Below are 72,089 nucleotides of genomic sequence, written 5' to 3'. Positions count from 1 at the left end.
AAAAGAGGGGAGATTTAGGTTGGACATAAGGAAGAAATTTTTTACAGTAACGGTGGTGAGGCACTGGAACAGGTTGCCTTAGAGGAGCAGTGCGTGCCCTGTCCCTGGAGACAGTCAGTGTTAGGCTGGATGGGGCTCTGAGCAACATGATGGAGCTGTAGGGGGGTTGCAGGGGGTTGGACTGGATGGCCTTTAAAGGTCTCTTCCAACTCAAACAATTTTGTGACAAGAGGTGCAGTAGCAGCTCCGTATCCCAGCACTTCACCACCACTCTTGGACATGTCTTCCTGTGAAACATTTCAGCTATGCAATCCAGGGCTGAAGGAGAAGGAGACAGGGTCATGACCAAGGAGTCTGTGGGGAATGCGTGCGCCTGGGAGGCTGTGGGCGGTGCAGAATGTTCCCTCGAGCCCCGTGCAGGTGCACTGAATAAATCAGCCCCAGACTGCTTTAAAGTATGCATGGAAATGTTTGTAGCCACAGGAGTGTGTTGCAGAGGTGACTGGGAATGAGGAGAGGATCAGCACAGTCCCGTATGGTTAGGAAAGCTAAACCAAATCAGGGAGCACAGGTGGCTGTTGGGGGGCTCAGGTGCCTGAGAGTGCCAGGAGCAGGACCAAAATGCAGCTCTGGTGCTGGTTCCGAAGTCAGAGCTACTGGGAGTAAGCCCTCTGAACACACTGCTGCAAATGAAGATTTGTTTCTGACTCTGCAGAGTCCTGCTGTGAAGAGCCCTGGAGCCATCACACAGAAAAAAAAAAGAGTTTAATTGGCAGAGAGAAAATAAATTCCATGTCCTAACGCTGACAGTTTAAGCGCATTATATTTTTTTCAGAAGCCACTAAAATAATGTTGTAAATAGATGGTTTTGAATATTTCTTTACTATAACATGGTGCCCTGCTTGCAAGGAAGGTGCTTGTGTTCACAGACCAAACCAATGTGTACCTATTTCAATATAAATAATATTCCAGTATAGAAGTTCCTTCTGTAATAACAGATACCTATGAGGCAGCACTTGACTGACACAGTATCAAGCAGTGATGGCAAAGCTGATTTTAACATTGAATGAGAGTGAGTCAGCACTAAGTTGATAATGGAAAAAATACCTTTTATAGCATGCTCATTAAACTACATTTATCCAGCTACTCACTATTTACCTGTTTCTTCTGAAGCATTGTTCATTGTATTTTCTTCTTGCTATTCCAATTTATTCAAACAGTATGAATTCCTAATCTATTGGCTGTGTACAAATGTGCATGCACACACTCAAACTGATTCGAGTAGTGTTGGCTTTTGAATTGATGCTTCAGGAGTGCTCAGTAACTCTCAGTAATGGCACATTGTGAAAAGTATCTTGTTAAATGTTTCTTTCTTTATTAATTCATTCTTTAGTAATTCTAGTTTCTTGTAGAAAGAGCACAAGAAGGGGCATATTTCAACAATGTATGTAGTAAAATTACAGCACTTTGACACTATTTCTAATACAAAGGAAGATATGTCATCTGATTTCTGCTTTTCTCATATAGGTTTTGGCATGGTTAAAATCACTTCCCATTTGCTATTAGAGACTGTTTGAATTGCTTTTTATTCTCTGAATTTTTAATCAGAAGAGCTGAGATTTGCTTTTTAATCAAATACAAATGCTTAACCATTTCTGATCATGTGTTGAAAGAACAACAGGTTGTTTTGTTTCTGTTAAAAACTTTTAAACAGAGTTGAGAAACTTTTCCACATGCTGACACTGAAGAGTTGTGGAGATACTCATTCTGCTGCTCAGGTCCTGTGGGTTTGTATGGGTGTAGGTTGTAATTCTCCACACATAATACACAGATCAGATTATATCACATTTTTGGCCATAGAAATCACTGAGTCTTAAGCCTACACTGACTGTAAATGAGAAACATTTATACCCCAGTGGTGCTGGTGGTCAGTGCTGTGCACAGCAGGAGCCAAAACCCACACAGACGGTGCCAGCTGGCACTGGGGTTGTATTTGTGCTTCAGCAGAATTTTCTGCCAACTCCCAGAGAGAAGTAGCAAATAAGAAACAAGGAATCTGGCTGCCTTGTCATGTGTTGTTGACTTCATTTCATCTGAGATGAGGCTTTTGCTTAGTAGTGGAGGACTCCCAAAAGAAGTGAAGTTTGCCACATGAGCAAACTTTGATGCTGCCTTTTGAGTGGGGTGGGACTGATGAGTCATATTTGTAGTGAAGGGTCACTCTGAAGAACTTCCACAGCTTGATCCCGCAGCTCTTGGCAAGAGATGATGTAAGCCATGTAATCCAGCTAGAAGTCTGTTGTGATCCTGAAGAGCTGGGAAATATAAGCATTACATTCAAATGTAATGTTGGAAGCAGGTTGTTGCTTGCAGGCTCGTTCCAGCCTGCAAGCTTGCTGCAGCTTGTGAGCTTAATTTTAGTTCTGGAACTTGCTCCAGTTTTGAAAGTTTGCTGTAATCCTGAGAGAAGCAGACTTCTCACATGCATGTTTTCTTAAGAATTAAGCCTCCTCCCCCCTCCAAAAAAATAGAAGCACCCTCCCAACACCAAGGGTTTGAACCAGATTTTCCCACCTGTCAAGCACATGCTGGGCCACCTGGCCTTTGTTGTTTGATAGCAGTTATTCCTCACTCCTCTGATCCCAGCAGCTCCAGCTTGGCTACCAGGATTTAATTAGTGAGCTTTTCCCAGCCCCAGAAACAGGGAGACGCGAAGGCGGCCAGGAGCCAAAGCTGTTTGGTGCCGTGTTCTGTGTCATGCAGTGCTTTGCTTTGTCTCTGCCACCCGCAGCGTCAATAAAACAATACGGCTATTTTAAAGTTAGAGCAGCATTTGTTTGACTAACAGCCTGCTCCTTACAAGGTATTTGTATTTGAGCGTATTGAATGTTCATTATGCATTAGGCACTCAGCCTTGTAGCATTGATCCTGGAGAGGCACACCATACACACACCATACCTGGCTTCACTGCAATTGCAGACGGCAGCTTGGGCTGTTCCCAAAGCAGAGACTGCAGCCCAAATGCCCACTGTCTGCAGCAGGACAGAGCGGCTGAGATGGAAGAGCAGCTCTGAGCCTGCCCCACAGTCAGCTGGGCTTTGGGTTGGAAATGATCCCACAGCCCCGGACCAGGCACTGGCAGAGGCAAAAACATTGCACGCGCGGCTCGTGGCATTGTGACTGTGCTTCACTTTCTGTGTGAGCGATTCAGACTGTTCATACAAGCACAGGACATATACATACAGAGATATAAAAAAACAGTCTGTAATACAGCTGTACCTCAAAGAATGCATTGCTTTACTTCCACATTCAAGCAGATAGCACAGCAAAAACTCCTAGAAGCAGCCTACCAGTAAGAACACAATAATGGTTCTTTTCCTGACCATTAATTCAGACATCATGCAATCAGTCAAATGAATCTGTCCTCCTTTGCAGCTCTCTTGGAGATTGCTGTCCTCTCAGCTTCGATGGAAGGGACCCCAACTCAGTAGCCTGTGTCTTCCTTTAATTAGAGCCAGCAATAGCCCACGGACAGGATCATTTTGCCAGCAGCCATATATCATGCAGACATCGCTCCCCGGCACCTAGATTGCTGCATGTAAGCACAATGTCTCTGACATGGCGGCAGGGAGCACCCTCCAAGGCCATCCCCCAGTCTGGGTGGGTTTCCATGTGATCCCAGGCTGTAGTCCGATCCCACGTCGGAGCCGGATGAAGTCCTCTGGGAGCACTGTGCAGGCAGCTGCCTCAGCAGGAGTGACTGCTCAGGAACCATCTGCATGGTAAGGAGAAACAGCCTTGGCAGGCCATCAACTTTCCTCTATTTGCCGCTGCTGCATATTTTATGTCACCACCATATTACAACATGAACATTCCATATTACAAAATTAACACTGGAAATATTTCCTGTGCATTTTGTGGAATTATGTGTGTTTAGTTTTCTCATTATTGTCTTACTTTCCTCTCTGGAGAATTAATAGTATTATTATCCAGGGCAAGCAAGCCTGGAATTAATCTGACTCAATGTTTAATTATTACTTATGATGATTTCCGGATTACGTACCAGTACTGTAGAATGCCCTGTACAAGCCTGAGCAGAGAGATGTGCACTGGGGTTATCCCAAGACCCTGTCGCTGAGGCTTTTGGCAGTGGCATCTGATACTGCGTGGGGTGAGGCTTGGCACAGGCTGCTGCTGCTCTAACCAAAGGAGCACTTGGGCCAGAAGCTGAGAGCCACCACCTGGATGGTTTAGAATGGAGCACAGCTCAGGTCAGCCAGGCACCAGGCAGTGTGGGTGCTTCAGCGGGAGAACTGCTGTCTGCTTTGGGTGCTGAGGGTGACCTGAAGGTCCTTGGAGCAGCTGGGAGTGCTCTAACCTAAAAAAAGAAGGATTCTTTATGGCTTAGGGCTCTGCAGTAGGGAATGGATGCACAGTAATCTCTTGAAGTCATTTTCAGTCTCCCCGGTTTGTGTGAACTCTGCAACTTGTAAGCCCATCAGTGTGTAGGGTCAGAGTCCATAGCGGGGCAGCACATCCTTGCAGGAACGACTGTGCAGGTGCCAGGCAGTGCTGTGGGATCAGTGCAGCGTCACCGCAGGGCAGGAGCAGGAACTGTGCCCTCAGCCCTACGGGGGTTAGAAGTGACCCTTTTCTGCTTCCTTCACTCAGAAGAAAGAATCACTCCTATATTTCTCTTTCCCTTTTCTCTCTTTTTTTTTTTTTTTTAATTTTACTCAAAGAATGATGGTAAAAGTAGAGCTAAAGGATGACTAAACAGCAAATGCAAATTTTTTAATTTAAAATCGGATTTATAACCTCCCAGCAAGTTCCAGGCAAATTATACCTAAGAACCCGTTATTAAACACTGCTTAGTGTTGTCCACCTTTGAAATTTAGTTTACATAAAGATTTAGGGGTAGGGCCAAATAATTACGTGGCAGGGTAATCTGTTCTTTCTATCTATGGTTAGAATCATTTAACAGATCCATCCATGGAGTGGTTCAGGAGCAAGTACTCAGCAGCAGCTATTTTGGGTCAGCTCAATGCAGTCTATTAGAGGTATTACTTCTCCTTCAGAGTAATGAATCATATTTGCAGCCAGGAAGTCGCTGGTGTAATTGTCCCTAAATATAATGAACACGGAGCTATTTAAAGGTTCAGGGCTGTCTGGTGTGGTGGAAGGTGCCACTTCTCTGGAGGAAGCTCACTATTCTTCAGTTGGTAGATAGGAGGGAAGGGCACTGTCAGGGTTTGTGCAGTGGCTATTGCCACATTTGTAGATAAATTCATAGAATTTGTAGATAAAGTTAAATTTTGGCGTAAGAGGCACATACACGGTTCAAAGATTCCCTGTGCACGTTAAAAAGCAGCTTACAAGTATTAAAGCTGTTCCTTTTGGTTATTTATTTATTATTTATTCGGAGGTCTAACAGTGCTTAAACCCACAGTGCAAATCAAAGCAAAGACTCTGAAAATACTCTGACTGTCGCAGACAAATTCCCCAGTGCTTCATTTGACAAAAAGATGGATTAGAACAAACTCAGGAGTGTTATTATTACCAGCACCATGAACGATTGTTTCTTTTATTTGTATTAATTACCGATTAGTGCTTTGCATGGCGTCGGCTCTCTCGGACATTCTGAAGGAGATGTACTGCTTCCCTCAATCTCCTCTTAAAGGGAACCCTGTCCCAACAGCAGGTCTCAGCCCACGCACATAAGTGGTCTCTGGGTCACGGCACACTTCAGCCGAGGCCCTGAGGGAGCAGCACACAGGGCAGCATCCACAGGGCAGCACCCACCCGTCCCCCGCCGCCATCTCAGCCACGTGAGCAGCGTGTGGGATGGCATGGCTGAAGGCTTCTGCTGTGCCTGCCTTACAGAGCAGGCAGCGACCCTTGGGCCTGAACTGTTATGCTGGCTGCAGGGTGCTGCACCATGCTCAGTGCCCCTCCAGCCTGCGCCTTCCCCACTCAGTGTGAGCGAAAGCCTCGCTTCTGCCTGGCGAAAGGCACGTGGAGGAGCCTTGCGCAGGCAGGTGGAGGAGGCTGTGTGTAAGAGCCTCAAGATGTCCCTGAGCCCACAGGTAGCTTGTGGAGATGTCCAGAGGAAAAGTCCAAGGCAGGCTGCTTGAGTTAGATCTTCAGTACCCTATCTGAGAAAAGAGAGAGGCAGCCTGAGGCTCAGGGCTCCAGCTTTTGTACTTTCTCTGCTTGACCATGATCTTATAAGGCTGGATGTGAAGGAGACAGGCTGTTGTTTAAGGTGTCATGTAAAACAGGACTAATATTTTGTCAAGTGGCCGTATGAAATGCAGGGATGAGCTCTTTGTGGCCCAGGTTGTGTTAAAAGGGTGGTTCTAAACTAGCCCGCTGTATGCCATCAGCTGATCTGTCATTTTCCATAATTCATGAGCGCCGGGGCAAGATTAGACAATAGAGTCCTGGGCAAGAATTCATTAATTTCCGCCGTGTTTTTAGAAATGTCAGAGGTGTAAAGCTGAGAATAATAAAAGTCAAACTCCCTAGATATATCTACTGTGTTCAGAAGAATATTACTCTGAGCATCCCTGATAGTATACGTCTCGGCGTGCGTGTGTCTTTAATTGGTATGCAAGGAGTTTATCTACTTTACTGCCTGCACTTATCAGAAAAGATATAAAATGGGATGGTGATAATGGCTGCCTTCAAAGAAAAAGATATGTTCTTTCAAGGGTGTAAGTGCAATAAATCTTTCTAGTTTAAGGGCTCACTGAAAGCAGAAAGATTCTGTTCTGCTGACAACTGAATGTGGGGAACTTTCCCAGGGGAAAACAAATCATGTTTCTCCATTCAAAATAGAGTAAAAAGTCACTGAAATGCAGAATCCGGAATGTGTGTTCCAGTATTTCCTACTGACTCCTCCACTGATTAAGACACACCTTCATGCGAAAATGTTTCTCAGATGGTTAAAATGAGGTACCTGGCACTGAATGCACTTAGGATGCATTTGTGAGAGGTTCCCACAGTAGATAGCAGTTCAAATTTTAAAAAAAGACTAAAATTAACCCACTGACTTTGGGCCTTTCTGTCTGTATTTGTTTGCTTGTTTGTTTGTTTGTTGAACTGTGCTACAGGAATTAATTTGCTTAGAATAAAAGACACAGTGCTGAGTTAATTGCTATTCCAGAGACGTTCTGTTCCATCCACGGAAGGCAGGGTTAAAAACTACAGGCACCTATGGGGTCTTCTGTAAGTTGAAAAGAAATCCGCATATTGACTTTAGAAAAACCCACATTATTCATAAGAATCAAACCTTGTGTGTGACTGCTGTGGTGAAACAAAAAAGACAAGGGGGGTTTAAATTGATCTGTCAGTACGATACTTTCCAGTGCTCACTTTGCTCATGCAGCCAGCAACTGATGTTAGCATGAATTTAAATAATTCCTCCTGCCTTGAATAATGACCACGAAAGTTGAGTAATGGTATCTAGCACATTTCCTAACTTTCGAGGAGCTGGCTCTTATCTGCGACTGTTTGTTTGCTCGTCTGCTCCATCCCTAATTGCCGCAAGGTGCTCCACCGATGTATGACTAAACATAATACAATTTGATTTGTGTTGCAGTGTTCTGCAAAGAACAAATCTGTAAAATTACAACATGTGAAAGCTTAACACAATGATATAAAATGGCAGTGGCACGGTTCATATCTTAAACTGACAGACTGATGGTGATTATTGCAAGGACAATGCCCTGCATATGTCAAATGATTTGCAAATAATTTATGTCACCTTATCCTCCATTATTGTTTTTGCAGAGGACGTAAACTGTGTCACTAATATTAAACTGTCTGCAAAAAAGAGCCTACCTCAGCTTTTTCCTAGCTGAGAACGCAAAGACATCTGCTCAGAGACAAACATGCATATGGCCATCATTTGTCCAACATCTTACACATTGTGAAGGTTTTTTACTTGAAATGCCAACCTATGTGGCAGATGATGTATGTGTTTCTTCAGTCCTGTGATTACCAGCACAGAGCTGCTCCGCAGCGCTCTTCACCTCATCAGTTCCACAAGCTGCACTCCAAGGTGTGTGACACATTTGCAGGAAGATGGCATCTGACATGCAGCAAGGCAGAAGCATTCTGGTGTGAATATTTGACTCCAGATTTTGTTCAAATCAGGGTCAGATTCTGACCTGGAGAAATTAGTGTGGGTAGAGATTTAGCACTACAAAATAGCAATTTGAAAACTGGAATGAATATATTTTAAAGATTGGAAAGCAAAGGAAAATGGTGCTGTCTCCTGGGGACTCCTAAGCGGCTGCAAAGGAGAGGGGAAGGAGGAAGTCTGTACAAATGACCTGGGTTTTATCCGCTTGGAAATAAGCAGAGGACAAAGCGGGCTTAGTTATTTCTGTTTGTTAACTCGCGTCGTCTCGACTGCTGGGTTCTTTGTTTAGGTTTTGATGGTTCATTTGTTACTACCAAGAAATGCCTTTGAAGGGTTATTTTCAGAGGCCGTTGTGGTTAAGAGAGAAGCAAAGAATGCAGTGCGGAGGTTGGAGCGTGGAGCTGGGAAGGCAGCCTCCAGGCTCCTGGTCCAGATTTTGCTCTGCTCGCATTTGGGACAAATTACTTGTAACTGCTGTGTGTTGACTTTACTCTTCTTTTGAACAGGTTTTGCTATCTGACTCATCCACTTGGTTCAGTTTGCCAAGTATTTTGTAATCTTTGGGTAGAAATCTCTGCTTTGATTGCAGATCAGTGACGTTTCAAACGTGTGTTGTAGTGATGCGTCAAACAACTTCTGCTGGCTGCAGTGCAAGAGATGGCTCCAACTCACTGCAGAGAGAGCACAAGGCACTGACAAACCCACTGATCTGAGCTAAGGACTGAAATGGAACTCCTTTCTCCTGTTGCTATCAGTTTTTCCTCTTTTAAAAACTTCATTTAAGCATTTCACGCTCTTAACCCCTCAGCAGAGAGGAGTTGCTCCTTGCACTCCCAAGCTTTTCTCAGCCTGCTTCTCAGTAAGTCATTGATGATTTTTACTATTCTAATACAAGCATTCCAAATAGATTTTACAGAGCTGTGTTAGCCAAATGAGTTTTCGTCTTAATTCCTGTTATTTTCCAGTGTTGAATTTTAATCAGGGGAAAGAAAAAAAAAAAGAAAAAAAAAAACACCTTGTTGCAATTTTCTGTGATTTGTGAGTCAGAAAAGCAGATTTTAGGCATTGTGGCCTGTGGAAACACATCATGGAACTGAGTGACTTTGTCAGCCTTCTGTTTCCTGTGGAAGTGGCATGAGGACTCAGAGTTGCAGAAGGTGGTATGGTTAGGGTGGGGTTGAAGGGTGCTTCTTTTCATCTAAGCAAGCCTGGAAAGCTGGTTTTTCTGTTTGCTCTAAGGTGATTTTAGTGGTGTGAGGAATCTCTTCCAATGCAGAGCAGACAGTGGGATCCATAGGCATAAAAACTTCACTACGTTCCTTTTCCCAGCATAGGAAGACCATGAAGTAGCAGCAAAGGCAGGAAGGGCCCCAGGACAGCGTGCTGAACCAAATAAAAGCTCCTCCTTTGAAGCAGGTATGCAGGAGCTGTCCTGTGTGTGTGTCAGAAACGTTCCCATCAGCTGATGGGCAGCATTCTGCACAGCACTGTTTTTGTGCTTTGCTACAAGCATGTTTTGACATAAGAGAAAGCCCTGTGTGCTCATGCTTGCTTGTCATACAAAAGTTAACAAGCAGGTCTGGCCTAATGCTGGTGATTATCACACACATGCATAAACCTACCTGCCTTTTGCAAAACACTATAACCTATGACAAAATATGCTGGAGATGAATTTATTCAAGTAGATAGAAAAGTACCCTTCCCATCATGCCCCCAAACTACTGATCTCCATCAACTGGTTCTTTAAGCATGCTACAACACAGACTTAAGCTGCAAATGAAAGAGATCTTAGAGATAGTCAGTAATTTGGCTGTATACTTCTTGGCTAGGAGGCACTGTAGATCAAAATACTCTCACTTCTGAGGGAAGGAGCCAACAGAAACTGCAATGGAATTTTAGAGAGGAATTTACAGGAATTGACGTGGAAGCAGAAAGTGGACTTGAAGGGAAGTTTTTATTGTCTTGAGAAGAAAAGAAAGGGGCAGCTCTTAGCCTAACAGCTTCCTAACATCTGAAAGATGAGAGGCATTCATCACAAGATAATCTCAGGTGATTATCCAGGGCATCAGTGACAGAACTGCTGATCACAAGAGTGAGAGAATCATGTGACCAGCAAAAGATAGCTTCAAAGTCAAGAGAAGCTGGCCAAAATTCTGCTTTGTAGATAAAAGCACAGAGAGGAGATGCTCCCATCCATGAGGGGATGACAGAGAGAGCCTGAGGTCTATGAGGAGAGAGGTTGATCCACAGCTGGAAAGTCTTTGGCAAGAACTGGTAGAGAATGTGAATTCATTATGAGAAGACAAAGGCAAAAAAGGAGCACGCTCTGGCAGCAGGATCATGCCGTAGTTTAAGCAGCATGAGTGATGGCTGCTCTTCATTCCAGCACCACAAAATTAATCAAGGCTGAGCAGCACTAGTTCCTCCCCTCAGTGCCTGCAACAGGGCACCAATACCCCCTGATGGCTCCTGCTCCGCCTAGGAGGACGGCCTTCCACTCGCCAGCCCCTTCGCTGCTCTTGTGACTGGGCATCCTTTTCATTCTCATTTCAAATTCTTGTCACTGAACAGGAGGCGCAGACCCTAGGAGACAGGTGATTGCAGCAACTCATGTAGAGAAAGTGACCATCACGTCCCACATCCCTGAGGTCTCTAAATTTCTTCTTAAATGTAAAATAAACTTCAAGGTAAAAAAAATCTATGTTATAAAGCATATATGTGCAGTAAAGCTTGCTTTAAAAAAAAAAAAAAAAAAAAAAAAAAGTCTTTATTGACCAACTGGAATACTTCAGCATTGTCAGATAGGAAAGGCATGATGTCACATCAGCCTCTAATGTCAGCTCATGGTTTCAAGTCAGCCTCTATGCATGCTGGTTTGGTAGACAGCAGCGGTTTTGACTATGTCTTCTTTCCAGAAAATGTATTAGCTGGAGCCCAAAAGGGCCTCTAAAACAAGTCCTGTTCTTTTTTTTTTTTTTTTTCTTTAAACCACAACAAAAAAAATGGAGCCCAAAGTTAATTTCTTTTCAGTGGTGTCCCTTCTCTACAGGGCTGAGTTCTTTGACCGTATTTGAAGCTGAGAGCAAGTTTTTACATCTTATTTATGAACCCAAAAAATGAGTGTCCATGGGCATTCCTACCTGGCCAGCTCCTCAGCTCCGCACCACAGTCTTTGAGGGAGAGGATGGGGCACACCATGGTGGCACAGTGGTTTGCAATTATAAGAGCACACACTCACCTCATTTCTATGGAACCATGTCTGTGTAGGCCGTTTGTGCGTTTATATGTGAAATACCTCTGGTCAGGTAGCAAGTATCTGTGGGATTTTTAATCCAGTAGGTGACTGATGGCCCCTGTGTATGGATACAGTTACCTGGGTATAAACTCGCTTCTATTGATGTTGCTTATTTTATTTCCTGTGCCCCCATTACAGCCTTCACACAATGGTGTTTTGCCAGTCTGGTGACTGTTCCTATGGCAAAACCTTCCAGCCCAGGCAAGTCCTAGAAGGTGAAAGTAGTTTCAACATTTCTTTCCAGCCATTACACAATGGGCCCTGAGCTTCTTGCCAAACGCTGCTTTTTGCAAAGATGGCAGTGGGAGTGTGAGCCAAGTACTGTGACTGTGCCACGCGTGAGTGCATGCTCAGTCGGCGAAGGACAGCAGAGAGATCTGCCAGGAAGGTTTCCCACTACATCACAGCACAACCGGACTGCGCTAATGGTTTTTACTTCCAAGTTCCTCTTTTATCCTAAGATCAGATAACAAATAGCACTTTTTCTTTGTAACAATTCATTAATCAGAGAAATGATCCTTGCTGGTGTTTAGATGTTTTACTTAATTTGGTACTTCTGGTCTGCTGCCCCAGTAGTGCCAAAATTATTATTTCTCACCCAGCAGGTGATAAATAACAACTTCAGTCATGATTAATACCATGAATTTCTCAACCTGACTAATGCAAAAAACTTCAAACCTGCAGAACAAGTGGGTGATAATTGTTGTGAGAGCCATTGGAGCTGCACTCTGCTTGTAAAGAAGGAAAGCCACAGGAAATGAAGCATTTTCAGGCAGCGTGGCTGATCCTAAGAGGCATCATTAAGTGCAGCTCAGCAGCATTCTCCATGTGCAGGGCTTGCTATGCTCTTTTTTTTCCACCAGCCCACATTTTAAGTACATTTGAGAAGCAGGAGATTGCCAGATTATTTTTTTTTTCCTTGAAGAGGTGGAAGAGAAATAAAAGACAGAGAACACAGCAGATGTATATCTCATTAACACCACTCAGTACTACAGTTTTTACTATCTGATGTATGGAGTGATAAATCCTAGAGAAAGCTGCTAAATCCGAAGATCCTTTACCTAATGTTTCTTTGGTAACCTCATCACAGCAGTACAAAACGCAGCAGCAGACACTCCCCAGTGGAGAACTGCCTTTAGGGAGGGACAGGAGAAGCAGGGGCTCAGGGAGAGCTGTCAGCTGGAAACCAGGATCAGCGCTGTAAGGCCTGCAGCTGAAATTCCAGCTGCTTTCACACTTTCACATCCCAGGCTGTTTTCATGTCACTGCTCACAGTGAAGTTGGGTGGATGCTCCATTTCCCACGCTGTACATTTGGATACAGGGCCCCACGCTTCTACCCACTGAGCTAAACCTGTGCTGGCCAAGGGATGTTCAACTCCGTGGGAGGCAGGGCAGCCCTTGCTTATTAAAAGCCATTAGGAAAACATGGGGCCATGCAATAGTTCAGTTATAATCAAAAAGAGAGAGAGAGAGAAAGGAGATACCCTCAGACATTTGCAGCAGAGGTGTTAATGCGTTTGGACAAGATCAAGACACACAAGGTTCCAAGTTGGGTTTTTAGTTTTTAGAATGGCTTTTGTTTGCCCCACGTAAACAACCCCCAGTCTATATTATTTAATGTTCAAATTCATGATGATGGTTTCAGTCCTCCCAGGCAGCAGGCCTTGCTGCACAGATTCAAGGCAGAGACACTGCCAGCAGCTAGATAACCTTTTGCCTACAGGGCACAACTCTGAACATCCAAAAAGGATGCACAGTGACACTGCCGCTTTTCTTGTGTATGAAGAGTTATATAATTATAAAACATTTCTAAAACTGGACTTTGTTTCAGTCTGCAGCAATCACCTCTGTCGTACACAGTAAAAGCAACAGTAAACAATAAAATCCCTCTTCTATTTGTTGTCCTCAGCCTACAAGTGCCTGCAGTACAAGTGCCTGCTGTACCACCACTCTCATCTCTGAAACCAGTTTCTCCATCACCCCACAGCTGACGCAGAAGTTGCTGTAGTCAGGCAACACAATGCCACAGCAGCACCCTGGGAACAGAGGAGCAGTTATTTTCACCACAGCTTTCCTATTTGGTTTAGCTCTGTCAGGCAAGGAAAGCACGTGCCACTTTCCAGCAAGAACTCATTCAGCTTGAGCATCTCCGTATGAAACAACTAATGGAACAGAAAGGCAATGAGAAGAAATCCACCAAGGGTAAGTGATGTACATGTTGCTCAGGCTCCACAGTGTCCATTCACTTGTAAATAAGTGCTTTTACGACCACGTGTACCACTTTGGCTGAATGATCCTTGCAGTTCTTGTGGTAGGAGCATATTCAGAGGATGTACATCAAGCCATGACACAGCTGCTTCTGACATGCCTTGTGCTAGAAATCTTATTTTTGTACTAATTTTGGGAAACAAGAAGTTCCTACCTGGCTTTATGTCTGGTCATGTTTCAGCTTTTCATTCTTTTCCCTGAGCTGTGCACAGCAGCTCAGCAGCAGTCATTGTCCTTTATAGGACTGCAGCTTCCCAGAGCTAGAGCATGGTCTGCAAGCCGTGATCCTCAGTGCTGAGTTCATGAAAGCATCACGGCTTCCTGTATTGCTGGAGCTCGATGTCCTCCATCTATGAGTGTAATAGCCATCTTCAGCATCAGTAGCAAAGACTTTTCTTGTAGTTTTCAGTTTTAGAGATTGCATAGAAGGACAAGCAGTTATGAACAATCCGGGTATGCTCTTAATGAAATCAAAAATCCTTTTTAAATTTTGTTCTACTAAGGAAGGTATCAAAGTCAGACTCAAGAAGCAAGAGGGGGAGGGGTTAAGTTTTCAGAAACTATTCAGGTTAGCCTGCAAATCCCTGCATGTCCTCTCACTTCAGAATTGAAAGCTCCATGTAATTTGCCTGTCTCTATATCCTTAAGTGCAGTCTGAGTAGCTCAGATTTACACAAACTTTGCTTGGAACAGATCGCTATCTTTTGCTGAACCACTTCCACAGCATTTGGGCATGTTTTCTACATGAGACATTCAAAGTGGGTGAATACATACCTCAGCGGGGGTTTTTTCCTGTGAAGTTAAAAGCTTGCTAGGTGTTACCACACAACATTTGCAATGACTATCAGCTCAGGATTCAAATTGTTGTCTTACCGGTGCTCGTGCATCCTCAGAGAAGTCTGTTCTTGCCAAAATGCAGCAGTGGGGTTTAATCCAACCCTCTGATTTCAAAGCAATCTCTCAGATTAGTTAAGAAATAGGCCAGTGGCCACTGCAGCCTTAAAAGAGGAAGAATACATGCCCACTGGTGCTTCTCAGGCTATGGGTAAGTTTGTGCCTGTGCACAGGTGGCTTTGGAAATCCACCAAGTAAATTACTTCTGTAGTTCAATCTACTGGTAGCGGAACTGCCAAAACCACTGGAGCTGAGTTAAATCCTGCATTCATGAATGGCGCTCTGAAGTTCATAGGAAGTAAATCCAAGTTTAATCCTTCTGGATTAAAATACTTCCTTTTATCCAGGATCCCCCACCTTGTGGCACTGCTAGCTTTCAAGCCTGTCAGAAAAGATTTCACTCAAAGCAGTGCTTATCACAATATGCCATTCCCCCCAGTCCAAGAAAACCTCCACAACAAATTCACTTCCTAGTTTTTCCAGAGGTGACATTAATGCAGGAAAGGTGACCCTAAAGAAACTTCTGGGTTCTCAGCTACCAACACTGATAGCAGAAATTGCCACTAAGCAATTAAGAGATGGTTGTTTTGTCTGAAATCCTTTTCAAACTAAAGCCCAACTTGCGAAGCTAAGAAGATGAAACACAGAACAAGGGCAACGTTCCTCTCCTAGCAGAAGTGATTTGATAGATAGCCAAGCCCCGCTTACGCACAGATACTTACCTTAGTTCAACTCCATTGTGAGTCCCAGATCAGAAAGCAAGCAGCAGGAATTCAGCTCCATTTTCCAGTTGAGCTGGCAATGCTGGTCCCTTGCAGTGTGAATAAGTAGCAGTGGTTCATGAGCCACAGAGCCAAGAGAGACCCAGCCAATGCAAGTTACGCTGCTGCTTTCTGCTCAGGTTTTAAGGAGGAAACAGCAGCCAAAAATCTCGATCACTGCGTAACAGTTCAAGCCATGCAGTAATTCTGACACTGGAAGGTACAGCCAAATAAATATATTTCATGGTACCAAAACACAATGGTTCCAACAAGTCAGACTGCTCAGGCAGGTTCCCAGTTTGTGTAGAGCGCATGAGGGCTGGTTTTGCCACCAGCATTTTCCCTGGGTTGTTAGCACTTCTGGAAAAGCATCAAGCACAACTGACACAGCAAAGCAAAGTGATGCTATTTAACATGCTCAAAGAAACACCAGAAAGACACAGGCCTACGCACAGTCTCTCTTTCCTTGAAAAGGTCCAGATTGCCAGGGTTTTTGGAGCACCAAAGGATATAGTTTTGCCTACTGCTGTATTATTTTATTGTGCTGCCATGCATCACAGGATATGGAGGCAGGAGGACTGATGCATGCCAGCATAGGCTCACACCACCTCATTTCAGGAAGCAAACCACCCCATCAACTATTTCAAAGTTTAATAGCAGTGTTAACATACTGAAGGTAGAAACAGGCAGATGCTTAGCCAGCAAATTTCCTTTCAAACAAAGAGCAAGACAAACTGAGGGAAAAAACCACTGGAATTAAAAAAAAAGAAAAAAAAGAACTCTAATCTGAAAACCAATGGTGAACAAGAAGTAAAAGCAGAAACAAGGCAAACAGAGTAAGACACAATGACAACCAGTAGCTGTTCTGACACACTGACACAAAATAAGGACTGAATAGAACCTCATCAGTTGTGATGTTGCAAAGCTACAAGACATTTTTGTCACTCAGTTCCTGGATGCATTTTGGCTGAGGCAGGAGAACTTCAGTTCTCTAACGCTGTCCAGAACAGTAATTTGGAGTGTTTACCATACAGCTCTCCTCCAGGTAGAAGTGTTATTCTAATAGGAATAGTATGAGGGGAAGGAAAAAAGAAAGCCCTAGAGCCCTATTTTTGACCACTCGTTTACAAATGCTGGCACTTTTGTTGACATTAATTTTTGAAGTGCAAGCACATGAAAGGCTCGGGAGTGCTGGCAGAAGGAGGAAGTGTTTTCCTATAATGAGTTCTATTACAAAGTCAAATGATTCATTCGCTATGTCACGTATTCCTTGTGCTTTTTTACTGTAAGGATGAGCAGAAACTATTCCACTGGCGTGAAGCTTAGTGAAAGCCATTTAGAAAGATCAGAGGGACTTTTACAAATATTTTATTCTTTTTAGTACAGACACAATATTCTTTCAAGGTCACTTCAGAGTAAGTGGCATGCAGCCTATTGAAATCCAGGTGCCCGTACAGTCATTTCAAGTTAAATGTGCACAGTGTATTCTACAACACTACGTTTGGAGAGGAGTTCTTGCTTCAGAATGATTTGGCAGCTTCAAAACCAATTCAATAAACATTTTCAAAACCAACTCAATAAACAACAAAAACCAAAGCAGAAATGCAGCACACCCTGACCACCAAACAAGACGCTTATCTCAGTAAGGACCTTTTAGCACATCTGGCTGAAGCAGTTGCAGGGCTATCTTTATCGTGACCTTCAAAGTATTGCTGCTCTATTCGCCTGCAAAAGGCTGTGAGGTTACCATAGTTTTTCACTTTTTCAGAGAGTTCATCAGTGATTAGTTGAGTAGTAAGGATTGTAAACAGATGTCCGAATACCAGAGCATCTAATTCAGTTGGTCTGTAAAAACAGAAGAACAGAACAGATATTTTGGAAGGCAGGTCCTGATTGAGAAATATCCCATCTCTGGTTTGAGTAACCTCCAGGTAACCATGCCATCTAAGAACTGAGAATTAAACAAGCAACAAGGAATTTAGCAAACACGTGGGAAAGGAGCACAGTATGAGCATAGTTCTCAATATCTCAGCTTTCCTTCCTTTTGGTAATTGGGAAATGTAAAAATAACACTTATAGAAGGGGCACAGTTACTGGTCAAAGTCAGCCATGCTCCACCATTGGTTTTGTCCCTTTTATTTATTGAAAGGGATAGATAAACAAATAAATAAATATTTTATTTATTTTTCTAAATAAATAAATGAATTGACTAAAAATTACAATAAAAGAGGGGGAAAATAAAGCTCTTTCTATTCCCTTTTTGTGCTTCTTCATACTCAAGAGCTACTTATCCAATTAGAAAAGGAGCTCCAGAATGACAACAGCTAGCAGTGTTTATTTCATAGAAGTGGACACAAAGCAGGTATCACAGAAGACTCTTTTTAGAAGAGTCTTTTTCAGCATCTCCTGGGTAATTGTCACACAAACACAGTGGTCATTTTGCTGGTTTTCACTGTTACTCCCCTACTACTGTATAATCCACAAAACCTCCAACTGGCTGCAGAGGATACCTAAAAACAAGAGCCTGAGACACCTGGAGGTTTTCAGCACAGTTCCTTACACTATAGTTATCAGCCCTGAATACAACCCAGGAAGTACTCCTCAGATGTTACTTAGCATTTAATTTAAATATGTAAAAAAAAAGCATGAATTACAGAGAGAAAAAAAAAAGCATTTTGCAGTTGGCATCAACGAATGGAAGCAAAAGACATCTGACAAAGGCCAGGTTGTTCCTTTTATCTCCTGTCCTGTGCTCAGTAAAGAACATTGCCTAAGAAATACAAGCTATAAAAGTATCTTTCTTTCTTTCTTTTTAAGAAATCAACTGTATACAGGTGCAAGCTTGTAGCCTACATGAGCTGTGGTGCTCTTTCCTTTTAAAATCTATAATGACTTGTTTCTGAAATTGTATTACAGCCACCCATTCAAATTTCCTCAACTATTAAAGTAAAAGAGAAGGTTTCCATATTTATAAACACATACCTGTACGCACGATTTTAAATATACTTATATAGATACACGGGTGGGGGTTTTTTGTGGATGTACCATTTCTGTAGGGAGCAACTTACTGCTTATTGAAGAAATATGGTTGTGTTCCTAATCTCTGGGAGAGAGCCTGACAACACTGGTCTACATCTTCAAGCACCTATCAAAACATACGAGAGATAAGATATTGTCAGGAAAGAACAACAGTAAATATATATATGTACTTCCTTACTGTATTTGTGCTGGCAGAGGGAACAAGGAATATACAATGCTGGAGCATCAAAAGCTGCTAAAGGCAGCAGCTAAGTGTTATTTAATCACACATTTAATGTAGAGCCAACTCTAATTAAGTGCTTTCCAAGAAATTTTTAACTTAGCTTACTGAAAGGTACTAACTTACACATCAAATTGCTTTCTTTTTCTTTTCATTTTAGACTACTGAGAAGTGAAGCTGCAGTCCTGCAAAGCGTGCTTATTAATGCCACAGGAGAGGGGCAGCAATTCAAAATCTGTTTTTCAGGACCGTCAGCTAAACTAACGTGAACAGAGATGCACATGTGGTAAAGCATCCTTCCTGCCACTCCATCAGACTGCGTATCATTTAAGATTTATCACTGCTGATGACAGATACCTGACCTCACATAACTCTGCACAGAATTTTGTTGTAACAGTTGCAGTTAAATAAAGTGTTACTTCTCTTAAGTCTTAAATAAAAGAACAATGGAAAACACTGGGAAGAAATAAGCCTTACCCCTCATACTGACCTGTTCGAGCGTCTTGCCAGCCCACCCAATGGCCTTCATCTTCCTTCTTATCTCCCATTGCTTCTGATAGGACAGAATGCGGTTAAGAGGCCAGGGGTAAGGAGAGCCATACCTTGGGTGAGTAATCTTTGTTAAGAAACAGAAAGTTACTTTGTTACAATCTAAAAATGCAGGCAGCTCTATTTACAAAACAGCTAAGAGAGCAATAAAGAAAAAGAATGTTGTGTGATACGTTGCAATTATTTGTGCAGAATTTATTGTTTTCAGTATAACCATTTGAAATTATTACCTTGGAAACATATGCAGAACTCATATTTGTTCTGCAGTCACATACCTCCAGTAAAGTTACAACTTCCCTGAAATGTATACGCAAGCAGAATTCAAGTGAGAAGACTGTATCATTAACGGAGCTCAATGTTTCATTTATGAGTAGGGACTTCCATTTGTGAGCAAAAGTGTTTTCTCATTAAATTTTAATTAAGATAAATGTTGCAGAACCACTCACCTCCTCTACTGTAACATCATCACACCACTGCAGATAGAGCTAGGAACAGAAAGAGCACTTACTACAACTTCCTAATAAACGAGAATATAGATACAATCATTTCTCACTAGTAGAATTTTCCTTTCTGTATTAGATTAAATTTCCATTTGGTGCCTTCTATTAGACTTCTGAACACAGTGAAGAAATTAAAACCAGAGTCACAAGCCCAGCTCCAAGTTGCTGGCTCGCAAGCAGCAGAACCAAGCTGGAGCCAAAGGCGTGCTGCAGTTGCCTGTGCCACACACAGCTCAACACCCAGGTTCCCTCAGCCATGTGCCTGCGAGCATTTCCAGCACCGGCCCCACATCACATTAACAGGCCATGGGCACCACCCGCGGGGCAGGCCAGCCTTCAGCAAGGCACAGCAGCTGTGTGGAAGGCAGCAGTGGGGCTGCACAGCCAGCAAGGACTGCTGGCGTTTTCCATCCGCGCAAATCAGGCACTTCTACAGCCACAGGGCGTGCTTCAGACAGGTAAATGGAGCTGTACACATGGCTTGTGTCTGCAGGAATATGTCATCAAGTAGTCCACAGGATCCACAGAATTTATTCCTGTCTCATTTCACCTTAAAAACTGATGACCTGATCTAAGATTTTAATCTAAGAACAAACAGTATTTCCAGAACAAGAAAATATCATGAAGCATTCTTGCCTATAATCCCTTATGGAAGTATGAGCAGTTACTATGGTTTGCTGTACCTCCGCTGTCAGGAGCATATTATTGACTAATTCCATGTAGGCTTTCATCTCAGCTTTTTGGACTTCATCCAACCCATCGCTGAGAGAATGGCCCTAATGGGGAAAGAAAGAGACACGTAAGAGAGGATATTGGAATATTCAGCAGTGCCTGACCCAAAGACCTCAGAAGTCAATGAGCTTTGGTTCAGATACTGATCTGTCACACAACACGTCACAAGTTACACACGTACTTTCTACATAAAGTGCCCTTTAGAATGAAAAAGAAATAATCATAATGTAACAGAATTGATCTGCAATAAATGTAGTTATTACCAGTTAGAGGTTAGCACACAGCCTGTGTCAAGAAGTAAACACAGATTTACATCTGTGCTACAGCTTTATGAAGTGCTCAGTGAGAAGACAATGTTGTTGAAAATACAACTTCAAAATTTACACCAGTGATTTCTGGGTTTAAAAATTCAGAGACAGAGACGTAGAAAACCAGCTGCAGAAACTGGCAGTGGCACGCATGTGTCCTGCACAGAATTTGCTTCCTGAATTTGAGGTAATGTTAAATTGAAACATTTCCACCTCAGCACTCTCACTTCGGAGTGTCTTTCTTTTGAACCAGCACCAGATTGCTGCACCGTTTTAACAATGAAGTAACATTCCAGCAGAGCACAGCAACTGCACAGCAGTGCTAAAGAAGACTGGTACGCAACCCTGTAATAGATGCAGACTGTGTGTAATTACCTTGGCTTTCACAAACTGGACTATGGGCCCGAGTTCAGATACTACTTGGTTTCCCACATGAATAAAGGGCACTTTGCCTGTAAAATGAGAAATGTATTTTATTAGGAGCTTTTTATACATGTCAACTATCATTTCCTATTTTCAGTGCAATTAAATATCACAAGTATGCCTGAACATCAGTCTTGGTTTTTTGTTGTTGTTTTTTCTTTTTCCAGATGAACACAGGTCAAGTTTTTACACATGAAGCTCACACAGCTTTCATTTGCAATAACCAGTGTAACTGCCCGATCTTCTTCCTTCTGACCCTCTTTGACTTGCAATTCCTTACCTCAAAGTTACTGAATGAGATCTATTGACCTGTATTTTAATAACGGATTTTGCTTTGCTGGAAAGACAGAATTCAGCATTGCTCTGAAGTACAGGTGGGAAATCCCAGGCAATCAGACTGAGCCTTCAGACAGTCCGACAAGAAGACGTTCCCACCCTCCCTTCCAACCCACGAGCAGGGAAAGGGCTGCTGAAATGAATGTGGGAGATGTGGCACCGAGCCCAGAAAAGCAAGAGGAGAAAGCAAAATGCACACTCAGCAAGGCTGGATCTTGTCTCTCTCTCCTCCTATCCTCCTAGATTTCCAGTGACTGGGACCAGCTCATAAAGGAGAGCTGAGGGCTCCTCTTCCTTCAACCCACCCTAATCACGTTGCTCATTTTCTAACTCTTCAATCAACTGCAATGACAAACATCAATCTTAAGAACTGTGTAAATTTAAGACTAAATGTTTATGATTATTTACATGACTGAGACTGGCCACAAGACAGACACGCACTGGGCAGTTTGTATTACTGAGAAAGCCCTCATGACCAAATACAGCAAAGAAGCAGCCCAGTGCAGTGGGACACAGCACACTCTTACTTTCCTGTCTCACTGTGGGCAAACTCTGCTCTCTACAAAACGCCCGAAGAGCAAGATCAATACCTGCCCAGCTCCAAACATATTAGCAATACATGCATTCCTTTCCACTGACATAAAAGCTACTGCTGGCCTAGTTCACACGGAGTTCATGCTCACACCACATCCAGTCTTTATTTTTACCCTGAGATTCACTCTCACTGGCCCAGCTGGCCTCAGGGTAAAGAAGTGCACCATACCAAAGGCTGCACTGCGTCCGTACGCTGCGTACTGTGAAAGAAAACGCAGCCCCCTCTGAGCTCCAGAGCTTCACAATATCCATCAGGCTCCACTTCACACACAACAACCAGCCCTCTGGTGCTCCACTTCTGACTCCCTCGTAATGGATTTTCTCATTATGTGGACTGTGAGGTAAATAACCTTCACCCCAAAAAGATGAGATACACATCTGTCTACTGCTGTCGCGAAACTGTTGGTGGCAGAGAAGGAGTGGACAGCAATTAAAAACTTGTTTTAAATTATTCTTACAGAATCAAAATATTGTAAAGAAAGACAATTGGGAAAGTGAATAAAAATCCAGGAGTAAGGGCAAAAAGAGCATGTGTAGCTATGTTTAAAATTGAGCTGGTATCCGTTCCCTTTGTGCTCATTTTCATCAGCCAGCAGAAAGAAGAGGGGGTCAGACCAAAATTACAGATTAGGTGCCCACAAGTGTGGCCATGGGCTGGGGAGGCAAAGGGCGCAGGGCTGCCATCTGTCCTGCTGCTGCACACTTAAGAAGCTCCTCTATGCAGACATTCGGCATTCCAACACAGCCTTTATTTATATATCATGTATATAACTCCAAAGTTTGGCTAGCTTTTACTGTTTCCACTTGCTTTGCCTGCAATACCAGCAGCAACAGAAGCAATACGGGTGGCAGCCATGCTGACAGGCAGGCATCAGCTAGAGGCAGGCAACCGGCAAGAAGCACCTCCTTCTGCAACAAAACACTGGGAAGAAGTGCAAGGACTGCCAGACCGGAGAGCCCTGCAGTCAGCAGCTCCCGCTGGGTTTTAGGCAACCTTCTGGAACCAGGCTCTGGGAAATTTTAGGCAACCAGTCACCTTCAGCAGAAAGCAGACTGTACGCTTCATATGGTGACTTTACTGTTGGTAGGTTTGGTGGGGTTCTGGTTTGGGGTGTTTTCGTTTGGTTGGTTGTTTTTTCCCCAGACAGTCTCCTTTATCAGAGAAAGGTTTAAAATCACCTGTCACCCTCGGCTGACAATGCACTCACTCTTCATTTTCGCCCTGTATTTACATACTGGCCATTATCTCTCAGGTAAGGTAACAAAAGAGGCTCTCTAGTATTCTCACCCTCTCACATACGGGAGAATATACCAGCACTCGCTGATTGGCAGGAATATTCCCTGGATGCAGAATAAAGACATTCTAGGAAATGTAAGTCTTTCTGCTTAGGCCTTTTAGAGAAGATTGCCACCAGAGATTTGAGCTGCACTGACGTACTGCGTTCACAGCCTCGGTTCCGTGTTGTACCACTGTTAGTTGACATGTAACTGTTCTAATTGCTTATGGGAAAGGAACAGGAGGAGGGGGAAGGCCCCGCACGGGGCAGCGCTGACCGCCTGTTATCAGCGAGAGACGGCACGGTTGCCATGGTACCAAAATGGAGGTGTAATGCAGTAATCTAAATGAAGGCCGCACTTACCAGATGGGGACATGTACTCTGCATTGGCCCTGCAAACCACCCGAACTGGCAGATTGCACATTTGCAAGAAGGCCTGGAAACAAAGCATTGAAAGAGCATTGATACACCAGTGACAAACAAATGCCTTCTTCTAGATACATTTGACTACATCTTAGCAAACTGTTAGCAGGCACCAACCAAGTACACATCCTTGCATAATGCTTCTAACAAAAAAAGGAAACCAAGGTTTTATGACTTCTTCAGACAATTGCTTATCATCCAGTCAACGGCTGGAATTCCTCTAATTAAGATTCTCCCCCACACACACACTCTTAAGAGATGCAAAGAAGCAGTGCTGTAGCTGCAAGAAATTAAGTGACGTTCTGCTCCTCCTGAAAATCACGGTGCGTACTTCTTGTGGCTGAAGCTGGCTAACCAAGCTGACACTGTGTAACACAGCAAAGACACACAGCACCTTCCCACACTGGAACAGTCATCAGAAATTTTGCTTTACAATACTCTGTGAGCATGTCTGCTATATTTATTTCCTCTACTGCACGTGAACTGTGAGTGCAAGTGATCGATTTACTGTTTCTTTCATCTCCAACCCTGGATTCAAACATTCTCACTGGGATACCCATTGTTGTCAGCAGCTGCCATTGCTACAAAAGCCCCAACATGTTTCTGTTTAAACAGCAAAATATCAAGAAATGCAACTTAGTTGTATCGTGGAAACAAGGAATCTTAACCTCCAGAGTCTCTCACAACTCAGCTGAAGTCCTTTCATTCGTTTTGTCTTTGCCAATAGAAAGGTCAGAACTCCAGATTCCAACATCGCACCTTTTTATCCACTGTGGCTGGAAACTAAAGCCTACACCATGAAGGTCACTAACTACGAAGAAAAAGGCTGCTGTAAGTTGAGGGACAGAACATGGTCTGCATTCACTGTAAGCAAGCAGACCAAATCCAAAATGCTAAGATCTTCAAGGAAGGCAAACAGTACAGCATACTTTTAAACCCTGTTTTGGAAACAGCTATCCCAGCCTGAACAACATGTACTCCATTTACATTTCAGCCTCATTTGGGAGAGGAGGTAGAAAACCGAAGGAAACAAGGTACGCAGCATCCAGCAAAGCCCTGCCACAGGCTCCCAGAACCTGACCCAGCCATAAATAACTACATTTAGGAAATCAGTGCCCATGGCAGAGGGGCACCTCTGCACTACCTAAGACCACAAGGCATTAACAAGTATCAACATCATCCCTGTTCCTAACTTGGTGGTTTCTGTAGTACCCATCAAGCAAACAAACAAACCACGCCTCTCCTCCTCAGGTGCTTTGTTCCCAAACTCTAACCCAAGCACTGATGCTAACAGTACCAGGGAACAAAAGCCAAAAGCTTTGGTCCCTTGCAATGCCTCTTCCAATCAACTCAGGAACCCCACAACCCATTACATCACTTGGCTCTCACTATTTCAGATGACCTAAGTAATCTCAAACCCCAAATTAAAGCAGGGAGCTATGGTCACAGCTGCTAAAGACAATGATTGCAGCTGACAGGAGCACGGGCCTCTGAACCCGAGAGGCTCTGCAAAATCCACCAGTAACCTGAGTTTTTGATTTCTTCCTAACCCCAACTGAAAGTACTGCTCAGGAGCCAATTAGTACACACCCACAAGTCGATGCACCTCTGCCAAATGCTCAGAACTTTGACCTAGTCTAGAATAAGCTGGTCGTTAGATTGCCAAACCTCATCCCAACCAGCACGCCTATAACTACTTATAGCAGCAACCATCACCCACAGAGAACACAGGGCACTGGCCACATTTGACAACATCACACTTTCCAAGTGCACAACCACCAGAACTCAATGCTCTTGTAGGCTCCGCTTCCCGAACTCCGTGCAAGCAGTAAGAACCCAAAGGAATAATTCTTAAGCAGGAACATAAGGCACTGTCTCAGTGCTGCAGCTCTTCCTTTGTCTATTGGCTCTGGGGCTCCAGCGCCGGTGCAGACTGTTCCAGCTATTACTGTATGCATCGTGTCCTCTGCCCAAATGGGGCACTGAGTTCAATGCAATTCTGTATTAAGCTTGAGATGAATTTTAAGGCCGCCATGTACTGTTCCCACTGCTGGTTCAGATGAGAATGTCTGATCTGTGCTGGAACACATGAATAACTAAAAAGCTCATGAGCGCAGAGACACAGTCAAGCAAAAGGAAGCACAGGACTATTTTTACATTTCCACATCGGTGCAACAAAAATGAGATATGCCAGCACAGAGCAGTCAGGTTATATGAGCTGCTTTGGCAAATTCTTGCCCACTGTACATTGGCTCCTCCACAGTACAAAGTTTCTACCAAAAAAACACGGCTTGTGTCTGTGAAAAGCATTCCTCAGTATTGAGGTTAAATTATAAACAAAATCTTTTTAGTGTAAAGAGTTCAGCCAAGAGTTCAGCAGAAATCTGAACGTTCCTTCCTCCCTCCTCCTCCACAATAAACATCCACAGACCAAGGAACATCGACCTCTGTAATACTTGGCAGGGAAGTTCTACCTCGGTCTCTGGCCTGCCTGAAAGTGATGGAGAACACATTTGGACATCTCAGTGCTGCAAACGTGCTGGATCCTTGTGCCTTCTTAGCACTTAATAAAGAAAAGAGCAGAGAGGAAGCCTGGGCTAGGACTGAGTTCTAACATGGAAACAAATTTTCACTGAACACAATAAAACGTTCACTACTCTGTGTAATAAAGAGATTCTAGCAAGCTTAGAAGCCAGTCAGCATATCCTCTGCAAACTTTAAAAAAGGCCCCTGAAATACTCACCAAAGCACAAACAACCAGAAAAATCCTTCGGAAATGGAGAACTCGAAAAGGCTGAGTGAACTGGGTCTGTTCAGCCTTGAGAAGAGAAGACTGAGAGGGGACCTGATCCAGGTCTATAAATATCTAAGGTGTGGGGGGCAGAATGGCGAGGCCAGACTGTTTTCAGTGGTGAGTGGAGACAGGACAAGGGGAAACGGCTGGAAACTGCAGCATAGGAAGTTCCGCACAAACATGCGCAAGAACTTCTTTACAGTGAGGGTGACGGAGCACTGGAACAGGCTGCCCAGGGAGGTGGTGGAGTCTCCTTCTCTGGAGATGTTCAAGACCTGCCTGGATGCCTACCTGTACGACCTGCTATAGGGAACCTGCTTTGGCAGGGGGGTTGGACTCGATGATCGCTGGAGGTCCCTTCCAACCCCTACAATTCTGTGATTCTGTGATTCTGTGATTCTGTGAACTGCTGTTGTTTGAAAAGTTACAAGACTGGGGAATCAAAACACCAGTATGCTTTAGCACACATCCGTACCCAAAAAGCACCACCTATCCATCTCAAGCGCCCCTTAAATATTCTTGTGCAGAAAAAAGAAGGGCAAAAGCTCCCCGGTGAGCTTTCACCATAAGGGCTCAGCCTAACAAACAGGCCTTGCATCACCACAAGCATACCTGCCTTCTTTTATTGACATAAACATGAAAAGCTTTCAAAACTGCTGGTTCTAACGACACAGGTAGTTCTTCACTCCTGGGCACAGCGAATGCTCAAATATTCATGATTTCTTTTAGAAAAGACATTGGCAATGGCTCTGACCAATGCATTCTTATGAACACTCATTGCCAGAAAACCTCAAACTCTTTCCTGACGTGTTCAGCTAGAAGAATTCCATGTCAGACAGCAACTGTTCTGTGGCACAAACTCAGGTGAAAATTGGCAGAGATTTTAGGAATCTTACAGCGGGAACACAGGAAAGAGAAGACAAAAGCAGCAGTGTCTGTGAAGCGTTATCTTGTTTAACATTTCAGCCCAGCGATCAAGGGAGGATACGTTCCCTTTTTGACCACTCACGTAGAATGTTTCGTACCAGCACACTTGGTGTGCAGATAGCATCAGACCACGAGGCTTCCAGTCCTGGTAACAGACGCAGTGGAACACAGCTCAGAACACCTCCTTCTCCCTCCGTACTTGGCACACACGATCTGAGCAAGCCCCCGGCACGGCAGTGCTCCAAGTGCTGTGGGAGCAAAGGGCGAGAGGGAAGGTTGCAGCCACCCCAGGGTGGTTCTGCTGAGATTTATGAAGATATCAACACCTCTTCAAAGACACGGCATCAAAAGCTGAGCGACCTGAAAGATCAAGGGCCCAGACTTATTCCAGGACATCAGAGATCATTGTCAACATCATAAATTTGGCTGATGAACTTTAAAAGAGGCTGAAAGGGGCCAACTGAATTCCAAGTAACACACAAGCTAGTTAATCAAACCCCTCTAAAAGTTCACCTAAAAAATTGGTGAGTGAGACAGTAACAGCACAACCAGAAACCTGACACCAGCAGAGCCCCAGCCGAACTGTCAGCCCCCAAAGGTGCTTTTAATTCTAAAGAAAAGCATTGAATTCCCCTCTCTCTCTTTGTCCTCTGTGAAAAAGAAAAATTACTGCAGCAGTACAAACAGAGCGAATCCACAACGTGAATCTCCTTCAGCACTTAGGATTCTCACACAAGAACCTCAGAGTAGTTGCTTAACACCTACCCAAAAGAGTTAATTACTAGGATCGATTAGAAGAGATGAGGGATTGATATTCTTATTTCCCTTTGTCCACACTGCAGAAGATCAGAGAGAGCTGCCCAGCAGACTTTATACCAGCAAAGGAAACTTAATTCAAGCATAAATATACCAAAGTAACTACAGCTGAAGGAAATCAAACCAAAGTACTCATTTATTTTAAAAGCCTGAGCAATTTCATGGCTCATACTAGTTAACACTGCTTTTATGAGTGTAATAAAATCTCAGGTTGGGAAGAACTGAGTTTATTCCCTTGGTATCAACAAGACCTCCTCTTTTATCCATGCATATTACTGGTTATGTGCATTTCTGTAAACTTAAAAACAAGGGCCTGACTTTCTTGATAGGTATTGACATTTGCCAACAACCGAAGCAGAAACTAGGAAGATAATCTGGGTTAGTAACTTTGGTCATTATAATGTCCTCTACAAAAACCTTTAAGTTATTTCTAGAACAAAACGTGTCCTTTCTTTGAATGAGGTTAATGTGAAAAACAGATGAAGATATTAAAAATAAAGATTTGGTTTAATGGAGTCTGTCATCATCTCTCCCACACATGCTCTGCTCTCCCCTGCAGGCTAACCAACCCCCATTCTCATGCTTTTCCAGTCTCCATACCTATAGCATCACATTCTCTTCTGGCGTCTGGGAAAGAAAGGGAGAAATATGAACAATATCTTTGTAGCAATGCTACGTCTCTCTTCTTCCAGACAGAAAACACTGAGTCTACAAAGCTTCCTCTGCCTCTGTGCACCTCAGCACATTTCCATGTTTCTTGAGTACCTCCAGGTACGGTGACTCCACCACCTCCCTGGGCAGCCCATTTCAGTGCCTGTCCACTCCATCAGTGAAGACATTCTTCCTAATATCCAACCTGAATCTCCCCTGGCACAACTTGAGGCCATTCCCTCTCATCCCACCACTACTTACGCAGGAGAAGAGTCCAACCCCCACCTTACCATAACATCCTTTCAGACAGTTGTATAGAGCAACAATGTCCCCCCCGCAAGCCTCCTCTTTTCCAGATTGAACAATCCCAGTTCCCCCATCTGCTCCCCATAAGACTTGTGCCCCAGACCCCTCACAGCTTCAATGCCCTTCTCTGGACAGCCTCCAGGGCCTCAGGGTTCTTCTTATAGTGAGAGACCCCAAACTGAACACACTACTCAAGATGCAGCCTCACTAGAGCTCAGTACAAGGAGACAGTCACCTCATTCCAAAATATTTGGTAAGAGGCTTTGAGGTGACGCTTGTTAGAAAAGTAATCAACAGTGCTGTGCATATCATTCATGACAATAATGGCAGGCACACCTCCTGACAAAATTACTGAGTACACTTACAACAACAGTGTAGCTTACAGGACACAACAAACTGAAGGCTTGCTTTGTTTTCTTATACTTTACCCAATTTCAAATTAAGAACGTAAACAGCATGTTGGATTTCAATTACTGAAAAAAAAACAGTCAGTACTGCTTTGCCAAGGTCCAGAAGCAGAGAACTCAGAAACCCTGGCCCTCCCCTCCTCTCCCAGAAATGACATTTCCAGCTCTGTGCTGCTGCCCTCCAAACAGTACGAAAGTGATGCCATCCTGTCTTCCTGTGATGACAAGAATGGAAAACGACTGCACATGAAGTACAGTGGGAAAGAGTAAGAGAAGGGAGGGGGGATTTTGTATTTATTCCCTTGGTTAATTGGTTTATGTAGCAGCTTTGCCCTCACTCTCCCTTCCTCTTTGCCCTCCCCAAAGACCGGACTGTTTGGACGTCGATTGGAAGCACAACACCCATCAGGCAGCAAATCACCCCATCAGAGCTCCATCACAATGCTCTCCTCTTCCCCTCCAGTCCCCTCTCAGAATAATGCAAAAGAGCAAACACACACACTCATTAAAAATGAGTTATAACTTGATGTAAATCGTATCCAGATTGCAGTTTCCAAGATCAGAGGGAAGAATGAAATTGCTTATGCTAAGTCCCAAATAGTTCACAACTTATATCCCCACACGAGGAACACTGTTTTCAGATGGCACACACTGCAGGCTTCATTTGAAGAAGACATACTCATGATTAGTTTTTTAATAAAGAAATCCATTGCAGGCATCTCTTATTCAGCAGCACTTCTAAGTGCACCCGCATAATACTGCTGTGAAGAAAGAGAAAAGGCATTTTGTTTTCATTCTTGCACTATTTCATGAGCAGACAAAGGACAATATGTGACGACAACTGAAGAGTTATTCTCTACTTTATTGCAGGAATGCATTTTAAAATTAAAAACCATGAACAAATCCACAGAATAATTCAGTTTTCATATCAAACAGCTGCAGACCCTGTAACCGAAATAGTATGTCTAAGGTTATAAATGAAAACTGCTCAGTATCATCCTTTGAGTGACAGATTAAATTCCTAATCCAGTTATGGTAATGGCCACATTTGTAGTTTAACATAAATTAAGAGCTTAATTATATTTGTGACTATTTTAAACAAAATAACAAATTCCTTTGTACCTGTGAACATAATTTATAGCAAAGCCACGTTCATTCTCCAAAACAATCTATTTTACACTGCGGCACAGCACTGTTCTAATGGTATAATGTAATTCTTGTTGTAGAATGTGGAAGGAGTAGATTCAGTGGTAGCACAGAGGTTTTGAAGATAAATGAAGATGCTTTTCATTCAGGGGTAATTTCATCTTAGAACTATATGAAAGATGTTTCACTCACAAACAGTACCTCTACGGCTTGGGATTTAGGCATGTTTTCAGCTACAACATAATGCTGCCAGATTGATTATGTTGATATTGCATTTCTCATGGTGAAGAATTCCAGTTTTTATTCTCTTAAAAAAAAAAAAAAAAGGTCAGCTTTTCATTTCTCTACTCAGCCTTGGTTCAACCTCAGCAACAAGTTCACATTTCTCCTCACATTTTGTCTAGGGAAAAACCAAACCACAATTCATACACCAAAAAAAAAAAAATCACAAATGTGTAGAGAGCAATTAATCATGAGTGATTTACACATTCATTTGATTACTTGTTGAAGTAAATAAGCAGTTAGTCTATGTAACACAATTTTAAATTGCCCAAACATCCTTCTGTCATTCAGGACTAAGAACAGACAATTCTAAATGCACTTTCCTGGAATATATTAAGATCACTTACAAGGACATCAATTGCACAAGCAATTAATACATATCTTAACGTAATGAGCTGCTGGCTATATAACCTCGGGACAGCTGTGAGAATTTCCACAGTCATGAACATTTTTGACAGCCTTTTAAGCAAGACTCCACGGCTACCCGCATAAATATTTCAGAAGAGTCTGTAATGACAGAGGCAGCCGAAACGCTCGCATTCCTCCCCCCGACAAGCCGGGGCAGCACGCAGAGACGCTGCTGCTGTACTTGCAGCCGCAGGCCTGCAGAGCACAGCTGTGTGCGCCCACTGTCCCCTCCCCTGCCCCAACCCCACCAGCCTTCACCTGCACCAGGTACAGCAGGGGGACGGGGCCTGGGCAGGCCCTCTGCTTCACACTGAGACCGTCTGCTACGGTTATTTAGTTTTAGTCCAAGCTTGCGGCTGAAAGTAGATGAAAAAACTGTAATCCACCTATCTATGTAATCCACCAATCCAGCTACAAATGCAGCAGCATCCTAACGCATAAACATAGCAACACACACACCAGACGTAATTCACCATCTGGAAGTCCTCGGCTCTAACAACTAACCTTTGCAGAAGCAACCGTAATCCACATCTTAACTCCACAGAATCACAAAGGCTGGAGAAGACCTCCAAGGTCATGAAGCCCAGCCATCACCCCACACCCACCATGCCCGCTAACCACATCCCTCAGTGCCACAACCACAGACTGCCCTCCCACCAGGATGGCTGCACGAGTTGGTGGCCTTTGCCACCACGGGCGAGCAAAGTAAGAGCCAGCCAAGGTGAGGTAACACCCTCATCAGTGAGGAGAGGAATGCAATTACTCACTGAAAAATCCTGTTGCAAGAAACTGTGCTCAGAAGCTTATACACATGCAATCTTCTGATGGCCCATGGGTGGCAAATGCCTGAAGACACCACACTTACAGAACCAACAGGCAGAGCTGCGCCTCAAGGGAACTGCTGACAAGTGTAAATAAATAATAGTAGATAATAATAAACTGGTTGCAAATACAGACAGCATTTTATCACTGAGAATGAGCATTCATAATTTTCATTTTCCCCTCTCTCCTACCCATGATCTGACAATGATAACCAGAAACCCCCATAAATATATTCCCAGCATGCACAGTTCTCTTCCAAACCAGAATTTGTCTTAAACACAGCACACAGCAGGTAGAAGTTGCACAAAAATCTGAGTTTAAGACCTCAGAATTCCTAGGATGGCCCCTTCCTTACAAAAAGGCCCACACCTCTGTATTAGATTTCCAACAGCAGTCCATTGAGCTCCTTGTAATTATTCACAGAATGGAATGCATAGCAATCTACTGAATTTGAAATGAAGCACCTTTTTAAAGCAAAGATAGTATCAATTTGTTAAATGTGTTCTTACACTACCCGAGTATGACATAATAAATCTCAACTTCTCAGGCTATCATTTTAAATAGTAACTCCATCTCTACCTCCTTTAAAAGTGGAGCTGCTCAGGGGTTGAATTATAGCTGTGTGTTTGATTCTGAGTTTTGGTGACTTTTTTAGAATGGCAAGACTGATAAGCAGCAATGCTGTACTTCGGAAGCTGTACAGTAAACAAGGGGAGAATGCTTTTAACTGTGAGTCACAGTGCCCAGGAAGTATATGCATATTCATTAACAAGAACAATGCCAAGCATCTCACGAGAAGAACAGTCTTCATTCTAAATGCAACGTTCTCATTCCTGAAGCTGGAAAATCATTGCTGAGATTAAAATCAGGGCAAAGCAGTAATTCCCCTGAAGTGAAAATAGCACTGCATTCAATATCAAGGTTCTGCAGCCTTCCTTCTCAACAGGACCATATAATAAAATCCTTCAAGCAAGGAGTGCAAACACCAAGTGGTACGTGAGACAACGCACTAGCTCATTTCAAGTTATGTTGCATTTTCAGCAAATTCAAAGAATCTGCACACTGGAAAAGAGGAAGGAATTCTTCACTCGGCGTGTTTCCAGGAACAACAGTAGAAGAGGACAGAAGAATTAGAGAACATGGGTAGAAGAGGAATTAAAAAACAACAAACCAACCCACCAGGATCAGCTGAGATTCCACAAGAGAAAAGGCATTTGTTTATTTGTTAACTACTGAGGACACCACCAATACAGCTGCTCAGCAATACCCAGCATACTCCGCCCTCCCCACTTGCACAGCATGTGGCTACTTCCTATGGCCTTGGATTTTTTCCTTATTTTAGATGTAACTCTCTGTGTATCTGTTTTCCAAGAGCTACTTCAGAGCAGTGTAACACAGGGCTGTTGTAAGGGGACTCGGAGAAAGATGCAGAGGACCAGTTCCAGCACAACCAGTGTCCCCACATGAACCATGTTCCTTAGGGACCTGATGGCTGCTGACTCCACACGCTCTTTTGAGCAGACGCATTCAAAATTCCAGTGCATTTCCATCACATGAAAGTTCATCAGGCCATGACCAACCCATGCCCTGCTCTGTGATAGTCACGTGCCCAGAATCCCTAACAGGGGAAAGGGAATGGCAACTGTGGGGGAAAAAAAAGCCCCAGGTACCAGCTCCTATTTCTCTTCCTATCCACTGCTCCCATTTACTCCTCAGGGAAGGGGGAGCAGGAGGGAGAGATATCCAGTAAAAAGATGAACAGGCTCCTATCAGCATAAAATGTCATTTCCGAACCAGAGGAATGCAGCAATTTCCTTATGCAAACTACACTGGTCTAGTCACAGCTTTCTGATCTCTTAGCTGGTAACACATAACTACAGCTCCTCGCATTTCAAATTGGATTGCATACACCAAGGATAACTATTCTTTCACAGTCACAACCTTGTTACACAGGTTCTTCTAAATAGATATGATTCCCCAATAGAAAATTGTTCTATAAAGTTGAAGATCAGATATCTACCAGAGCTGTATTTATAGTCATGGCTACTATCAGCTGTCCAGCTAGAGAATATTGAAGAAAAACAAGCGTTTTTAATATATTATAGTTAATTTATCATCTAAGTGACATGTGTAGGATAACAATGGGCTGGATACAGTAAAGTAAAATGATGCATTAGGAAAGGAAATTTTAGGGTTATGTTATTGTTTCTTTCGTTTGTGTGTTTTTTAATGCAAGCCACACCTATGTGCATTGCTACATGGCAAGAAAATATACAAGAACCACAAAAAATACAGGATTCTGGAGTAAAAAGGAACACTGAAATCAAGGGAGCAACAAAAGCACTTATTTGCTTTATTATGAGACACAATATAAAACACACCAACCAAACAAAAAAAAAATTGCCCCGTTTATTTGATATATCAAAGATGACTCATTTTTCTAGCACAAGACAAAGATAGCTTTTGTTCTGATAGAATTTACTCTTACAGATATTTCCTACATTGCCAAACTGGGAGGAAAAAATGTTAGAGATCCAGTGAGTAGTTAATATGATCATATAATCCCAATATTTTTACCAGTAATGTCAGTTACAGTCTCCAGTGTCCCACGAGGCTAAACGAGAAGTGACCCCCTGGACAGCCCTAAGAGACCCCTAGCTCTTGGCTGACAGCAACCAAGCCAGACCACACAGCAAAGCAAGAAGCAGGGGAGCAGTGCAGCTCCCTGCTACACAAAGCAGCAGCAAAGCTACTTTGAACAGGAACCTGACAGACATCCTGCCCACCACCACTTCTGACAGCCTGACCATCTCTGCGAATGGGAGCACGTTCCCTCGAGATCTGGGGTTACTGAACCTAACAGGTTAATGGAGTTTACACAGACTTCACAGCCACAGAGGTGCTTTTAAGTCAGTTAGAGATGCAAATTTGTCAATTATATGGACTATTTCTACAAACCACATTGGATCTCTACTACGTATATATGAAAGCTCTCCTCAATTTCACCAGAGACACATGGAGGTTTGATGCCCACAGCACATCTGCCTGGAGCTGGGGGCAGCAGTAGGTCTGAGAATGAAACAGCAGCAAGCATCATACAGGGGGCTACAAGGGGAACTGGCACCCCAGCTGACCACAGGGGCACCCCGCAGGGTCCCAGATCAGGAAGATAAGCAGATACCGTACGATAAAACACAGCATAAATACAAGCACAAGCACTCTGGAAAGAACACCCAAACCCACGTGTCCTTCGGCTCTGGCACTTCAATGACAACACGAAGCAAATCAGACACACAGCTTATGGTTAATTCTTAAATCATTCATTTGGGGAAATACAGACATTGTAGCTAAAAGAAAATCATTCAGAACCTAAAACAGAAATAACATCTTTAGTTTAGAAGAGATGACGTTACCTGAACAGCAAGGGAAGCTGCATTATCAGAGAGCAAAATCTGGTCTTCTGTTCAAAGAAAAAAGAAAAATCACAATTACAAAAAGCATGTCTATTCACCCACAACTGTAAGTCACCCCGAGTTGCATTGCTTACATGCAAAAGAAGGAGCAAATGTATAATTGTTATGGAGCTAGGCTAGAAAACCTGCTATATTTTTTTTAAAGTACCAGGAATATTTCTCCTGCAAATGCAATTGCATTTATCATACACTACCAGCGACGTACGATAAAAACGCTCACAATTGAAAACCAAACACTTGAGCTTTATGCCAATTACTCCTCTTCTAATCAAAGTTAAATAAAACCGCATCTTCATAACTCCTCTGGCTAAAAAGTAAAAGCATTCGGAAAGCTATAAAAACGGCTTGCAGTTAATACTGCGCACTGTGTCTAGGTCTGTCACACAAAAGAAAGATGACAAGTTCACTGCAATAAAAATTCCATGCTTAGAAGACTAGGGCTGCTACCTATTAGTCTTCATTACTTTGCAGTCTTCTGACAACTGTAGCAGGCTGCTGAGCCCCAAATGGGGGCCATAATGTGATCTGATGATATATGAAGAGCTGCTAAAGGGAGCCTGAACCATCCTAGCCTATACATTTTAACAGTTCCTTTTTACTGAGAGCCCACTTTACCACAAGACTTCAAAAATCTGCTGCCTCAGCTATTGGTGCAGTAAATCTGCCAACTGTGCCTGCAACCACATCATTTTACACTGCCTACAGCAGCCAATATAATGAGTCAATAATAAACCAAGGACCTTATAGGCCATGAATAGCTGGTTTATATTGGCAGATGTAAGCGTAGCTCAAACCTCTGACCAGACAAACAACACAAAGGGCTCTTAACAGTTGCTGTGCTTCCTCGCAGTTAATTATCTTCGAGCACATTTAATAGGTTTTTAAAAATAGAGTAATTACTAATTGCAAAAAGCGTACTCACCCTTCAGCTGCTGATACAACGCAGCATTTTCAGGCCAAGGCTCTGCGGCTGCAGAAAGAAGAGGAATTAATTAGGCAAGCCAAACAACAACGCACTGCAGATGCTAACAGAACACAAACATTATCTAGAGCAGAACTCAAACTGCAAAGAGCTGACGTGAGATGTGACCTGCCCTGAGATGTCCCCCTCCCACTCTCTTCTGCTCGTAGGGGCGCAACACAGGGCAGAAAATTAAGCCTCAAAACTAAACGTCGCAGACAAAGCTAAAACCCAAGCTATGTTGCAGAATGGCTTCGCAATCACCACACAGCAAAGGCAGCCAGCTTCCTCTGCCATAAGGCGTCCTTGTGCACATTCCCGTCACAACTCTGGCCACTTGAGCAATTATTTATTAAGGTACGAAACAATGAATTCTGGAAATAACAGAAGAAATCACAGAGAGAGAAGCAAGAACCTCAAGACCAGACAGAAAGAATGCTCTGGGGAAATGGAAGAGCTCTGTGCCCGACTGGCCCGATGCCATACCCAGAGAGTGAAGTGTGCGGGCACAAGATGAACCCCACCAAGACCCAGGCTACCTCCTGCCTTAAATTAAACACTGGCCAGCCCTGGCACTGCAGTGGCAATATTCATTTAACAACACCTGCACCATCAGTCGCAAAGCAAAGAAACAGAAGACAATGACAGCTTCCAACTGAGAACCATTGCAGTTCATCATATTCCATATGAATTTATGGGAAGGCAAAAATAATAAACTGCTAATGAGCACCGATTGCATTAGCATTAGGATGGGTCATTGTATTGTGTGCGATGTCTCCGTTACATTCTTTGTTAAATTCATTTTAGAAATCTATTCTTAGATACCAATTCAAACCTGGATTTGATCCCAACTAGGTATGTCGTATTTTAGCCTCACAAAGATTACTTTTTAAAGCAATGAGGTGTCTAAATAACTATGCGTGCTTCAAACAGAATTCTGCCACCAGCTTCAGTAAGGTCATTATTTGTACCTTGGTCCTCAAGCTCCAAGAAAATACCGAAGATGTGGAAACTTGTATGGAAGTAACACAGCTGGAAAGCTTGTATCACTCTGCGCAGTCCCGCAAAGGTCGCTACCTTTAACATGAAGGCACAGAGCTTACCAAAGCCACACTAGCAGAGGCATGAGAAAGCAACTAATCACCTCTACTTGTCAGGAAGAAATGTTTTATGTTTTATTGTAGCAGTTATTGGTTTTACACCCCTCCATTAAAGTTTTGCCCTGGAGTAAAAATTCTTGAGATGGAAGTACATTTACTTCTTGGAATAAAGACAGACTAGGTATCATCTGCGGTACTGCAACCTTAAGCGTTCAAAATCATTTATCTAAAATACATTTCTTCCGATCCACTCAAGTCTTGCAAGAACAAAAGTAATGAGGAAATTAAGAAAGCTAGTGCTGGACTTTAGCAAACTTACAGTGCTGACCTCTGGAACACTTACAGAAGTAAGCCACAAAGGCACACTGCTCTTGTACATGGCAACACCCCACCGGGCCAGCAAACAGAGAGCATCCTTTTTCCATGCCCAAAATGGCACTGAGAACTCCAAATTGCATGCGCCCATTTCCACCCATAATTTTTGCCTGTTTTTAGATCGCCATGCCAGATTTACATCCAGTTCTTGGATTCTGTCCCACGCTGGAAGAACAGGCACGTGGCTGACATGTCTCAGGCCCACAAAAATTAAATGAACTTTTCTTTTTCCAACAAGAGAGCTAAGTCTGTTTCAAGAAGTTCAAACACTAATTCCAGTCTGATCTTGGCATTAAGCTCCAGGCAGCCCTCAATACAAATCACAGCCTCTTGGCACACACAGTCCAACCAGACACAACTGCAAAGGCATTCTGCATCTGCGTTATAAACCAAAACACAAGCAGAATGTTTTTGTAACTTGCTGGCCTTTATCTGCTCACAATTTCCTCCCACATTCTACTGATCAAATACAGATTTTCACAAACTGTATTTGCTGAGGATCTGACCCTAACTCGGTCACTCATTATATGAAGCTTTTACCACCAATCTTAGTATATACAGGAGCACACACCAAGCTAAAGAGAAGGAAAGCACATAGGCAGTTTTATACCTTTGCACCCACTCATCTAGCACACGGTTGTGAGCTAAAATTTGTCTTTTGACAAGTAAATGAAACAAGAACAAACAGTCACATAAAAATCTCAGCCTCTCTTATCTGGACATCTGAACTCCAAAATTCAGCAGTTCTGTGTGAAAGAAAGCACAGCAGCCCTGCACTCAGCATCTACCAGTCTCCAGAGGAGCTCCCAACTCCAAGCACACACGCGTGGACAAGGTGGCCACGTGCTCAGAGGCCTGGAACCAAAGCCTTCAGTTCTTCATGTCCAGGCTGATGAGGGACGAGCTAAAATCAGAGACCAGCCCCACAACTGCTGCAAGGCCAAAATCTGCAGCTCGGAGAGGCCAGAACCCGCTGGGGACAGAGGAAGAAGTCACTGAGAGGACAGCACAAGCCTGTGCAAGAGGAGAAAAGGAGTAATGTGTATGGCAATGACTCCTGCTTTACGAATGTAGGTGAAGACATAATTTGTAGAATAATAGGCACTAATATTACACGCTGCTTCAGTTCTGTCATATTTCCAATCCATCAAGTTGATTAATGCTATAATAACTCCTCACAAACTTATCATTTGTGCACTAATGAAGTCAAATCCAGTTTATCCTCTGGCAACTATAATCTTCTGGTCACTAGATGTTAGTTTCCCAGCTAAGGGAAGCTTTCCAAGACTACTAGGACAGAAGGAGAAAAAAGAGAAAATTGAGAAGAGAAAGAAAATTAACAAAGGCCATGTCAATTCAGTTTCAGAAGCTTTCAACACGGAACCACATTTATGTGTTAGATCCTATGCAATGCACACTTTCATCATTAACTGCTCACAGGATGAAATAACTGCCTGGAAGTACACCTTCCAGGAACTGCTTTTCTCCTTAACTTATGAATAAGTAACCATCAGCTTCTTCCTTCTGCCTCCAGAACGAGCAGAACCACGACCAATGGGTCTGCCTCCCAGGCACATAACCTTTATTGAAGATTGCTTTCTCACCTTACTGACATTTTTCCCATGCTTAAGGAATTCAAACACTTAATCTTTCATATGGATTGTCTGCTGTTTTTCAGGACATGTGAACCTCGTACTCTTGTCTTCCCCTATTTCTCTCCTTCTGTACTGCTTGCTTTCATGCCAGTTATAGGAAACTGGCATCTATGGATCAGTTCTCCCTATTATGTGCATCCAGAACAAGCACCGAATTCAAAAGTTACTGGCAAGTGAGAACTAAAAGCATATGGACACAGAAAGCATCACCACATAAGCCACACGAGCAAAGAATTCAGTGCCACAGAGGAAACAACCACTGAGGGGACCACCTACAAATAATCTCTGGTTTTGTAAATCACTAAAAATAGATGAAAATTTCCCTAAGCTCAATGTATTTGTTAGTCAAAGTGTTCTACTTATTAACAGTTTAGCATAGAAAATATAGAATACAAAGTGCTAACAGGATTCTTCGGTGTCAAATTAGACTTTGAGGGAATCTCTGAGAACTGGTGTGTTGCATGTTCCCAGTGGAGTTGTAATTACTCAGGTTTGCAGCTACCTATTAAAAGAGATCACTAGCCTCATCTGTCATGTAAGAGAATGAATTACTGAATGTATCATTCTGCTCAAACAAAAAGCTTTTAAAGCACAGAACAAGACATGACAGTCATATGAAACTCGTTGCCACTGAAAAAGAACAGCATCAGGTGTATTTTTCAGGTTTTGCAGTGAAATGTTTTACTTGAGCTACACTAAGGTCAGAGATTACATCCAATTAACATCCCGACTTCAACATTTCCAGATGTTTCAGAGTTGTCATTTCAATAATAAGAGTTTATCAATCTAAATGCTTTCGGGACAGCAAGAGGGATGAATGCATTTAAGCCGCAAGAAGAGAGCACTGGAATTCACTACCAGCAGGAGAAGAGCAGCTCACTCGAAGCTCACACATCTCAGTTCCAACTAATGCTCTCAGAACAGGACAGGCTGTACTTCTCTGGGGTCCTTGCACACATGTGAATTTCAAGGTCAAAGAATGAGGGGCAGCAACAACATCCCCTCAGTGAAGTCTGTGACGAGGAAAGCACCATTTCCCAGCACTTTCTGCAGCACTTCAGTCCCACCAGCTCCTTGTCCAGGCTGTTCCAACATCTTATTAGAGCACCAAATTTGGTTTCAACTCCTACGTTCTAATAGCTGGGAAACTTCATCCCATGTCAGTGCTGCTCGGATGGATGGGGAAACAGCCATTTTCATCCACTTTCCCCAAGCAGCTTCACAATGATGAAAGAGTTTAAATGAAATAAATGGCTTACAATTATACCTTTAATCCTGTTACTTAAAAAATAAGACTGACTGTGGAAATAAGTAGACATAAAACACTTTGCATGTTAAATTGTGGAATATGCTAAGCAAGAATGTAACAGTTTCAGAAGCCTAGCATGAATCGCCAGTTTCGACCATCACGGTACACGACGTGGTTTGCAGCACGAGCTCATTTAGCACAGGTCTGCAGGCTGCTCCTTCCTGATTATTGGGCACAGACATGAGAAACCTCCAGATGCAGGCATCTAAGTGCTCCCTCCTGCAAGGGAAATGAAGTTATTACCAGGAGAAAGAGCTCTGCAGGACGATGCTCAACTTGAAATTAAGCTGTTCCCAGCAATTAGCACAACCATAGAATTTGGGTGGAGTGGGAATGTTTTCGGAAGGCAATGCAGATGTAAGTAATTTTCAGCTGTAAAGCCAAAATATGCCTAATCAGAGTCAAGGCTAAGGAGCTAACACCAAATGTTACTAGCCTGCAGATTATTCGTCAAGTGCTGAAACTACATGAAGAAAAGTAAACAAGACAATCTCTGCCTCAAGTATCCTGTAAACTAAAATCTCCTGAGTTCTCAGTTTGCCAGTAGTTTATCCCTCAACAGCTTCTTTCTGCTTCTGTAAATCACGCACCCAAATGACCAGCACCCTCCTTCATGCAGACCTCTGTATGAAATTACACAAGTGAAGCCAGGCCTGGGACAGAATCATTGCCCGCAACTGTAAGCAGAAGTTTACAGACCGTGCAGAAATAAAGACAGCTTCTCTGAAGTCACCAGATTTGCATGGATCATTTCCCTTACTGTTATATTCTTAAGCACTTTGATATTAAACTTGCATAGAAAGGAGGAAAGCAAAAACATCTGTATTTACAAGTTTGGTTCACATAGCATTAAAGGCCTGTTAAAACAGCCAAGAGGCAAAATACTCTCTACTAAAACCTAAAAAAGTTAGCATTAATTTGAATCGCCGTATTCCAATATTACAGCTGGAGAAATTAACTTACGCATTATTTCCACACTGTTTCCTTTAGCCTCTCCCTAGGTACAGATTTGATTAAATTATAATGAGATACCTCAAAACTGTTTTCTCACAAGACTAAACACTACAAAGAAATCGAGTCCTACATCTGGCAGCATCCACATCCAACAGCATTATTTACAAGTCTCCAAGCACCGCGGAGCAGACATCGCAACAGTTGGGAAGGCATTCCTTGCCTGGCTTCCCCAGGCTGCTGCTACGGGAGCTGTGCTCAACCCAAAGGAACCACACTGAAAGCCAACCCACAGACTCCAGAAGGAAAAAGGATCATTAATAGCCTGATGTTGAGATGCATCAAAAAGAAGTAGGTAATCACTTTCTTCCCTTTTCGCAACGCAAAAGGTCGCGTTTGCAGGGAGCGATACATTGTTTTAAAAGAAAATGCCAGGAACTGGCGCATTTCTAAATCTCTACTACAGGAATAAGGTGCAGAAATACATTTTGATTAATGCCATGAAGGCACAGCCCGTCCATCACCCACGACCAGTAATGTAAGTACGAGAAAGTTGTGGACTGACTACCTTGAGCCCCACTCAGTCAACCCACCCACACTGAGATCAGTGCCACGTAATTGGCCTGGTCCTGCAAACTGACAAGGGCCAGGAAGAAATGAGAGCACCAGCAGCTCCCTGGCACTGCTGACAGGGGATCAAGAAGTGTTTCACAGTGCCTTGCCAAATGAAAGCTAAACAGGACACATTAAATCATGTATCAAATAATTACATCATTTGCTTAAATCTATCCTGGTCCTCCTTCTCAGAGATATTACAATTCAGATAAATCATGGCTGCTCGGTAATTATTGATCAAGCAGACACTTCAATGCAAAGATTCAATCTGAGCAGCCATTCCCAAACTCAAGTTTCCTGCAGCAGAACACTCACAGAGGCTGAGCACGACATGACTGCAGCAGCCATTTAGGATGAGACAATCTGCTCCTTAACCCTCCAAGAAAGCTATTAATGGCATGGATTGAAGCATTTGTCCAACTCCATTACTTTGAGCTGAGTGCCCAGAGCGCAGGCATTGCGCTTTGGCCCCTGGGTACTCAACATGCTCCCTGCGAGGAGGCGGCCTGGTCACAGAGAGGCCACTGAAACCCAGCAGAGTCAAAATCATAAATACAAGTTGCTCCTAAATCAACATTTGGACTCCTTCAGAAAAGCGCAGTGCCAACTAATGATCTCAATAGATTTATTTCTCAAGTCTCGACAAGCTGGAGCTATTTTACTTATTCCTGATATTTAGCACAAATGCTCCATCTCAAAGAAACTCTGTAATTCTTTATCACAGCTTTTTATAGATCTCTAAATCAATCTCTTCCCTTTGCGTTACTCAAGTCCTTTGCCCCTGCCTGAAGACATAAAGCTCCATGCATAGGAGCTGCCCTGAAGAGGAGGACAGACGTCTGACACTCATGAATGTCCTAAGTGCCCTACTGGACTAGGACAATTCTTAGCCGCATTGCCTACATTTTTATACTTTAATTTAGCCTTTTGGGAAGCTACTTTAGATTGAGAGCTCCTCATCCAAACAATTCAAACTCCTCCAATCTTAAGGATGCCTGGCAGGCAGACTGAAAGCCACTTCTGCAAAGTGCCCCTGGGAGCTCCCTGCTTCATCCCCAGTGCCTTTACTCTGAGCCACACCAGGGATCCAACCCACCTGTCCCAACAGACCTGCCCTCAGTATCCCTGATCTTCTCCCAATGCCTCCCCCCATGCACTCTTCCTGCTCATCCAGTCCCAGCACTGTGGCCTTTCATTATGTCTGCCCTCCATTCCCTTTCTCCCATCTGACCCAAGGAGCCAAGGGCAGCACTGCCAGGAGGCACAAATGATGACAGCAGTGCTGAGAGCCTGGATCCCAGGTAGAGGAAAGAAGTGCAGAGATCTAAGGCAGGAGAGCAGCGAGGGGCAGCAATGCAGGCAGGGCTGGCAGTGGTGCAGCCAGCCAAGCACTGCTGCTGGCAAGGGGAAGGCACTGGTGCCTCTGCTGCTGCTGTAGGGCTCGTGATCTTCAGGTCAGCCCCCAAAAGAGACAATGATATTTGCAAAGCAAATGGGACAAAATCAAAGTAAGCGTTCCTTTTCATTTACTAATTTTCTTGTCATAGTCCTAGAGCAGTCCTGTTTCCTGCCATGAGAAAACAAGAAGATACTACTTAGCAGAAAACATCTAATAGTAAAATCCTGATTAGAGGAAAACTGCTTTGTCTTAATGGAGCCAGAACCAACTATAGAGGGACATTCTATTATAAACTGTCATTAAATCGCTTCATAAAAACAAGAAGTAGCTAACTCAGAATGAAATATGTATAGTACTGCAGTTATTACAAAATAAAGTCATTTCTCCTCTGGCCTAACAAAAGATTAGACAGGCAATCCCTTCAAAGGACTGATTCAAATCAAGCTACAAAACGTACCTGTCTGAGCAAACTGGCAGGAGCCACCTAAGAGACTTTGCTCATGGCAGAAGAACAGGAGTTAAAGGATCTCTTAGGTTGGATTACCTCCCCCTCCAAAAGAAAACAAAAAAGCCCATGTCCGTGTCCCCAGCCTGAAGTACATCACAATACAAAACCAAAACAGCCTGACAAATTCAGTATTTACAAACCATCCCTCAACTACAAGCATTTCAGCAGCAGGCTGAAATACTGGACTGTCAGTATCAAGTAAAAACAGGGAACTATTTTTTTCACTGTATAATGGCACAAACTGTTCACATTCACACACGCACATTCTAGTGTACAAAATGCATGCCCAGCTTACATTTCACGTCTCTATATGCAGGAGCAATGAAGGCAGGCAGTTTTCACTCTAGATGTTTTCTCTAAGCCAAACTGAAGCTTGCCTTAATACATAAAACGTGCACAGAAGAAATCTACTTTTGCTCTGGCATGTTACACTACAGGTAGACTCAGTGAGAATGTAAAATATCTAAAGGCAGAAGGGCATCTGTTTTTCAAACTGCATTCATTTCCCTCAGCACTAAAACTGGCCAAAGACCTCTAGACATAACTCAGCTGCAATAAACAGAAGTAATTTTCCAGAGATCAAAGGATAAACAAGGATATTATTTTCTCTCTTTTTGATTGCTGATCTGAAACTAACGTGTGGGGGAAAAACATGCTAAGCATATTGAGTAATTCAGTGACAACTGAAGAACATTTCAACAATCTCTTCAGGGTGACTTGAGCAGCCAACTTCTCTAAACTACCACAGTCAGAGTTTAATATTCTGCACCACTTGAAAGCTGGCACTCTAATTCTTCTTATAGCATAAATACCCATTTCCTACCCTGTTAAAATGTGATTGATGCTAAGCTACTCTAAACAAATTCTCTACCACACATCCAATTAATATTTGCAACAGTTCAGAAACTGATTATTCAAACTGTGGTATAACATGCTTGCAATTCACAGAACTATGGAAGTATTTATTATTCCTTGAGACACAGCATCAGTCTCTCTACATTCCTGAACAAGCGAACGCTTAAACGTCACTAAACCAAGCATCTGACTCCACGCAAGAGATAAAGTCATCAGTGCATAGTGCATCACTAAGGCATGACAGCAGCAGGTCATGCTCAGCACGTTGACATGCACACACGTTGCACAGACTGCTGAGCCTCTGCAGATGTGCCAACAGGCTAAGCCAGTGAGAAGCACAGAGAGGCTGAGCTGGAGGTGCTGGAGCTGGAAGAATGTTGCCCAGGGCTGTCACCAGCAGGGTTCCGAGCATCCCCAGGGACACAGATTCCAAAACTGCTCTGAGCAACCTGCGCCAATGTTAAATCAGATTCATAGTTTGGGGGTTGGATTTTTTTTTGTTTGTTTGTTTTTTCCCTCTCAATCAACCTTACCATTCCACTTATGCATAACATAGCACAGTATTCACAACCACAGGTAGAAGGCTATTAGAACAGCCATTGTTATGTATGTTTTTCCTTTCAGATACACCATTTTTCATCCTCAAAAATACCTGTGAGACATTTAAACCTTCAGAGTACCAGAATAAAATATTCCCTGTGTCTATGCAAGGTCTCAGCAAACCTACAAGTGGGGGGTATGGGCCAAGATCCTGGATAACTTCTAGAAAAATTTTCCAATATGAACAAATTGAGCAATTTTTCCCTTATTTAATTTCAGTCTTGGAGTGATACATAATACAGAAGAGCCAGAAGGCCACGACCCACTGGCAAAGGTATTTATTATTTTCAAGGCAGATAGCTGCTTTTGACACTGATCTGCTTTTGGAAAGCAAACGCAAGGTCATAATTTTGTTTTTAAAATGATTCAGTGGTGTAGTGGAAATGCTAAGTCGGGGCTTGAACCAGTGATTGAGCACCTGGTGGGATTGAGCACCCAAGAGAGCTCAGGTGTATGCAATGCCTCTGTCTAACTGGAAGGGGTGGAGCCAGGATCCATCCCTTCCCAGATCTCATTTAAGGGTTGGCAGTGGAGGTGAGGGTTTCTTGCTAGATATCCCTGCCTACTTGTGGCCTTCCAAAGGTAAGCAGTTTTTCTTCCTTTGTTTCTGTGTCTGCAGCTGCTGCATTTGGGCTTGTTCCAAGGATCCAAGTAACAGGCACTGTGATAACCAGGTAAAATCCCAAACGAGCAGTAAAAGTAATCTTCTGCTCCCTGCCCCTGAAAACCTAAAACCAGGTATTTGTAAAATAGAATGACCTTGGAACTACTTGCGCCTTCCATAGTGGTGTGGCCTACCTGTACTTTGGGGGAGATTACTGGAGGCTGGGGGATTGGTAGTCCCCCCAGTAATGGGTGTATGGCATGCAGATATTGTAGTCAACATTCTAGTTTTAATTGCTAAGGGGACCTTAATCATGTCCGGGTGGCAAATCAGCTGCCCCCCTTTTGCTACCCAATATAGTTGCGCAGTCTCAGATATCAAGCCAAAGGGTAGGGCACAGACAGACAGGACATGCCCCAGTGCAAGCTGAAGTACTGACCCAGAACAGGAACATGGCCCATATCTTGCTATAGAGGGCAGACCCATTCTTTCTGGTACCTCTGAAACATCTATACTACTCCCTGTGAGTCTCTTTGGGTCTACATGATCACTGGGAGGAGCAACATGACATCAAAATGCTCTAATGACACTATAAGATCACCATGACCCAGTGGAGGAGTATATGCGACTGATGAAATATGAGCTGAACCCTCCCTGGTCCAAGCAACTGTGTGCCTCCTGGAGACTCAGTATTGGCCCACAAAGGAATATGAACTTCAACCATGAACCAATCATCAATTGTCTTGTATTTTGTTAACTGACACTCTGACAGGCAAATTCAACAAAGTGTCAAGGTCTACTTGATCATCATAATGGAAAGGGCTTACTTTTTAACCTGCTCAATCACTGGTTCACACCATGAAGATGTGGAGCATAGCAGAAATGCTAAGTCACAGCCTGGACCAGTGATTGAGCACGTGTTGGGAAGGCAGGACCAACCCAGGGGAGCTCAGGTGTATGCAATGCCTCTGAGTAACTGGAAGAGGTGCAGCCAAGGATACAGCCCTTCCCAGACCTCATTTAAGGGTTGGTAGTGGTGGCAAGGGTATCTTGCTGGAGATCCCTGTCTACCTGAGGGTTTTCAAAGCTAGGGGTTTTTCCTTTGTTTTTGCATCCATAGTTGCTGAATTTGGGCTTATCTTCACTGGCTGCAGCATAGGACTCTGCCACCCACTCTTACTGCTGTGCTTTCCATTGCATCATAGAGTTACAAGTGGACAGGTCCACAGTAAGGATTTGTACTGTACCTTCAATCAAGGTAAGTTGCTGCACGTCCAGCAGATCAACGAAGTAAGCACTGAGCACTTCTGCTCAGTAAAAATATAGGAGCATTTGCAGCAATTTTGTATTACATACCTGCATGGTGTATTACCTAAAAACAAAAAAACTAGCATTGCTTAACCTGTATCTGACAGGTGAAAGATGAGGCTCTATGCTTACTAAAATTTAGGAAGGAAGCATATGAATGCTTCTGATGCTCTCAGAGACCCACATTCATAGCATAACTGTCATCACAATACTCTGAGGCTAGCAAAAGCAACCAACCCAAAGGGGAAGCAAGAATCTGCCCAGAAAAAGAGGAAGAACAACTCTGAAAGGAGAGAATGGAAGGAACCAGACAGTGCAGTATTTCTTGCTTATAGAGTTTAAAACACATGTTTTTCTTGCACTATGCACATGCCTACATGCAATACAGCTTTGAGCCACTATTTGTAATTCCAGTAAGAAAGTACCTGTTCTAAGATATTCATAAAGGCCACAGCAGACAAACAAAACAGAATCAACTCCTTACTCACATTTGTGATTATACATGTTTCACAATGTAAGTGAATGAAAAGTATTAAGGAGATCACAGTAGTAAATGGCATGGAGTGATGCTGACATACCATAATACCCATGTCCTGAGGTTTCTGGCTCTTAAAATGTAACTGCTCCCAGAGCTAACATCTGTGAATCAACAAGTCCCAACCCAAGAGCCTAGCACAACTTTAAGGATGCCTATGGGTACCCAATTTTGAGCCATCTGGGTTTCCCTTATCATACCGGCCACAAGCAAGCATGCTCTGAAAACTGAACTGGGGATCCTACATTAGAGCCTCTGCAGGCCCAGCGTTTGGGACAAACACTGGCTTCTTCCCGAAGAGCTTGGCAGAAATAGTAATGCCATCTCCTTGCAGTATTTGCTCCTTATAGGCTCATGTAGCAGGAAGAAATAAGGACAGAGGCAACAGAAGAATGTGACCAATACACTGAGCGCTTTCTGAACTCCTCAGCCAGAAGCTAGCTGAGGTGCATGTTTGTTCCTTGAGAGCACTTCTGATAAAAAGTGTCGGTTATGCACATCACCTTGATTTATGACAAGGCTCACATTTGGTGCATGTGGCCCAGCTGGGGCAAACCATAAGAGCAAATTATGTATTGCTGTACTTCTTAGCTTCACAACAGCAACACAAGAAACGCAGCACTTGTGAAGGAACGTTATGAAATCAAAATGAAGGTGCTGCCTAGCACAGCTGGGAGCTGCAGGCTCGTTAAGTGAGCAGCGGCCGTGATGGCCGCCCGCAGGTGTGCGCTGCGCCATGGCAGCGGGAACCTGGCGAGGTGCCGTGGCAGCCGCCCCGCGGGACAAGCGCGTGCGGAGCAGGGCTCTGCACGGAGCAGCGGACAGCCGGCTTCCCGAGCAGTCCTTGCAGGGCCGGCCTGTCGGCCGGCTCTCCTCCGGGCGCTCCCGAGCCTCGGAGAGGTCACGCAGGCTCCGGCCGCAGCAAGGGCACCGGGACCTCGGCGCCCAGCGGGATATCGCAGGCTGTGGCGGGGGACGGGGCCCGCCGCGGCCCGCGGGCGGCTGTCCCCGGCGCCCCGCCAGGCGGGGCCGAACGCACCCGCGATCACCAGCGGCCACCCCGGGCCGACACCCGCCCCACCGGCCGCCCGCCCGCCCCTCACCGGCCAACTGGTTCATGAAGGCCTCCGCCACCAGCGACATGTTGCGCAGGGCGAGCCCCGCCGGGCTGAGGGCACAGGCAGGAACTGGGGCCGCGCCGCAAGGCCCTGCATCCGGGGCACGCCCCGCCGCCCGGCCCGCCTCCCGCCGCCAGCTCTCGCGGCGGCTTTGCGCGGCCGTCGCTCGCCGCGCGGGCGCGATTTGCGGCCCTGCTGCTGAGGGGGCGGGCTGACGCGGCGGCCCGAGGAGGGGAGCGGAGCGGAGCTCTGCGCTGGGGGGTGCGCGCGGGAAAGAAGCGGTGCCCGCAAGAAGCTGCTGCTGGGCCTGGGGGCGCCTCGCCGATGTGCTCGCGTCCCAAGTAAAAGCAAATTTTAAGACCGATAAAGAAATGCAGAGGGCTGTCGTACTGTGCGACTCCAGCGCGGGGACCTGCTGTTGGGAGCGCGTGCTGCGCGATGTGAGGGGGAGATTCATCTGGAAATGATACGCTGCAAAGCTGCGCGTGCAGCATTAGACCTGAATGCAAATGCAGACATTTCAAAGTGTGGGAGTGTGCTGTGAAGCCAAACAGCTTTAATTCCGTCCATTTAAGATCCTGTTGTTGGGGGTGGAGGGAACACAGCCCAGATCTTAATGTTCCTTAGTTCCACGCCATGAACCACAAATGACACATTCCCCATCTGCTAACGAAGGTTGCTGCACAGGCTGCAGCCTTTTTGCAGCCCTGTGTCAGCCACATAGAATTTCAGACTTCATAAAAGAGATATGTAACGTGAAGGACATTCTTATGTATTACAATACATGCTTTCCATGACAACTACAACTACCAAGAAAAGCAACTTCACTGGGCTCTGTACGAGCTCTCTGCAGAACTTTTCCTTAAAGCTTTTAATAGGTAGAGGATAGAAACTTTGAGAGGATTATGAACAACCCCCTCTTTGGGAAATTACATCTTAATCCCCTTAGTTAATCCAGACTGAGGAAAAACCCCTTTGAATTTGCACCCAATTGAAATGTTATCTGAGATACAACTTCATATTTAGCCGTGGTGTAATAATTCTCTTCCTTTGCCTGGAAATATAATCAAAAGAAAAGTGAAAACAAAACTACAGTCTGACAAATGGTAGCAGGAAACACTGGCCAACATCATGATGGATGAGAATATTTATCATAATTCTGAGTATTGTGATGGATTCTTGGGCTGACTTAGCCACATCTCTATCCAGTAAACAGTAGTAAAGCCTTTGCTCGGGGAGCGATGACATTTGTTATTTAACTTGTGACAGATGCCAAATCCTTCAGCAGTATAAACATGGCTGACATCTGAAATACTGCAGACACTTCAGCTTCATTCAAGGAGAAAAATGAAATAAGTGCATGTGGAAGGATAATTGCAGATGTTTTGCAGCTTTTTCTTGGTGATATATTATGTGTACACAACTTCAATTATGGTCCTATGGAAAGGAGTCATGGCAAAGGTGCCCTGGACCAGTGGAGCAGCATCAAAGGACTTTTAAAAGTGCTCTGGATCCAACAAAGTCCCCAGTCGTGGGCAGTCTCTACTACTGAAGGAAAGTTGGTTTATCTAGCTCGCTCCACGTGACATTTAGAGGCAATAGATAAGGAGCTGAAAGGTGTAATTTCAGTCTGTTTTACCTTTTTTTTTTTTTTTTTTAAATGATTTTATTTAAAAAAATTCAGTGTAGGTAAGAGCTACTGGGGAATGCTGTAACAGGCCCCAGAATCTCCTAAGTAAGGCAACTCAATCCATCTTCAGTTCCTCTGGCACTTACACTGTATGGAGCTTCAACACATGTGAGAACTTAATCCCAGTAGTTCTCTGAAGATAACAGAAACATCTAAATGTGGTTGAGTCTGAAAGCAGAAAAAAAAGATCAACCTCCAACTGCCTGAACTAATTGCAAATTAGGACAAGAACAAAGACATTAGTTGGGTCTGTGTGTCTTTGGAATATGTACCAACTGGATCATTCATTTTTTGACCTTTATAGAAATGATCAGTGAGCATAGGCATTAAATTAACTGAATTTGACAGGAGATGATTTCCAAGAATTACAGATGTTTTCTTATGGATCATACCAGCTATCTCCTTTTCAACATGTGAATGTTTCCTGAAGTGTTTTGTGGACAATAACTAAAGGGAATCAATTAAGGGTATAACTGCCTTTTCTTCGTCATGAGTTAAATTCCATGGTACAAACTTTGTGTTTTGAGATGTACATCTTGGCCTTGAACCACTATTAATGTCTTAGTCTTAATTCTGTGACATAAAGGTTATCTAAAGTTTAGGAAAATGCCATAATATTACATTATGAATACAATATGTGGATTGTTGTAAATGTCCCTGCCTTCAAAGTATGGCAAGACAAAGATGCTCAGGCTCCCTTCTCTGTGACTGGAGATCAGGAATTGCTCATGGTGAGCCCAGATTCTTTCAGGGCCATCATATACATTTCTTCAGCTGGCCATGCAATTCACAAGCTTCCTTCTGTAATATTTAATACCATGGAAAGCTTCCCACCTTTCACAGATTGCAAAGGCAAACAGCAGATCCCAAGATGAAAATCCATCAGATTTCAATACTAAGAGAAAGATGCACTTCAAGTTAGAATTTCAAGGGAAACTGAAGGGCAAAATTGGGTAATCTGCAGAACTTCGTATTTCAGAAGGTCAGCTGGAGTGGTGTAGCAGAAATGTTGAGTCATGGCTTGAATCAGTAATTGAGCACCTAGTGGGAAGACAGGGCCAACCCAGGGGAGCTCAGGTGCATGCAATGCCCCTGAGTGACTGGAAAGGGTGCACCCACAATCCACCCCTTCCCAGACCTCATTTAAGGGTTGGCAGTGGAAGAGGGGGAATTTTGTTGGAGGTCCCTGTGTATCTGTGAACTTTCAAAGGTAAGCAGTTTTTTTTTCTTTGTTTCTGTGTCTACAGGTGTTTCATGTGAGCTTGTTCTCGTTTGCTGTAGTCTAGGATTGTGCGATTCCACTGTTATTGCTGTTCTTTTGATTGCATTCTAACATTACTACATTACAAGTCAATGTAGCAGAACCACCTGTAGACAGGGATCTTGCCTTACAAAGGCACGCCCAGAAGATGAAGTACAGCCTTCATGTAACTCATCTCTTCTTGTGGGCTGCCTTTAGCAAGCAAGACGTTAATCCCTAGGGTTGCGTTGTCCACCAGGGAAATAAGATTGTGTGGTGTGGCTGGTGCTTGAGAATAAGCTAAGTGGCAGTTAGGGATTCTCTCATTTAGAGGAAGCAAGCAAACCAGCACAGAAATGCCTTCTCCTTGCCTGGCACACTGCCATGTTGCCCCTCCAGTGTAATTTAAGGCATTCTAGGCACTGGTCTGAATTATGCTGCCTGTCAGTGTCTTTAAAAAGCTATTATGGCTGCTGGGGATCCCTGCAATGAAAGAGGATTTGAGCATGTCCTTCCCTGCCAACGCACTGAGTGCCAGGCAACAGCAGGAGGGTGTTTCTAGCATGACTTCGTGCCAGAGGTGATCTGCGTGCTAAGCAGCCTGGCAGAGCACCCAGAGCAGCAGAAACAGATGGATCTGGATTGACATGATCAAATAGATCTCACAGGGTGTTTAGTGTGTTTGTCATGTGAGTGTTTGCCTGTCAACTGTTTCACGTAATTCACTGTTTTTCCATGTGAGGAGTGGTGCCAAAATCACCCGAGTATAAGCTAAGTTACAAGGTTTTCAGTCCCAGAATTTAGTGAGCTCACTGAGATACTGCTCTGTGACAGATTGAAGTCAAGGCTGAGGCCTAACTCCCCCCTTCACAATTCCTGTCCATGTCCTTGGGAACTTGACATGCCCTATGGGAGCATCTAGAACTCAGTGAGAAGTAAAGGTGCTTCTATGGAAGTTCAGGTGTATTTTATAGTAGTTTACATTCCATGAATATTAACTGCAGGATGGTGAGATGTATGGGAACTGTTGATCACGACCTGAACCTCTGATTGACCACCTGAGGTGAGCAATGAGTCAGCTGCAGGAGCACAGGTGAAGGCAATTCAGCTGTGCTACTGGAAGGGGTGGAGTAGTATAGAACATGATTTTTAGGAATATGCTTCCATAGAAATACAACAGTTAGAGTATTAACGCAACCACTTTGCACTTGTGGAAGATACTGCATACTTAGCTGACAAATCAACTAATGCTGATATATTTCCAATAACGCACGTGAGCATAAAAAGAGTTTTCACAGTCTTTTAAGAGGTACAAGAATAGCGTTTCTGAAAGCAAAGAGCGGATCTTAAGCTGAGTATGAAAGCAATTTGATAAATCATTTTCTTCTTGCTTTCTCACCTCCTTTCTTGCCTTCTTTTATTGAGCGTGGTCTGATTTTTTTCAGGAGTACCAAGTCTCTTTTAGAGCATCTGTCATCCACATAGCTGCACTGAGCAAGCATCAAGACTACTGTGCGGAGATCCTCACTTCACTCTTTACTCACTGGGGGCATCACCAGCCCACAGGCTCTTGCATATCACTGTCATTCATGGCAATTGCTGAGGAGATTTTCCCCATGTTCTGAAACATGCAGATCTCCACCACACTTCCCCTGATTTCCCTGCACATGCTCTCCCATGGCCATGGCTGCTTTCATCCATCTTCCCTGCTGTGCTGACCTTTTGGCTCTCTTGGGTCCAACCTGTAGTAACAGACTGATTCCATACTTGTCCATCTTTTCTGAATTTCTAATTGATGAGACAAATATTAATTCATCTATTTATTTGTTTATTATTTGTTTAATTTGAAGCACGGCTCACAGTTGCATTGCTTAAACTGCAGGAATGTCAAAGCAGCAGTTATGGCTCCAACTGGCAGTAGCAATTGCTCTAAATGTTCATCTTGATGTTTGTGTAGCTCACACAGCTGCTAAATCCTGAATCATCTTGTTAATGAAAGTCAGAATAATTGCTCACAGTTTGACTGCAGGCACAGGTTAGGCAAGTCTTCTCAAACTCTGGAGATGGTATCTGTAAAATTAAGGAGCTGCAGCTGAGCTCAGTTTCTGGACAAGTGTGGTAAATACTGAGGGGGTTTATTAATTCATCAGAGCTCCTTGTAAGATGGTCTGAATCCTTCTCTGGAGGCCAGCATAGAAAGAATTAACTTTCTTCTTCCTGTGGAAACGATCACAACTGCCTACCCTGTATAGAAGGAAGAGGCAGCTGTAATGAATTATTTATCCGTAGCGCACTATAAGGGATGTGCTGTGATTAATTGTAGAGCTGGGCAGGAAATAGTTTCCTCATCCCAAAAGATTTTTTTAGATTAAAAATGTGCTGTTATTTCACACTGGGATAAAACCCCAACTCTTGTAACAGTTTTAGAAGTAGAAGACCAAAACAACACACACAAAAAAAGTCTAATATGTACAACTCTAGCAAAATAAGAGCCCAATAGAAATTTTTCCACAGCTGAGAAAAAAGTTTGCTATGGAGTTCCTGGGGATTGACCCACAGCGTAGCCCCAAGCTGTGAGCAGGTGAGGAGCTTTCCTGGCTGAGAGCTTGGCACCAACCAATGCATTGGTGCGGGGTCGCAAATGTCACTAATCGCATGTGTGTGCCCCAGCTGCTGAGCCAGGGCAGGGTAGAGTTCATGGCTGCTCTTTCGGAGGCACTGTGAATCTCACTGCAATGGAAGAGCTGTGACTGTCTCTGCCCAAATGCTTGGTCCTTAGAGCAGCATCTGTTGTTTGTATTGCACCCTTCTGTTTTTACAGAGAAAAGCTATGGAGCTGAGTCATATTCTATGAACCTGTTTGCTTACAGATGTGAAATCTCCTTTTCTAAAAAAACATAGAGGGAAGAGAGGTTTTTATTCTTGTGATTCACTCCCCCATGTGCTTCGTAAATAAGAGGCTTTTCTCATGATTGTTTCCAACGCTTCCAGTTTAAACATGTAGCCTGACTGTACAGGAGTGCCCTGGTGTATTTCTGAGGGAGGCTGAAAATTGATTCGCTAGGTGTGATGTAGCAGAAACTTCAGAAGTAGAATCTATGCCATTTAGAATCACTGTCTTGATCCATAAAAGGGAAGGGAAAGCTTTTCTGTATCTTCATTACAGCTGTAGAAGTTCATACTTGACACAGTTTCTCCCCGGGGTGTAACTGTGGTGAAGGAAAAAAATGACGGTGACTGACATGACTTGAATGTATCTACATTAAAAACATATGGTCTTGTTAGCAATAGGTATGAGCTGGTGAGGCTGGCTACCTCCAGAGATTTGTAAGGCCATGTGGCAGAGCAGATTGATCCCTTCCCTGGTTGTAGTAGAAGGATGTGAGAAAAGCACCAGGTGTCTCCTTTGATCTTTCTTAAGGCCAAGCAGCCAGAAATAAGAAGTTCATGCTGTGTGAGGAAATAGTGCTCAGTTAGTAGTGTGGTGATGATTTCAGAATATTTTATGAAGAATATGTACTTTGAAGGTTTTTGAACACTGATGCAGAAGAGTTTTGAGCCACATGAATCAGACTTAGCTTCCACAAACTTTCGAAGAGCAAAGGCGAACTGAATTCCAGTCCAATCCAGCTAACAGCCACGTGTAACATTCCCAATCCATTATTTCCTCTTAATTCCCCAAAGGCTAGCAAATGTACAAGGCTAATATTGTTAGAATCTGAAGTTGTCTTAGTCAGTTGTTTAGAATTAAATTTATTTAGTAAAATGAATACCTGGCTTTGCCAATATATCTCAGCTCTGGTGAGGGAGCTTTGTGCTCCTGGGTCATACGGTCAGTCAGCCTGGACTTTCAACACAGCTGACTGTAGTCTGGAAACAGCGTGAGAATTCCTGAGTGGTGAGCTCTGTGCAGTATGGGGTGTGGGTTACAATGCTGACTGTGCACTCTTCTTATAGGAGGCTTGTCTGCAAGGTTTGCATCACTGTGGTGTCATGCAGAAAGGAATAGAATGACTCGAGTAAACTTCTTTCAGCAGGGTGAAGGAGATGGACAGAGTTGGCTGTCACTGTCTCAGCCCTGAGCTTCTACTGCTGTGTCAGACTCCTCGAATGCAACTCCAAGTGGAGCCTCTTGAGAGCAATGCATGGTGGAAGATCAGGACGCTTTAATGATTTCTCCTATAAGGAGATGGTTACTGTCATTAGGGTGGCAATATTCAGTTTGGTCTTGCTCAGGCTGCAGAATGAAAGCGATAGCACTGGCTTTCACACAGTGCAATCTTACTAAATAACAGATAGGTCTTTAGAACTGGATAGTTATTAAAAAAACCCACAAAACCATAATGTTTGGCCGGTTCAGTTCTAGACCCTGTAGTCATTCTGAAGCAAAAATATACCTTCAGAAGCAATGAAGCCCGAGTCTTCCAGGAGAGAAATCACTGGCTCTGCTGTAGTGCCTCCTACCTGAAAGACTGTACAGGCTGTATGAAGGGGGGCCTCCTCTTTTCAGTGACTTAAAAGCAGAGCACGTTTTGGTGGCACTCTGAGTTTATGGGTTTCAGCTATCACAGATATCGACCTAGGCAGTGTCAGCCCTGGGCTCATTTATGCTTCTCTTATCCACTTACCATACAACAGGTTTTAGGAAACGAAGGCTGGTGGTGACTGCAGATCCAGGTGTCCCAGTCCAGATGAGACTGCTGCTAACAACATCCAGGTATGCCATCATTAATTTATAAAATTCAAGGGGCTTCAAATTTAGGAAAAAGTAGTCAGAAGAAAAGGGCAGAGCCATGCCTTTGAAAGCGTGACTGTCTGCCTCTGAGGTAGATGAGGTCACAGATGACGCAGCAGCAAAGTAGATAGCATTGACAACATGCAGAGAGGATGCGACGCATTTATTTTTATCACATTTATGATCATCCCCAGAGTTGTGATGGTTCTTCTCTCATGTGGCTCTTGTTAGAACAATTCACACTTGCGAGTTATCAAATCACATTATCCAATCTACTTAGTACTACTTTTGAAGAGCAACCAGAAGCACCAGGTGGTCCATTTCTTGAGTGAGATGTGACTTCGAGGATGTTCAACAGCCCTGTACTCTTTTCTTTTTAAGAGGCTGCCTGCTCGTATTAAAGTGAAAGTCTCAACACCAGTTACAATTACAACACTTCACAAAATCTTGTTCTTAGCGTAGAACATAACTATGTTGTGTGTGTGGAGTTTTGGGGTCTAGTTTCTCCAGTGTAAGAAAATAGGTGTGATAGCACACTGCCATCGTGTATTCACACACATTCAGTCAAATTAATTATTAAAGAGGTATATAGGGCTTAATGACAGGCTATTAACATTGCGGATAATTGTCTTTGGGTTTGATACACTGAGGTGTTGAAGGACATGCCTCCATGTAAATGTTTTAACTTGTAACTCCATAAATGTGTAGGTTTTTTAAATTGTTTGCATATCTGTGCTTAACATATGGATCTGATACTAGCAAATGCCAGGAGTGAAGGCAGTGTCCACTATCTGAACAGTAACTGGGTGAAATCTGATCTTGAGCAGCCATTAAAAAATTTAGTGAGATTTTTATCTGTTCTCAAGTACCACTCTAAACTTTATTGTGTTTAATCTAGTTTACTTGTTAAAGGAACATAAAAAGAGACATTAGGAATGCAGATTTAGTGTCGTACAATCTTCAAGATGAAGAGTAATGGCTGGGAAGCCTTAACTCTCAGGCTCTGCTCCTATACTAATGTCACAAAAATCATATTACTGGGATGCAGCTATCTTTCATAGGCAGCAGAGGCAGAATGGATGGCTCCTTTCCCTCAGCAGGAGCAGCTATCCTGATCCAATGTGAAGAGCCAGAGCAGGGTCAATTGAGCCATTGCCAGGGCCTTGCTCTCAGCAGAGCTGCAGGGATGTGAGCACTCTGACAGGTAGGTCCTCATTTGCTGGGCGTATCCTTGTGAGGCCAGGGGCCAGATAGCCTGGGTATGGTCTGCTTTGTGTTCTTTATAAGGTATGATATGTCACCCCAGCTAAAAGTGCCCTGGTCTCCAGGATAAAGTGAAATTTCTTTCGTTTTATTATTTGTAACATTATGGAAGGATAGTTAAAAGACATGTTTCCTCAGTGGTGTGAAGACTGATAGACCAACGTGAATTCTATTTGTTCATGAGTCTGCTTATAGTTTTTCAGTCTGTTAATCACCAGGGAAACAAAAGCACAAGGAAAAAAAATTGTTTATGAAAAGCTCTTTTGTGAGCCTGTGGCCTAATTCTTTCAGCGTGGAGGAACAAGTTGTTCTCAGGGCTGTACCTGAGTTCTCATCACTCTATACAGGTGTCAGTGTAAGCCAAGGAAGACTCAAATGTTTCCCAGCTGGGGGTTATTTTGTTCATTTGGCTGGTGCTCAAGAACAAAAAATAACTTCTGGATAAGAATAAAATACAGTAAAGCATGTGTGGTAAGTGTATTTTCCTGTATATTGCCCAGAATTATTCCAGGGGCACTTCATAGGAGCAGTGTTGACCAGCAGGCACCAGATAGGGAACAAAATGATTACTGACTTGATTCACTTCTTTCATTGTGTTTCCTTTTCCTGGCCGAAGGCTCCTCTAGCTCAGTGACTTTAGGAAAAGTAATAAGAAATGATGTTTGAGGCTAGTCACATATACATATGTGGGGACGTATATCACCAATAGAATGAGTTTCCCATAAACTTCAGTTGCCTATTAATGCTAACCTGGTACCAATCAGGGTTTCTCTCCACACCTCTGACTTCCTGGCCATCAGGGATTTGCAACTGTTCTTAGGACTCACTGGAATTTAGGCTAACAGAGCAGTCCAGGACAAATCACAAGCATGATTTATTAGCTGCTAGTGACAAATGGTTGGACCTACAAGGAAGCCTTTCCATTTTGTAATTTTGCCTGCAAATATTTTTCTTAAAAGAAGTAATAGCCTGGTTTATTCTGCTAATAATCTGTACTGTTTTATGTGTAAGCCATTGTTCCAGACTTTACCAATAAATGGAGGAAATGGCACACTTTTAAAAGGAGATTAAATTGTGGCGAGTGGGCTGCATGTTTGTATTTTCTGGCTTACTGTTGTGTCTTTGATGCTCAAAATAAACTTGTATGTGCAGCTGATGCCATAAACCAGAGCAGTGGGTTTGACCCCCAAAAAAGTATTCCCTATTGCGTGTTTGCACATGATTGCTTGTTCACTCAGTTCTGCATTGACTGTTGGATACCAAAGCAAGCCTGGCTCCTGGCCTGAATTCAGCTTTCAAAGAGGTGTGATCGTCTGTTATCACTTACCTAGCCAAAGGATATCCACTCTACAGGTTTGTATATAAGAATGGTAATTTAACAGCTTTTTTTCTCCTTGGAAGCTTTCCAGATCAATTGTTTTGTTCTGTTTCAAGCGAAATGGGAATATATTTAAAAAAAATAATAATAAATTATATTGTTCATATCCCTTTGGTAGGCTGTGGCTCTTTGAGCAATAGTTGGTAGGCACAAGTTAATGTTAGGCTAAAACAGAATGATCTCTTTGTTGTTTCTAATGTCGCTGAAGGGTAAATAAGGCCAGGAAATAATATTTTCATGAGTTTTGGTATGTTATATGGTGGGAGGTGTTTACTGAGGGAAGTGAGGAATATTTTGTTCTGCCTCTGGTGAGAATTACAGCTGTGCTCTTACTTCTATTTGCGGAACCTAAATCCCACTTCCAACTGTTAGGCATCAAATGGAATGTGTGAGATGCAACTCTTGGGACATTAAGTGAGTGAATCTTAGACCTTATCTATTTGTCTCCTGTGTGCTCCCATGTATATCACAGGCATTTTTATTTAATTATTCTGGAACTGGCACATGACTCGCGTTACCTCTGTCCTCTGGGTATCTTGCTGACATAACAGTGTGAAGGAGTAATGGCTTATATAGTAAAAACTGGTTGTTAGGAAGAGGGATGCCATTAAACTGTCCCTGTTTAGTAGCAGAAATTACACTTAATACTAAGTACCAGTTTTAAAACAGAACATGGTTGTGTTCAGACCAGCAAATTCATTCAGACAGCCATAAAAGGCTTGTAAGGTCTCATCTTAATTCGCAAGTAAATCTCCATATATTCAGGCTGTGCCACTTTGATACAGAACTGTGCTGTACTACAAGGCTGGCACGTGTATTTACTTAGTGGAGAAAATATATGGCATGGAAACTCTCTTTATGAAAGACTTTGTGTGGTCTAATGGCCTAATTCAGCACACTGAAACCAATGTGAACCTTTCTGCCTGTTTTGGGAATGCAGGAACGTGCCACCAATGTGGAAAACATTCCTCGGGCTGGGAGTGACCAGCACAAATGTCAAAATCATTAAGAAAATAACAGGCTGACAGACCAGCAGCCCCACAGGCATGTGACACATTTGCAGGCAACTGAAAACACAGCTGTTGTCTGAAGATTGTGTGTGAACCAGATGCTCTTAGAAAGCTAGAGGCTATCCTGTTGCATGTAGATGTGTGTTTCTTCAAATCTACAAACAGTGGATTTGGTGTAAAATGTACCTAAAAAGGAACTGAAAAGAGCTGGTTTGTAATTGATTTGCTTTTAATAATTATATGTAATGTAATATCCATGAACTTAATCACATCTTGCTTTATTCTAAATAGCTTCTTCTCAAAAACAGCTGGCAGGAATAATATTTCCTGTTCTTTAATAAATGATGCACAGAATAAAAGCTTGTTTGGGGTCAGTGCTTTACCAAGGGACTTACCATCCTTTATTTTGGAGGTTTGTATCTTGGTACAAACTTCATACCAGCAGCTCCACCCTGGGAATTCCTTATGGTTGGTTGGTTTGTTTTAACCTGTGAAGTACATCAGCTCTTTGGAAATGAGCTGTAACACTGTGCACAAAACCTAAAAGTCTCTGTGTGCAAGCATGGCCACGAGCCCCTGCCTGGGGTATGGTATGTAACCAGAACAGAAATCCCAGCAGCTGGTGGTAGCTGGAGCTGCTTTCCAGGTCCTGCAGATCCGTTTCTCAGTGCTATGCTTTTCTTTCACCTGAGTGAAATCCAAAGCAAACTCCCAAGCTTTATTGTCCTCTGAATCTAGCTGGCATTCTTATCTGTGTGACTGTTATACATTCTCAGTCAGCAGCCAGGTGATGGAAAAGCCTCTGAATCCAGCTTCTCTGTCTACTTCAATACCATCATTTCACCATTGGGAAAGGTGAAATGCAGAGAAGTGAGGATTGCTGGTGAATGTTGCACTTAAGTGGAGTAGCTGGGGTTGTCACCACTCTGGAACTGGTTCTCTGAGAGAGAGACCCAGGAACTCCCGTGCTTTCACTGGCAGAGGTCTGCAGTCAAACCCAAACATCTTGATGTGCTTTAACAGCTCTTAGTGTTTGCAAACTGTCTTAATATGGTACTTTTCTTTAGACGTTAGGTACAGTAAGGCTTGGGAGAGCCCCAATCTCATGAGAGGCTCTACACTGTCCTTGTCCTCATACTGGGAGACAGCAGAGTGGGTGCTGGCCCTGCAGGGGGCATGCAGGGCTGCCTTTCTCCTAGTGAACTTGTTTGAGGTTTCTTTCACAGATTTTGTACTAAATCAACCACATACCAAAAGGGCATGGAAACTAGTGAGGAATGAGTACAAGTAAGCTCTCTTCATACCAATTTTGCACAGGGAGGGAGGAAGACAGGGATACTTTTCTAAAAAGGGATTTTTGCTACACTTGCTAATGGTATACATTCCCCCTTTTCCTGCGAGGGGAGAATCGTCCTGTTCTGCTTTGCCCCGATGGGGACCGGCCCCCGCTGCCCCCCGGCCCGGCCGAGGCACCGGGCACGGCTCGAGGAGGCGGCGGGGCAGGGTTACGGCTCCAGCCGGGGGCGGCCCAGGGGAGCCCGGGCCGGGGGCTGCGGTCCTGCCCGCCCCCAGCTCCGTATCGGCTCTGCGGTGCGGCTCTTCGAGGCTCTCTTCCGGCTCTTTCGTCCCCCCGCAAAACGACGAAGTTGAGCGGCGGCGCTTCGTAGCGACCGCTCTCCCCGATTATCCCCATCAGTACAACCGGAGTAAAACAGCGGCGGTACGGAGAGGAGCGCGGAGCCTCCCGCAGCATCCCCGCGGCGCGCCGTGTTGGCGGGCTCAGGCGGTGCCGCTCGGGGCTGCCCGGGGCGCTGCGGTGGGGCCAGGCAGCGCCTCTCGCTCGCGCTTCTTCTGCTTCATGCGGCGGTTCTGGAACCACACCTTCACCTGGGCGTCGCGGAGGTGCAGCGAGCGGGCCACCTCGAGGCGGCGGGCCCGCGACAGGTAGCGGCTGAAATGAAACTCCTTCTCCAGCTCCGTGAGCTGCCGAGTGCTGAACCCAGTGCGCAGGGAGTAGGCTGGGGGCGCCGCGCTGCCTGCAACGCCGAAAAACACCGAGAAACAGCGCGCTTCGGCGGGGGCACGGGGGTCGGGGCGGGGGTCTGGGCAGAGGGAGCAGAGATGAGAGTGAGCCCGCGCCCCGCCGCCACACTCACTTCTGCCGGGCGTGCTCCGCTTCATCCGCATCCACTCGAAGGCGCGGGGCTCCGGCGGGGCCGCCCCCGGGGTGGGACAGCAAGAGCGTGGCTTTTCGGGCTCCGGAGACGTCGGGCGGCCGCTCCCGGCGCAGAGGGACTCGGCGGGACCCGGACACGTGGCCCCGCGGGGCTGCTGGCAGCCGGAGGCAGGGCCGGCCGCGTACCCCGCCGCCCCGACGCAAAGAGCCAACGGAGGATGCGCGGAGCTGGCCGCTGTGCTCAGCACTGGGAAGGCGTCGAGCCCCCGCCGGGAGCAGGGGGACGGCGGGGTCCCGTGGCACAGCCCGGGCGAGAGGACGATGGGGAAATAGCCCAGGTCCATGCCTGCACGGACAACACCACGCTACCCCCACCCCCCGACGGGGCAATATTGCCCTGATATAGGGCCGGAGCGGAGGCACGTCCCGCCCCGCGACCAATGGGAGCCCGGCGGGGGCAGCCCGCACCGGGTATCCCGGGCGCCGCCGGTGCCCTGCCCGCTCCCTGCTGCCCGCGGTCGATGCGGGGGCAGCGCACCTCGAGCGCCCAGGCGTGACCCTACGACGGTCTGGCCTTGAGACGGAGGGGACGGCGCCGGGAGTCGGGTGGCCGTTCTCTTCTCAGCCCTCCCGGGACCGCTAGGGATCCTCCACTCGACGGAGCTGCCGCTGCCTTCGGAGCCGCTCGCCGGGAGTTTGGAGAGGAACCCGCACCTCCACGCCGCCCGGATTCGTGTCCCTTTGCCCGGCACGTCTATCCCCTCCCGGCCTGGGGAGCACCCGCGTCTGTCAGCACCCGGGGGGGTTGAAATGCTGTACCTCCCGACGCTTAATGGCCTCTCTCCATCAGATAAGTGCTCCGAGGGCTCTCCAAAGTGAATCCCCGTTCTCTCCGTGCTAATGGGCTTTCACTCTTCCCTTGGCAATTCGGCGTTGCTTACTGAATGTTCACAGCTGGCACGGGAAGCTCACGGAGCAGCAGCGCGGGAATGCGGCCAGTTGTGCTGCCCAGCTAAACCTCCGGCTCAGCCTCCTGCTCTTCTCCGTGAATGGCAAAGAAGCGGGGCTGTAAGCCCCGGACTCCGACAGTGATCACCTTTCCCTTACTGGCGGCTACCTGGGAGGCTGGACCGTCGGTCTGAGCTACCTAAGGCTCTGTTTGGATGCTGTTGGGTTTTGTCCAACTCCTAAAACTGAAAGTCATGTCAATGCTGTTCAAAAAGGCAAAAGGCAGAGCGCACGTCAGCTCGGCTGACCTGGGACTGGACAGATGAGGGACACAAGGAGGGCTGCATTATGCAGTTTTGACTTAAGCTTTTACTTAGTTTAGCTTTCTCAGTTTTAGGAGGTGGCTATGGACAACTGGGAAATGCAGAAGTTGCAACTTACCACAGAAATATTTTGGTCCTCAACAAAGGCATGAAATTAAAACCCCTTCACCCATCATCCAACAGCTGGCTGGTGGCAGTGAAGGAACAGCATGGGGAGACATGATCAGAGCATTTCACTGGCAGCCTCAGCTCCTTCCCATGAGGATTTGACTCTGCTCAGCCTCGGCTGCCCCACCATCGTGCCCCACTGGTGTCACTGCTTCCGAGCCAGCACGCTTTGCTTCCCTCCGAGGGGGAGGGATACATCCCTGGGGCTGGTGGACACAAGATGGTAAGGGCACAGGGACACTTCCTTGCACATGGGCTCTGAACAGCAGAGAGGCTTTCTGACAGCCCCGCTTTCTCCCCAGTGCATCCAGCCCATCTGCTGTGAGAGCGAAGGCTGGTATATAGCTGCTTTGTTACTTGGGACTGAGCATCTTCAAGCAGAACCCTCACTGTAAGCCCAGAGCCCTATAGCTACAGGCACAGCTACGGGCTGTGCTGCCCCAGTGCACTAACAACATGCTATAACTTACACCACCATGCTCAAAGGACAAAGGTGTCAGTTAGAAGTGTTTAAATCAAATATACCTGCTTCGGAAACCCTAAATGTTGAGGGAGGGTTTAAATTCTAGGTGAAGCTTGCTCAGCACATCCAAGGCAAGCAAATAGGTTTAGAAAATGTCATTTTCTGACCAAGCAGAGGTCTGGAAACACCATGCTTCCTTTTTAGCAAAGAAAGCTGTCCAGTAAAAAAGCATCTGCTCCTTCAGGGTCCCCTGCTGCAGAAACTCCCACCGCAGCAAAGCAAGCAGCGCTGGCTCCAGGGGAGGGCTTCTGTTTGCAGAACACAACTGCTCTGATTACACCTAAAACTGTGTTCTAAATGCTAAAGCAAGGGCAGACCGTGTTAATGCTAACATATGATCTTCCCATTCACCCATCTGGATCCTCTTACCGAGTTTCTCATTTGTTACCTGTTTGTTTTTGCACAGCTGCTCAGGGATGAGGAAAGCAGAAGCTACTGCTGAACACAGGCACAGTGTCTCCCGTTGCCATTGACTTTTGAGGAGTGAACTGCAATTCTCTAACGTCCCAGATTTCACAGTACTCTGAGCAAAAGTCCTGGTGATGGGATGCTGAGCGACTGCAGATGTTTTTTGGTGAGAGGTCTGTTGGATAAGAACCTCTGCAAGTTTGAGGAGTAGGAAGAAAAATAGTTAGATAGAAGCATGGGAAGAATATGAGGGCTGCCAAAAGGAACGTATGGCTGTCCAGGAACTCAGCAGAGCAGTGACAGCGTGAGCCAGGGGAACTGCTGGGACACAGACCTCTGGGGGAGCAATGGGACCAGCCAGCCCTTTGCCAGCGCATGTGCTGGAGGCAGTGGCAGCCCCATGCCCGAGGCACTCCTCCAAGACAGGGTCCTGGAGCTGCTTGGAGCGAGCATCCATACAGAAAAACACGCAGATCCCTGAGAAGAACTTGGGGTACGTGGGGATGTGTATCCATCCCTGAACCTGGAATACACACAGTGGTCAGCCATCAAACGACCTGCAGAGGAAGGCTGCTACAGAAAGAGAATCTCTGGGAAGTTTATTTTATAGAGTATGGCTAAAAACAGGAATGTACAGAGGCCCCAGGGCAAAGAGGGGAAACAGTGCTGCTGCAGTGGGCAAGCAGGCTCAGTTCCATCATACGCACAGGCAGGCAGAGCATCACTTCCTGAGGAAGGTGCGTCTTCCTCTTCCATCAACACCTGCGTGCCATGGGCCCCCCATTCCAATCTGACCCCAGGCTGTGCAGTGAGGCTGGAGCAGGGAGCTGTGCTCTCCCAATGCGTGTCATTCACTACTGGGATCCTTTGCATGAGCACCAAGAGGAAATGCTCTCCTCCTGCCAAGGCTTCCCTGGCAGAGGGATGTCCCCACAGGCCCAGTGCCGTGTCACTCCCCATTTGCTATCCTATGCCATGAATTTGGTAGGAAGGAGAAGTTATGAGTATGGATCATTCAGAGACACTGCCCATCAGCAAATAAAGAAAGTGAACACGGGCCCCAGGGGCTCAGTCACATCCTGTCGGCTGGGAGCTGTTACTGGGGGCACTCCAGCCCCAGCCCAGGCACTGCCAAATGGGTTTGCTCGAGTTCCACTGAGCTGACGAAGGAGGAAAGGCTGTGGTGAAGAGCTGCGCGGGCTGTGATTGATGAACGCTCAGATCCAGCCCCCTCCTCCCCGCCAGCCCCACTCCCCGAGAGGACCAATGCTCGGCCCCACCGGGCGTTCAGTCCACAGAAATTCTGCTTCAACTCCGTTCTGGAAACAGAAGAGGTAGCCCTTCGTAGTCCGCAGCATCGCACTGTGCCCCACCAGCCACTTGGCTGCCGGCTGTCCTGGCAGCGCTGGCCCTTTGTGCTGCCCGTCTGCTCACTGCCTTTGTTCCTTCGGGGCTGTGGCAGCCCAAGCGGGTGCGCAGGCAGCCGTCCCATTGGGCACACCACATGGCACGTGGCAGGATGGAATGGCAGCCTGGGCTCCTTCCAGCTGCCACCGGTCACCTCTCAGCAGCAGCCCGGCAGCTTCCATCCCCTTTCCCTGTCTTTTTCCTGAGCAAATTCCCTTCTTTGCCCAGATCTCCCTGCAGGCAGCTCCACAGGGCTAGCACGATGCTGGCGTTGCACAGGGACCCCAGAGCTGAGTCCTGCTGGAGCAGTGGATCTCCAGTTGCCCTGCTGGTGCCCAGCAAGCCAGAGTCCTCTGGTCAGTGCTGATGGGGTCCCCAGTTCAGGCATGGTCCCATGCTGCAGCCACTTGGGGGGGACTGGGTCTGATGGTTTGCAGTGATCTTGCCAATGGTGCAGAAGGCATTTAGCTTTGTTAGCCCAGTCCCACACAAGTGGCATTTTGCCATTCAGGAGTGGGCTGCTGTTAGGATGAGACCAACAAGCAGAGATGCAAAGCCCATGAATGCAATCAGGAGTACAGTCTCACTGAAGCCTGGGACACCTGGTGTCCCCCTGTTGGAGCTGTCAGAGTTCCCAGCTCCAGTTCAATGCTGTGGATTCTGCAGCAGGGTGCAGGGCTCTGCCTGCAGAGAAAGGCAAGGCTGTGTGAGCCCCAGGACTGGCCTTGGCCACTGAATTGTGAGTCAAGGGGTAACCAGGGCTCAGTGCATCAGATGCTGCTGCAAAGGAACTGAGTTCCTCCTGAGCATGAAAGGAGCTCCTTTGTAATTTATGAGTTCTAAACGATGGGCCAAGAATAAGTGTGGCCTGTGCCAAAGTGTCTTTCTCCTCTAGATTGCTGATGCTTGTACAAACATTGTAAAAGTGCCAGCGGTCTCACTAAAGTAGCATTACTTCTAATAATTAGGTTATCATCGTGGGCTTCTGCTGTGTTACAAACGAGATGCCTCTGCCAGAGCCACAGAGATGAAAGTGAATTTATTCACAGCAAGCCCCCTCACACACGCTCCTCCTCCTCCTCCCCACTGGAGACCCAGCGTACAAATCCTGGCTCAATGTGAGCAGGGCCAGGGCCAGCAGGGTGACACTGTGCGAGTCAGCCGTTCCTCCCCCGGGCAGGGAACAGCTTTGTGAATAAACTGATGGTGTAAAGCAGAGCTACCACTGCTCAACAAACAGCCCCAAACAGGAAGGTGGGAAGCACCTGGGAGCGGTGTGCTGGGCTGCACCCGAGTGACCCCCAGGAAGGGAGCTACCCAGGCCTTGTGCAGCGTGTGAGACACATTGTGGGTGGAGAGCACACAAAAGGATCTGCATGGAGTTCTCCAACCCTGGTGCATCAATTACAGAGGGATTTGGAGATACAAACATATCTACATATACAGAACATTACAGAAGTGTACCTCATGAGTAGCGTCCAGCCTTACTTTCCACATTGTTGTACATTTCAGTCACTCCCGAATGGATCTTCTAAGAGAGTTTGTATGAGGACTTTAATAGAAAACAATGTTAGGGCTCAGAATGGTTAAAATATGTCTCCAATCAAAGTAGTTTATTCTGTTCTGGTTTGTTTACAGATCTACAACACATATATCCAAATCCGCTTGGGTCAAAGTGAAATTTAACAAAAGATACACTTCTCAACGCGGCACAACATCGCTCAAATCGCACAGAGGGCAAAATAAAACCCCAAGTAACATTTTGTACCGTTACTGTCTGGCCAAACACCAACACCAGAAGGTAGGGAGGAGAGTGGGGAGGGGAAAGAACGAAGGAAAAAAAGAAAGAAAGGAAAATGTGGCTGTGTTGGCCAGAACTGGAGGAGTTAACGCTTTTCTCACAATGGGAATTCCAGGTTCTATCTTAGAGGATGCAGAAGGAGCTGCAGTGTTTGCAATCTGCAAAGTGAGCATCAGAGAGCTTTGTGAGGAATGCAAAGATTTGGTTAATCTTTAACTCGATGCTTTTAGCGACAGATATGGCAGCCTTCTCAGGGCGATGTGTGCCATCGGGAGGAGACCTCAGTGCCTTAAACAGGAGTATCTCTGTGAGCCCAGTGAGGGGTTCAACACAACTGCGTAACTAAAGAGGAGGAAACTCGAGGTTTCAGAGCATCTTTCCCTTTTCTCCTTTCTTTTATTTTCCTTCCTGTCTTATATTTTTCCCATTCTCCTCATGCATTCGTTTTCCCACTCGTGGCAGAGACAGCCGGGACCATCCTGGCCAGGAGCCCCAGACCCGGCTGCACGTTTCTGATTGTCAATTTTCTTTCAAAGTTTATTTTTATTTTTTAATGATAAAAAACAAGACGAAAACCTCGGGCTTCCAAAGATGTCTACAAAATTGATTTATGGTTAGTATAAAGACAACAGTATAAATAACAAAGGAGGCGGCAGCTGCTGCACGGATTGCTATGGAGACCCTAATGAAATTAGCGCTATCAGAGGGTGTGGGGTTTTTTTTCCTTTTTTTTTTTTTTTTTTTTCCGCTAAGCTTCTAATTTCTTTCCTATTTCAGATAGCCAGAATGCAATTAAAAAAAAAAAAATAGAAAAAGTAAACAGCCCACCGAAAGAAGGTGTGCTCTTGTACCCGGTCAATAAATAGGCGCGATGCTCCGCGGGCAGGGCCGGCTCTGCACCCACCGCGGGGCCGGCCCGGCGAAATAAATACCCGAGAAATAATTCCCTTTTCTTCTTTCTTCGTGAAGTGTAACGGCTCCTTGCGTGACGCCGCGGTTTGTTTCACCCTATTAATGACTTACGACTCGCTGTCTTAATTAATCCTTACACAAACTACGAACACCAGCCACGGTTACGACTGCTCACCACTACGCTCCCAACGGCTCGGGCCGGGCGTGCTGACGGGCGGGGCGGCCCTGCGTCGGGCTCCCGAGTGTCGGCGAAGAAACTCTACCAATAGCCACATAAATACATTAAGACGAGGATAAATAATCAGTGATACAAAAATGTCTCGCTTTCAAATAATAAATAGGTATCGTTTAGTCCGATGCGATCCTTACGTTACGGAGGAATTCATAAATTAACTTGTCGGAAATAAGCTGGGCGCTCACAGCTGCTCTAACACACCTCAGCGCGACGCGCTGCTACCTCTACGTGATCCCTACGACTTACCTCGGGCACACCGCTACCAGCTACCAGTCCCCGGGTCGCGGCGTATTGCACTGCCGTGCTCCGAGCGGCTCGGAGCAGCAAAGGGGCGGCCCCGGGGGGCACGCACCCGCCCCGTCGGCCCCGTCCCGTCGGAGGAGTGAGGTAATAGAGGCGAGCCCGCTCCGCTCGCCGCCGCCGGCCCGGCCGCTACAGGTGCGTGAGCTTGGGGGCCTCCTGCAGCCGTCCCTGAGACGCGTGGTGCGAGGAGAGGTCCGTGTAGGTGGGGTGGGGGTCGCAAGGTCCGTGGTGGTGGCCGCCGGGGATCTGCGCGGCGCAGCTGTAGTCCACGCTGGCGGAGGAGGGATGCTGCAGGTGGCCCAGGTTGAAGACGGGCCCCGAGGCCGGCATCGAGTCCACGAAGTTGCCCCCGACGTAGACGGGACTGCCCTGCAGGCCGGGGTTGCCGAAGCCGCTGCCGCTCTGCAGGGGGTGCGGCTCGTACTCCGCGCCCGCGTAGCGCTTCTGCTGCGGCAGGCAGCCGCCCAGCGGCGCCGTGTAGGCGGCCAGCCCGTACATGCTCTGCTGCGCCTTGGCGAACGGCGTGGGCGACGGCGCGTCGTAACCCAGGCCACCGACGGCGGGCAGCTGCCCCGAGTAGCCGGCGTGGGCCGCGCTGCTCAGCGGGGGGCTGCGCTCCGGGGACTGGCCCGCGGGGGAGTGCATGATGCCTTTGGCTTTCTGGTCCTTTTTGTACTTCATGCGGCGGTTCTGGAACCAGATCTTGATCTGCCGCTCGGTCAGGTTCAGCAGATTGGCCATCTCCACGCGGCGCGGCCGGCACAGGTAGCGGTTGAAGTGGAACTCCTTCTCCAGCTCCACCAGCTGCGCGCTGGTGTAGGCGGTGCGCACCCGCTTGGAGGCCGGCCCGGGGGGGCTCTTGTCCTCGCAGCTCTCTCCTGCGGGAAGAGGCACGGAGAGCCGTTGGTCCCCCATGAAAGCCCCCGGGGTCCCCGGGAGCCCTCCGCCCCTCCCGCTCCGCGTGGGACCGAGGACGGCCGCCCACACCTCTCCCCCCCCGCACCCTTCCCTTCCTTCGCCGCCTCTTTCGGGGCCCTCGGCCTGTGAAGGCTCCGTCGGGGCCGCGCCCGAGAAGACGGGACGGGATTCCCCGGGCCGCCCCCTGCAGCCGGGCTGGGGGCCTGGGATGCGGGAGAAGGCCGTGGGAAGGACATCGGGCCACGGGGCGGAGGCTACCTGAGGGGGGGCAGGTGGTTTTCTGCTTGGAGTTCTGCCGGGACTCCTTCATCCAAGGAAATATCTGCTTGCTGAGGGTGGCGGAGGCCGAGCCGGAGGCGTTGGGCCCCCCCTTGGCTTTTTTCGGGGGGGGCGCGCTGGAGGGATTGGGCGGGGAGGACGGCGGCAGAGCCGGGGGCTGCTGCTCGCCGATGCCGGGGGGCTGGCTGCCCCCGGGGCCGCCCCCGGCCGTTCGCATGCAGCTGCCGCCCAGCTCGGGGCCCTTGGGGGCCGGGCCGCGGCCGGGCGCGGAGCTTTGCACGGAGCAGGCGGAGCCGGGGTACTCGCCGTCCAGGCCGGCCGCACCGTAGGGCTGCTGGGCCGCGCCGTAGGGGTAGGCATCGGCTTTGCCGTACGTGTAGCCCCCGAAGAGCCCCGCGTTGTCGTAGTAGGCGGTTTTCTGCATCTTGCTCTCTGCGATCGCCAAGGCCCGCGGCCCCTGCTCAAAGATCATTGACCGCCGCCCTGCGCCTCACGTCGTCGGCCCGGGCCACTCGCCGCCGCGGGAGCCACCTGGGGAGGGGGACAGCGGGGACACAAGAGACAGTTTCAGTGCGAGGCCGCGAGGGGCCGTGAGGGACACCGGGGAGAGAGAAGGGACACTGGGGGTGGAGTAAGGAGCGTCGGGGAAGGAGCGGGGGACACCGGGGAAGGAGCCA

The 72,089-nt window shown here is 45.5% G+C and overlaps 3 protein-coding genes across 3 annotated transcripts; all 3 read right to left on the bottom strand.

Moving 5' to 3' along the window:
- Positions 1 to 17,003: 17,003 nt before the first annotated feature.
- On the bottom strand, positions 17,004 to 49,720 carry MTX2 (metaxin 2; the record flags this gene model as incomplete). The annotated part of the gene is made up of 10 exons (XM_079538920.1): positions 17,004 to 17,214; positions 18,438 to 18,514; positions 19,119 to 19,244; positions 19,624 to 19,662; positions 20,361 to 20,453; positions 21,093 to 21,169; positions 23,711 to 23,783; positions 35,743 to 35,789; positions 36,725 to 36,772; positions 49,681 to 49,720. 10 exons carry the CDS (start codon positions 49,718 to 49,720, stop codon positions 17,004 to 17,006), a joined length of 831 nt encoding a protein of 276 aa, XP_079395046.1.
- A 13,070-nt stretch (positions 49,721 to 62,790) lies between these two features.
- LOC306949197 (homeobox protein Hox-D1-like) lies at positions 62,791 to 63,531 on the bottom strand (the record flags this gene model as incomplete). Its single annotated transcript, XM_079538974.1, has 2 exons — positions 62,791 to 63,043; positions 63,164 to 63,531. The coding sequence occupies 2 exons, from the start codon at positions 63,529 to 63,531 to the stop codon at positions 62,791 to 62,793; spliced, it is 621 nt and encodes a 206-aa protein (XP_079395100.1).
- A 6,813-nt stretch (positions 63,532 to 70,344) lies between these two features.
- HOXD3 (homeobox D3) lies at positions 70,345 to 71,884 on the bottom strand (the record flags this gene model as incomplete). Its single annotated transcript, XM_079539400.1, has 2 exons — positions 70,345 to 71,093; positions 71,392 to 71,884. 2 exons carry the CDS (start codon positions 71,882 to 71,884, stop codon positions 70,345 to 70,347), a joined length of 1,242 nt encoding a protein of 413 aa, XP_079395526.1.
- Positions 71,885 to 72,089: the final 205 nt, after the last annotated feature.

This window comes from Tetrao urogallus, assembly GCF_951394365.1.
Source record: "Tetrao urogallus genome assembly, chromosome: 8".
NCBI classification, from domain to species: Eukaryota; Metazoa; Chordata; class Aves; order Galliformes; family Phasianidae; genus Tetrao; species Tetrao urogallus.
The sequence above is the reverse complement of the archived record's forward strand: the minus strand, read 5'-3'. Positions and strand labels throughout refer to the sequence as shown.